Source organism: Lactuca saligna, chromosome 8 (assembly GCF_052625555.1).
Source record: "Lactuca saligna cultivar CGN05327 chromosome 8, ASM5262555v1, whole genome shotgun sequence".
Classification (NCBI taxonomy): domain Eukaryota; kingdom Viridiplantae; phylum Streptophyta; class Magnoliopsida; order Asterales; family Asteraceae; genus Lactuca; species Lactuca saligna.
Window position 1 is genome coordinate 203,584,700 of NC_136424.1, and position 72,089 is coordinate 203,656,788.

General features: G+C 38.1%; 2 protein-coding genes across 2 annotated transcripts; one reads left to right on the forward strand and one right to left on the reverse strand.

The window, feature by feature from the left end:
• Positions 1-14,873: 14,873 nt before the first annotated feature.
• On the forward strand, positions 14,874-16,858 carry LOC145010773 (uncharacterized). The gene is made up of 3 exons (XM_078969303.1): positions 14,874-15,242; positions 15,674-16,146; positions 16,246-16,858. The coding sequence occupies exons 1-3, from the start codon at positions 15,078-15,080 to the stop codon at positions 16,682-16,684; spliced, it is 1,077 nt and encodes a 358-aa protein (XP_078825429.1). The 5' UTR covers positions 14,874-15,077; the 3' UTR covers positions 16,685-16,858.
• Positions 16,859-24,625: 7,767 nt separating this feature from the next.
• Positions 24,626-33,092, reverse strand: RLT2 (Homeodomain-like transcriptional regulator). The gene is made up of 18 exons (XM_078967918.1): positions 32,246-33,092; positions 31,650-32,156; positions 31,443-31,513; positions 30,644-31,060; positions 30,479-30,568; positions 29,572-29,736; positions 29,260-29,482; positions 28,996-29,096; positions 28,815-28,901; positions 28,600-28,752; positions 28,346-28,501; positions 27,961-28,167; positions 27,353-27,895; positions 26,822-27,277; positions 26,147-26,722; positions 25,960-26,064; positions 25,624-25,881; positions 24,626-25,530 (listed from the first exon to the last, which is right to left on the reverse strand). The coding sequence occupies exons 1-18, from the start codon at positions 32,382-32,384 to the stop codon at positions 24,814-24,816; spliced, it is 4,971 nt and encodes a 1,656-aa protein (XP_078824044.1). The 5' UTR covers positions 32,385-33,092; the 3' UTR covers positions 24,626-24,813.
• Between the last annotated feature and the right edge of the window lie 38,997 nt (positions 33,093-72,089).

Genomic DNA, 72,089 nt, shown 5'->3' on the forward strand with positions numbered 1-72,089 from the left:
GAAATATATTGATCTATTTCTTGTTTAGTTACTAAAATTGTATAAACGTGTTCTATATTTATGAAATTATAATCATCTTCCCTAAAATCATTTATTTCACTATTTGTTTCTTCTATATCTGACATTCATTTTCTTCTTTGCATTTACAGGTTGGTTTTATTTTACTAGTCTCTCCATATTCAATTCGTGAAGGGATATATGTAGTTGTAACAGGGGCAAAAAGAGAATGTTTTTGAAAAAGAAGATAATCTTCTGAAATCGTCAGGGCACCATGGTCTTTCAAACCAAAGCTTAAACCAATAATAAAATCAATGTTTTTAGGTTTAGTTTTCTAACCCATGTCTTGGGTGGTAAATTATATTCTTTACTATAACCACAATTTGTATCAAAACATATTTTAGATACAGGTTTTAATATATTTTGATAAATATGTATTCCTCAGTCCATTTGTTGGGCTCAAATAGGATCTTTAATTTGTGTAATATAACTTTTTGGTACTAAAGCTTCATCTATAATGCAATTATTACATCATGTATCTACAAAAGCTAAGCATTCTATTATATGTGTATTACTTTTTTTTACATTTTACTTTTAAAGAAGTTAAATTATCAGTATTACATATAGCTTGTTTTTATAATTTCATTTATAAAACAACTAAGTTTGTTTTTATAATTTCTTTCTGGTTTGAATTTTCTAACATGTCATTTTTCATCTAAATATGGTTTCCTTCTATTAGATTTTCTTAAATAATATTTCTTTTGGTTAGTTTTCTTATACTTTATATAGTTATTATTTCTATGTGGTTTATTTCTTAATCTATCAGTTTGGGGTGTATATATTTCACTACAAAATTTGTAATCAGTCTGTTTTATTTGTTTTTGTATTTGTCAATCTACACATTTTTCTTATAATAATTTTATTATAAATTGAGCTCGATGTGTTATAGTCCATAAATTAGTTGGATTTTTTTAACCTCTGGTAATTCATTCCATTTTGTATGGATTTCTAGTCCTATAGGTCCAGGAAATTTATGAAATAATTTTTCTTCTATTTCTTTGTTAAAAGTGTTTCCTGCAATAGTAGTTAGATAAACATAATGATTTACAATTTTTTTTAAAATATAAGCCACTAGTCTAATTTTTTAAACTAAATTGTTCTAAGTCTTGCATAGCCTTTTTCTGGACTTCTACATGTCCAGAATATGGATCTGTTCCGGTTATTAAAAGCATGTATTTTGTTAACAAAATTAAAAGGATTATTTCCTAAATTTCTTAATTTTATATATTCTTCTGTTTGTTCATTTTTTTAAAATCATTCCATATTGGTTTTACACTTTCTCCTAAAAATGTTTCTAAATACTTATACATTTCTTCTAATTCTAATTCTTGAAAATTTTCTATAATAATTTCCTATTAGAGTACTTTTCCAAACATCTATAACATTTGTCCATGTTTGGGGATCATGTGCTTTTAGATTTAAAATATATCAAAATATTTTTGTGCTCCTTTTGCTGCATTTCAAAATATTTTTGATGGTTGTAATAATTTCCTATTATGGTAAGCTTGAAACATTATTGGTTGTTCTAGGGGTTTTTCTGCTCCTTTTGCTACATTTCAAAATATTTTTTTGGATTGTTATATTTAGTATAAGGTGTTCTTGATGGAAAGTCAAAATAATTAAAATTTTCTTTTATTTCATATTTATTAAAAGGAATGTGTTCTAATGAAAAATAACTAGTACTAGCTTCTTGTGTATCTATATTTGTTAATTCTTTTTGATTAATCTATTATCAGAAAATATTATATTTTCTTCTATTATATTATTTTCTTTTAAAACAATGTTTCTAATATTATCATATTCTAAATATTCATTTTCACATATTTATTCATTTAAAAACATTTGATCTTCTATGTGAAGAAGTTCTTCTTTGTTTAATTTAATTTTTAATTCTTTTGGAAATATAATTTTTTTTCTTTATTTTTTGGTATTTCTATATTGACAAAATTACTTTTTGTTTCTGTTTCTTGAAATTCTTGATTAGAGATAGAATTGTAATTAGAAAATCTTAAATTTATTTTTCCTAACCAATTTGTATATGTTACTGCTTCATCTGGTACTATAGCAGGTGAAGTATCAGGAACAAATTTACTAATATCGCATTCTAATCCAGCAATAGTTTCTATGGAAAATTATTTAGGTTTTACCATTTTAATTCTTTTACTACTTATTAAATTTACTACCTTGTCTGTAAATATTTTGTATTTTGTGGTTGACGTAGATGAACATCTTCCGAAAATTCCTAAAGTTATTAGTAAATTATCTCCTAATTTAACTTCTTTGTATCCTTTTTTAGGATTCCTAATTTTATATATTTATAAAAATCTTTGATAGTTATTAAAAAATTTGGGCTACAATATATTGTTTCTCTATTACTATTCATACCTACTTCTATGCTAGCAATCATACTTTTCGTTATATCTTTAATTATATTGTCAAATAAGGTAATACGAACTTCCCAACCTAAATTTTTTCTCATTAATCCTTTAATTCCTATAACTATTATTCTTACATGGATAAATTTAAAATTTCTTTGTTTTAAATTATTTTCTCTTTCCTTAGAGATTATATTTAATATTTTGACTTGGTCTTTTATGCTCTGAATAATGGTTTCATAAATATTTCTATAAAATTGGGTAGTATTTTAAAAATATCATTTATTATATAATATTTCTGGTTTTAATAAATTTTAAACCATGAGTTTGGAATCTGTTATAATCTTGTTCAGGATCAATTAATTCTTCTAGCTTAGCATCATATTCTTCATGTTTACTTGCTATTTGGTGTGATAGGGCTTCCTGGGAATTGATCGCTTGTCGGCGAGTTGATTTTGAAGGTTGGTCTGAGAACACAACACATAAGAGTCGTTAGAGGATGACCGGGGTCTCCCGGGACGTCACTCTGACGATCAAGTTAGCTTTATTTCTGAGAGAGATTTAGGTAAAGTTGTATAGGGAAGAAGATTATTCCGTTCCTTGGGCAGGAAGGGATCCTTTTATACCTATTGCTAATGGAATGGAGTTATTATCCCTATGTGGTAGTGAGACGTGGTACTTTTCTACTGGGAGAAGTGTGCTCACACCATCTAACAGTCAGGTGACGTCGGCTCTGGGCGTCATCAGGCCCTTTTTCATGACCTGATTGGTCATAAGAGAATGAGAGGATCATAAGGAATATTCTTCCTCGTGAGGGAAAGTGATTTCTCATCCTAGTGCTTCCCTGTCCGGGGTAAGACTAACACCCAACCAAGGCCCTGGCGAGATAACGTCTCGCCAGTGCTTTTCGTCAGATTTAACATGGTCACATAGAGTAACGTTAATAATTCCCTTAGACCAGTAGAATTCCGCGTTGAGGATGTAGCAGATTCATTCTGTCTAGTCGTAGACACATAGCGGACTGCTATTGCTGGTTTGTATGGTTGACAAGACGGAGTTGCGTTTTATTCGGCGGTTTCATCATCAGACGGTTCACTGCTCTTTTGTAGCATTTAAACCCTTGTTACTCCAGGCATTTCCTCCTCTCTTTTTTCCTTTCTCGCTTTACTTCTTTGCTCTAAAGAACCCTTTTGATCCGTCCTTGTGTTCTTCCATGGCTATCACTCGTCCTTTAGGGAGGGAACCCACTATTGAGGAATGGGAATCCTTCCAGTTTCGGTTTGAGTTTGTCCCTGAACACGGGGTTGAAATTCCTCTCCCTGATGCATCACACTATAGTCCTCCTGAGGGTAAGGTCGACATTCTGATTGCTTTTTTAGAAGCGGGTCTACACTTACCCACTATGTACTTTTTCAACATGATCTATCGTGAATATGGGTTTTCTATGAGCGAACTGACCCCAATCGCCATAAACAAGATAGTGGGCTTTGAGCTTCTCTATCGTGCCCTAGGTTACTAGCCGACTGTCCCAACATTCAAGCACTTTTTTAGTGCTTCCACCTAGTTTGGAATTCGGACCCTTTCTCGTCGACGAGGAGTCCCTATCCTCATCCATGATCAAAAATCCAAAAAGAACTGGCAGGAAATTTTTTTTGTGGGTGAACAATAACCTTGTGGTGTTTAGCTATCCTAGCACCAAGGCATATGTAGATTGTGCTCTGACGCTCTTTGGTGCTGACAAAGAGTTGCCAGATGCCCTAGAGAAGGTTAACATCTATGGTGAGGACTGGCTCGGCTGCTTCTTAGCTGCTGGTGGGATAAGCACTGCTTGGAGGGTTCGTGGGAAAATTCCTGATTTTTTTGTCGATAGAGAAGGTATGATGCTTCCTTTCCTGCTTTCCCTTGCCCCCTCTGTTTTACTCAGCAAAGGAGTTTAAAATCGGTAACTTTTTTAACCATTTTTACCTTTGTTTTTTCACGTGCGGAGGGGATTATCCCCTTAGAGAGAGCTCTACAAGGTTTATTCTATGGTGATCTTCAGTGCTACAACATCGACCTTGTAGAGACTCTCCCGCCACCTGTTTCCGGTAGTGGTATTAGGGCTATACCTGAGTCTCTCGTCGGTTCAGAAGATGTTGTTGGCACTGGAAAGGAGATGGATCTGTAGGACATCATTGTTACCGGTGTTTCTTAGAAGGATCCTACCCCTACCGGGTCCCCAAAAAGTCTCCGACGAGTCAAGAGGCGATTCGTTTTACTAGAAACCTCTTTCGGTGGTAGCGCAGAGATAGCTAACACTAAGCCCCCGCTTCGCAAAAAACATAGCTTAAGTTTCTTTCTAGGGGGTTCCAAAGGTTCCACCAGTGTCCCCGATGAAAGTTCTTCGAAACTGTTGGAGGGGCACACAATAGGGCGACTGAACTTTCTGGTAATAAAGAGAAGAAAATTCCCGATGTGATGGACCCCGATCCTACTACTGAGAGGGCCAAGGTTAAGTCTAGGTCTATGACTTCTCGTGTTCATGTGTCAACTTCTCCTAATAAAACAGAAGTTGTCCCTCCTCCTTCAGGGTCTCACTCAGGCATCTATAGGCTATCTTGGAGCTTAACCCTGAAAACCTTGTATCAAACCACGACACTACTCTTGAGTGGTGTCCGTATGCTTTTCCACCTGCCACAACTGAATCGTTGACTGTTCTAGCAGATGAGCACATGGCTGGTGGTCTTCATTATGCCACCGCCCAAGTTTATTATTATTTGGCATCGGTTACTGAGCGCATTTCCGATGTAGAGGCTATCCAGTCCTATTCGAACAAGATGAACATCAAATGTACAGAGTTGAAGGCTCAGGTGGTGAAAGTAGAGGCTGATAAACTCAACTAAGAAGCCTAGAAAGAGCTTGTGCTATGTGAGAAGGCAATCCTGGAAGAACATGTGGCAAGGCTAGACGGGGAGGCGAAGCGCTTAACTGATCGTCTAGGGGCCTTGACCTTGGAGAACATTGGCCTAAGTGAACAAACGGCGGAGTTGGAGGTAGACCCGGTTGGGGAGAGTGTTGCGAGGGTATGTTGGAGAAGGAAATTGTATGGATCCTTCGTGATGGGCTATGTCAGATTATTGACAAGGTGATCGAAAGCCCCCACTTCCTCAAAGGCTTGGTGTGTGTGCAAGCTGCTTGCATGGCAACGGGTATGGAGCAAGGGAAGAGAGCTTTGAGAGAACTGGTGATTGTTGGGAAGTTTGATCCAAGAGTGGAGGTGGATGTGGCCACCAAGACTAGGGAGATGGAGGACACCATTGCTACATTCATGGAAACAGACTTTGCTAGCTATCTTCATCTTGGCAACATAGATTTGGTTGGGCTCCATGCTCTCTGCCAGGATGCTCAGAGTGATGTGTTGGGTCCTGCCCTAAGTCCTCTACCTGGTGATGGCACTGCCCTTACTCATGAGTAATTTCATTTGCTTGATTTGGTTTATGCAGCTTTTGTGAACAATGTTTGTTTTTTTTTTTTTTTTTTTTGTCTTTTTTTCCCTTCGTGGCTGCTTAAAAGTTTGGGAGTCTGGCGACTGACAATGTTTATTTTTATGTTCTGAATATGAATGTTTCATAAATGGTTTATGTTGGACATCACATAGTATTTGTGAAGGGCTTGCTTAAATCCCTAGTCTGAGTTCTTTTTCTTGTGAACTCTTTTAGCTTTGCTCATGCTTGTCTTTGAGAAATTTGTTCTAATTCCCTACTTAAAGACCCTAAGTGTAGCCAAGATCATCATCTTGAAGTTCACCTAGTTGTATTTTTCTTATCAGTGGAAGGTTATGACTCTTCTACAATTGTGTTACATGTTCTTTTATACGTTTGTTTTTGGGAATGTTTGCTATAATGTGTGTAACGAACATGTTTTAGGGGAAAGGTTATGAACCTTTTAAACCCCCTGGCTGCCTTCTTGTAATGATTTCGCTCATGTGACTTTGGATGATAAATCCTCGTTGTCACATGGTAAATGTACACAACCTCTTTACTTTATTTGTCAAGCTTGAAATTAAGGAACATTTGAATTGCTCTTTCTCTTTTTTTTTTAAATCATATATTGTTAGAGTGTCACAAAACCTGAAATAGCAAACTAACTCTTACTGATTCATTTTACGTTTCAAGACCAATAGTCAATACCTTTCTCTAACATTTAATTTATCTCTGGCACTAGTTTAAGAGTAAAAATAGTGCAGGCTCTGTGCATTCCAAGTTCTTGGTATTACATGCACGTTTTGGGCTTCAAGTACATAAGCATCATTCTTATGGGCTTCTATGAGCTTTCCTAATGGTTCGGCATGGTTGGACTCATTTTTCCTTAACACCCATGCTCCAACTTTGAAGTTCTTGACCTGGACTTGATGGTTGCAATAGTTCTCATTACATGATTTGTACAATGCTTGGCGTCTATGTAACCTCGCATTTTTCATCTAGCATGTCTAAGTCCTGTCGTCACCTAGCCTCATTGGCTGCTTCCTTGAAATTCTATGTTCGCAGTGAGCTGATTACCATTTTCAATGGGAGGACTGCTTCTGTCCCATAGGTAAGGCTAAATGGCGTTTCTCCTTTGCTCGACCTTGCGGTGGTACGATATGACCATAGCACTATCGGGAGCTCGTCTACCCAGGTGGACTTTGATATGAGTAACCTTTTCTTTAAACCATTAACTATGGTTTTGTTTGATATCTCATTTTGTCCATTGGCCTGAGGGTACGCCACGGACGTGACCGACAGTGGATCTTCTTGTTTTCGCACCACTCCTTGAAGGGCCTCCCTTCAAAGTGTGTGTCAATTGATGGGTTTTGAGCACTACAATGTTCCTATGGTGTACATGCAACCCTAATGCTTTGGATCTAGGTTTTTCTCAAGTTATACATGCAATTTAAATCATCCAAAGCATGAACCCTAACTAGCATAATATTTTCGATATTTGTAACATGAAACAAAGTTAGATGGATACCTTTACCTTGTAGCTTGTAGATATTGACCTTCAAGAGCATAGTGCCTCAATTTTGCACCTCTAGTGAGTCACAAACACCAAATACCAATTGGAAGAATATGAGGAGGTGGGAAGACTCTAAATATCGGCTAAGGTTTTCTCTTAGGATGTAGTATCCGATTTTAGGCACCCTAGGGGTTCCTTTATAGCTGAGCTACTAGGGTTTCAGGTAAAACCCTAATCTGATTGTTTAACCCTTAAGCAGTCCAATAGATCCTTCCAGAAGGCCCCCTTGGACGAAATCTATGTGGGCTACACATAGAATTTCGTCCACCCCTTCCTAGGGATCCATAAGTCCAACTTGCAACTATCATATAATTGCAATATCAGTCCCCATAATTTAATCAGTCTCTTTTGATCACCAAATTAATTGCAAATTAATTTCTGATCAATACTAATGAAATAATATGATTTCTCAATTAATATTTTATTCTTATAATATATTAATAAATCACAATTAACCTCTTACTCCAAAATTCATCCTATCAAATTGTTATGGTGAAGGCAACCCAAAAAGACTATGCTACTATCGGGTCAAGTACATCCCAATTATAGTTACGGGCTTAGACACCTAATCCAACACTGATGTCGCTTATGAGAATTTTGGGTGTGCCAAAGCGAGACAATATATTTTTGGTAATGAACTTTATCATTTGTTTTCCCGAGACAGTGGCTAACGGTTCTGCCTTTATCCACTTTATAAAATAATCCATAGCAACTAACAAGAATTTCACACCACCTGGCGCTGGTGGGAATGGTCCCACTATGTCAATCCCCCACTGATGCAAGGGTCAGGAGTTGGTGATGCTAGTTAACAGCATGGCCGGTCGATTTTGGAAAGGAGAAAATGCTTGGCATTATTTACATTTCTTGGTTAGGGCTGCTGCCTCGTTGTATATGTCTGGCCAATATACTCCTAGTCGAAGTATTTTGCCCATGAGTGCTCAAGCCCCTTCGTGCGTTGTCGTGTCTCCGGAATGAATTTCCTCCAAGAGTATTTGTCCTTCTGTTTTAGAGATGAACTTTATCCATGGGCTTAAATACTCTCTTCGATACAGTTTGTTGTCTCTATATGCGATATGTGATGCTCTGACCTTGACTTTTCTCGCTTCTGCTTAGTCGTCTGGGAGTACACCGTGGCGCAAATAATCGACGTATGGTTTGGTCCATTCTGGGTTAGTCGTGACTATATTAACCTTTTGGTTATCAATGCTTCTCTCTTGGAGCACTTCAACTAACACTTTCTTTGTTAGGTGATCAAAGGAAGTTGAGGCTATCTTGCTGAGAGCGTCTGTCCTTGCATTTTTTCCACGAGAGATTTGCTTTATTGAAAAGTTTTTAAATGTGCTTGTTAAGCTACGAACTGTATCTAGGTACTTCTGCATCCTTGGATATTTTTCTTCATATGTTCCGTTTATTTGGTTCGTGATGAGTAACGAATCACTGAGAGATGTTAATAGCTTTGCACCAACCTGCCTTGCTAACCTCAAGCTAGCTAGAAGTGCCTCGTATTTTTCTTAGTTATTAGATACTTGGAAATCGAATCACAGTGTGTAAGTGATTTCTTCACCTTTGGGGCTTTAAAGGATCAGGCATACGCCTGAGCCTTCCTTACCTGTTGCGTCGTCGATATATAATTCCCAAAGCTCTTTGCCAGCTTCAAGCTCCAATTGGTTGATAGAGATTGTCATTGGTGTTCCCTTGAGTACTCGAGCCCCTTCGTGCGCTGCCGTGTCTCCGGAATAAATTTCCTCCAGGAGCGTCTGTCCTTCGTTTTTAGAGATGCACTTTATCCATGGGCTTAAATACCCTCTTCGATACAGTTTGTTGTCTCTAATTGCGATATGTAACGCTCTGACCTTGAATTTCTCGCTTCTACTTAGTCGTCTGGGAGTACACTGAAACGCAAATAATCGACGTATGGTTTGGTCCATTCAAGGTTAGTTATGAATATATTAACCTTTTGGTTATCAATGCTTCTCTATTTGAGCACTTCAACTGACACTTTCTTTCTTAGATGACTAAAGGAAGTTGAGGCTATCTTGCTGAGAGCGTCCGTCCTTGCATTTTTTCCACGAGAGATTTGCTTTATTGAAATGTTTTTAAACGTGCTTGTTAAGCTACGAACTATATCTAGGTACTTCTGCATCCTTGGATCTTTGGCTTCATATGTTCGTTTATTTGGTTCGTGATGAGTAACGAATCACTGAGAGTTGTTAATCGCTTTGCACCAACCTCCCTTGATAACCTCAGGCCTACTAGAAGTGCCTCATATTTTGCTTAGTTATTACATACTTGGAAATCGAATCACATTGTGTAAGTGATTTCTTCACCTTTGGGGCTTTGAAGGATCAGGCATGCGCCTGAGCCTTCCTTACTTGTTGCGTCGTCAATATATAATTCCTAAAGCTCTTTGTCAGCTTCAGGCTCCAATGGGTCGACGAAGATTGTCATTGGTGTTCCCTTGATAGTATCTGGATTTCGACTAGGAAATCTGTGAGGGCCTGGTCCTTGATGCTAGTCCAGGGGTGGTAATTGATATCATGTTCACCTAATTCTATGGCCCACTTGGCCAGGCGTCCAGACTTTTCCGGCCTTAGCAGAACTTATTTTATCGGGTAGCTGCTCAGGACATCCACCTTGTGAGCTTGGAAATACCGTCGTAGCCGCCTGGCAGCATATACTAAGGTAAGGACCAGTTTCTCTAAGACTGGGTAATTAACTTCTGGCCCTTGTAGGCCCGACTTACAAAGTGGATGCGGACCTATTTGCCTTCCCTTTCCATCACCAACACGAAGGAGATAGCTTCTTCCGATGCGGCTAGGTACATCTGTAGCGTTTCTCCTAGTATCGAGCAAGTGAGGCCTGGTATCTGGTGTAAGGCATATTTCAGTCGTTATAATGCTTCGTTTGTTCTTTTTGTCCATTTGACTTGCTTTTTATCTAATCACCCTTTAAGGGTTTGGTATAGGGGAAGCACCGTTTCTGCTGATTTGGCAATAAATCTTCCTAATGTCATTAGCCGACCATTGATCTCTTGTACACCTTTGAGGTTGTGTGGATTTTTCGACTCGAGGAACTCTTGGACTTTGGTGGGATTGGGCAGAATCCCTTCCTTAGATATTTGATACCCAAGAAATTGACCCTATTTTACAGTAAAAGTACACTTGGCCGAGTTTAACCTCATCTGCGCTTTAGTTACGTTTGAAAATTCTCTTCCACATCATGGAGTAATGTTTATTTGTTACGACTCTTGATTACCATGTCATCAACATAGACCTCGATGTTCCCACCAATTTGATCAACGAATATCTTGTCCGTTAGTCTCTGATATGTAGCACGCGCATTTTTAGTCCAAACGACATTTTCAGGTAGCAGAAAGTGCCCTTCTCGGTGTGAAAAGTTGTTTTCACCTCGTCCTCTCGTTTCATCTGTACTTGATGATAACCTTTGTAAGCGTCAAGGAAACATTTGAACTAAAACCCTTCGAGTGATTGGACTTTCTGATCTATCTCCAGAAGGGGGTAATGATCCTTTGGACAAGCATTATTTAGGTCTGAGTAGTCAATGCACATTCGCCATGACCCATTGGCTTTCTTTACCATAACGGGATTTGCTATCTATGTCGACAACATCGCTTCCCTAAATATGCCAGCACTCACTAGGTTGGCCACTTCTACATTTATGGCCTTGTTCCGGTCTTTCGCCTAGCCCCTCTTCTTTTGTATGATAGGATTGCTTCTAGGCATGATGTTGAGACTGTGCTCTATAACCAGTCGGTCTACGCCTATCAGATCTGTTGGCTTCCAAGCGAAAACAATGGAATATTGCTTCAAGAGCGTTAGCAGTCGTGCCTTGGTCTCGCCTGACAGGTGAGCGCCGATTCGCACAAGCTGCTCTAGGTATTCTGCATTTACCTGATGTTGTTCCGTGGAACAATCCTCCTTCGACTTTTACGGAGCTCACACCAACTCCAGAGCAGATATGATCTAATGGTAGTGATGCACTCTAGTGTTTGTGGCAATAATTGTTGCTGATCCCTGGCGTTTGCTAAATTTAACTATGTTATGTGTCGTCGATGGCACGAACTGTAGTAGGGAGATTTTTGATCGTCCGAGCAGAATATTGTGTTCTGTTGGAAATTGAATCATAGAAAATTCGATTGTTCTTTTGATTCTGTCCCTTTCGTCGTGACTGACCGAGGTTAAAGGCAGTTGAATAATGCCTAATCGCCACAAGCTGTGACCGGTGAACCCCACTGATGGTCCTACAGTTGGGGGCCTCAGCCCCTCCTTCCATGTTTTTGGTAGTTGTCTTAAACAATGCTCGTAGAGTATGCCAGAGCTACTACCATTGTCGATGTATATTCGATGGATTTTCGTATGGCGAATGAATCCAGATATGAAGAGTAGATCTCGTGGATCCCAGTTCAACGGCCTGGGATCACCACTCGAAAAAAGTGATGTTGAGTAGATTTCTCAAGAGTACTCTATCTCATCCTCCGTTTGGTGAGTTGAGTTTCTCTTACGGGATTCAGAGATAGTGAGTACCTCGGTGCCATCATACGGAGGCTCCTGCAGCAAATCGAGCTGTGTTATCGCCATTTGAGGTAATGAACCTTCAGATGATAGTAGTTGGGAACTGCTCTTGAGTACTGGCTCTGCTATTTTTGTCGTAATTGGTGGGACCCGTGCCATTAGCACCTGGATTGGGGCCTGTGTTCTACATTCGCGGGGATGTTCCTCGTTTACTATCACCGGTGTTCAGAACAAATCTTCTTCTACCGATGCGGTTGTTGTTGGGTTTACATCCCCCTTTTGCAGAGAACCAGCGTCGTCTATTGATTGTATCACTCTAAGGATACGTTCGGATGGCACCAAATGTTGTGACAGGGCTTCCTAGGAATTGCTCACTTATCGGCGAGTTGATCTTAAAGGTTGGCCTGAGAACACAACACAGAAGATTCGCTAGAGGAAGATCGGGGGTTCTCCCAGGACGTCAATCCGACGATCAAGTTAGCTTTATTTATGAGAGAGATTTAGGTAAAATTGTATATGGAAGAAGATTATTCCCTTCCTTAGGTAGGAAGGGATCCTTTTATACCTGTTACTAACAAGATAGGGTGACTCTCCCCATGTGTGAGTAAGACATGGCAACTTTTCTACTGGGAGAAGTGTGCTCACACCGTCTAATAGCCAGGTGACGTCGGCTTTAGGCATCATCAAGCTCTTTGTCATGACCTGATTTGTCATAAGAGAATGAGAGGATCACGAGGAATATTATTCTTCCTCGTGAGGGAAAGTAAGTTGTCATCATGGCGCTAGTCTGTCCGGGGTAAGGCTGGAACCCGGCCAAGGCCCTAGCGAGATATCATCCCGCCAGTACTTTTCGTCAGATTTAACGTGGTCGCATACAGTAACGTTAACATTATTCTACTTATAATATTTTTGGGAGTTATACTTAAACTTGTAAGAGATGATTCTGTCATTAATATTTTATTGTTATACCAAAACTAAAAGGTTGTGTTTTATCAGGTTTAATGGTTTTCTTATTATTTTACAAAATCTTGTTAGTTTTATATTTGTTCTGTTAATATTTTAATATCCTCTATTATCTCATTTGATTCTTTTGAATATTTTTGTTTTTCTACTTTTTCTATTAAACTATTTATTGTTTCTTTAAAAAAATTATCAAAGCTGAAAGGAAATATACGCCACTGTCTAAAAAGGAATCTAAAAACTGAAAGGAGTAACAACGCCGTAACTAAACTGGCTCCACTGGTCGTCGGACTGTTCGTCGATCATTGTACTGCTTGTCGCTTTCCTCCGTTGTTAGTATGTTGGCTGCGGCTTTCCCTTTCCAGTCCCCTCCAATGGGCGTCGGAGTAGTAAGCTTTATGTATTCGTATTATCTCTTGCTAATGTCTAACTGTAAATCTAATATTAAAGATATGAAGCCGACTCAACTAAAAAAAAGCTGCAAAAGAGAATTATTACTTTTTTGAATAAAAAATTGTATTTTTTTTTTTTTTTTTTGTTACGAAACATTCAAAACAAAAAATCTGAAAACAGTAAAACAACTAAAATTTTTGAAACATGCGATTTATTACTTATTAGTTAATAGTTAATGTGTATTTGTAACTTTTAGTTTAAAATCATAATGTGTGGTATAGTGTAAAAACATAAAACAAGATAAATAAATTTATTAGTATGGTTGGAAATTTATAATAGAAAAAATATATTTATTTTGTTAATTTGTTATACTAACTTGTATTTTTGTCAAAAGTTAGCTTGTTAATATATACTATTTTGTTTTGAAAATTTGATTTCGACCCCTCTAGTTTTCATGTTTGTGTTCCGCCCCTGGTTGTGTGTTTTGTGTGTGATATATATTGTGTTGTTGTTAAAGGTGTTGTGTGTTATATATATAGTGTGTTCCATACTCGGTACTTCCATTAAGTTTGTTCATATTATTAGGTACTTTCATATTAATATATAGTATATATTTATACAAAATAAATACATATTTATACATAATAAATATGTATAAATACAACTTTTTATTACACAAAAATCGTATTTATACATTAAAATACCTATTAAATGCATTATTATTATTATTATTATTATTATTATTATTATTATTATTATTATTATTATTATTGTTATTGTTGTTGTTGTTGTATTTAAATATTTCAATGTTATATAATATATATTTATATTTATTTTAGGGATAAAACATTAAATTTACTTTAGCTTAGTGACTAGTTCGTTTGGTTGTAAGTGGGAGTAGTCGGGTTCAATTTCAATGTTATATAATATATATTATTATTATTGTTGTTGTTGTTTTTGTATTTAAAATGAAATTTAGTCTACATCAACGTCATGCCAACTACTAAACTCAATTAACGCAAAATTGGCATGCCACATGTATCGGCAACAAGAAGAAAACCGAGTAACTTACTAAAAGGACAAAAATAAACTTCAAGCTTTAATAAATTCAAAATACCAAAAAAAATGAATATTTTATAAAAACTTTAGGTTGGAGGAGTTGAATCGCTCCTTCATTAAAGCTCGCTAGGCATTTGGAACATCGTTTCCTAGCGCTCAATAGGGGCCTCGCTATAAAAGACTTGCTACAAGTTTGGCGAGATGAGAAAGAAAGAATTGTATGAAACTCATCGGATAGAAATGGAAAGGGTTGATATGATTCGTTCGTTCTTTTTCTTTTTAAATAAAACTAACATAACATTATGCTATCACTCTTTACATTTTTACTACCACTCTCTTTTATCTTATATAACTCAAAAAAAAAAAAATTATGTACCCTTAAAAATTTTCTATATAGCAAAGTGCTAAAGATGCTGCCATTTTGTCAATAAAATAACAAAATATCCTTATTCACTCAAGTAAAAGTGCTTGACGATTTCAGGGCACTTCCAGAACATTCCACATGCTTCGCGACCTTCCAGACCACTCTCTCATCCTTACTAATCACATCGAACAAATTCCGCACTCATATATATCACACAATTCCGAGTATCTCTGCAGTTCAGATTTCGAAGAAATTCGACAACAAGAAAGCAATCATCGATCATAATAAACGAAAAAAACGATCATGGGCGTAGATTATTACAAGATTTTGCAAGTGGATAAGAATGCTAAAGACGATGATTTGAAGAAAGCTTACAGGAAGCTTGCGATGAAGTGGCATCCTGATAAGAACCCTAATAATAAGAAGGAAGCAGAAGCTAAGTTTAAACAGATCTCTGAAGCATATGATGTATGTCTCTCTTCTCTCTGTATCACGTATTTATCGTTAATTGTTCAAAATCTTTTTATGTGAAATTGATTGGGTGTTTGGTAGTTTTTTCTGTAGATTGAAATTCAGAATCTTCATTAGCAATCAACTAAAATACGGTATAAGTTCATGTTTCGATCCGGACCTTTTGGATCCAGTTTGATTGTTGTTTTCGGATTTTGATTAAACATTTGCTAGACAAAATTGGTTTTTGATGAAATCATCTCAACTACGATCTCTCTACCTTCTAATTGATTAGGTTTTCATACTGGATGGGAAACTATGATAGGATAATTCAAATTCCTTCGGATTTGATAACAGAGCCTTATATTCTGAACGTTTCTATCCAATTAAAGAATATTCCATCTGTTTTCAGTATTATAATTAACTGATTTTGTTCGATTCATATTCAGGTTCTCAGCGATCCTCAGAAAAGAGCAGTATATGATCAGTATGGTGAAGAAGGGCTCAAGGGTCAGGTGCCACCACCAGATGCAGCTGGGGGTCCTGGCGGAGCCACCTACTTCTCCACCGGCGGAGGCACACCATTCTCATTCAATCCAAGAAACGCCGATGACATCTTCGCAGAGTTTTTCGGGTTCAGGGGAGCAGGAGGCGGTGGAGATCCATCCGGTATGAGAGGTGTCAGGTTTTCCAGCAATTCATTTGGGGACAACATGGGAGGATTCGAAAACATCTTCAGCTCCTTCGGCGGCGGCGGCGGCGGTTCACCCTTTGGTAATAGTGCCGGCGGTGGCGGTGCATTCAGTTCAGGTCCCCGGAAAGACCCTCCGATCGAAAGGCCTCTTCCATGTACCCTCGAAGAGCTTTACAAAGGTACAACGAAGAAGATGAAGATCTCTAGAGACATCGCTGACATTAGCGGGTAAGTAAGATCATAATTTCTAATTAGCTTTTCACCTTCGAATTCAACTGGTTCGATAGAACATAAAACCCTAAATCTTAAATTTTTTCTTTCTTTTAGAAAAACAATGTCGGTTGAGGAGATCTTAAACATCAACATAAAGCCCGGTTGGAAAAAGGGCACGAAGATCACCTTCCCGGAGAAAGGAAACGAGCAACCAAACACGACGCCGGCGGATCTCGTCTTCATCATCGATGAAAAACCTCACAGCACTTTCACTCGCGATGGCAACGACCTGGTGGTGACACGGCGGATCAGTTTGGCAGAAGCGTTGACTGGTTACACAGTTCATTTGACCACCCTTGATGGCCGGAATCTGACTGTTCCGATCAATAATGTGATCCATCCGGCGTACGAGGAGGTGGTTCCTAGAGAAGGTATGCCGATTTCTAAAGATCCGACGAGCAAAGGGAACCTGAGAATCAAGTTTGATGTGAAGTTTCCGGCGAGGTTAACTCCGGCTCAGAAGAGCAGGATTAAAGAGTTATTGAATGGTTAGAGATGATGGGAATGGAGAGAATTTGTGCATATGTATTAATTGTGATTTTGGGTTTTGGAAGGTGGTTTTTTTGGGCATATGGTTTTATAGTTTTAGGATTTTAGTTTCTGTGGATTAATGGTATATGGATTATGGAATCTAATAATTGGAGCCAAGAGGTACGATGTTGTAGAATGTAAGGCTGTTTTTTTTTTTTTTAAATTGCAAAATCTACAAACATATGAGATGATGAGAATGATTTAATTGTATGGAATCTAATAATGAGATTCCAGACATTAAACTCCATTTTTTAAGTAATATACAAATTGTGTCTTTCGTGAAGAGCCAACTTGTATTGGAATCAACTCATCAAGTACATGTTGTGTTTTCATTGGGTTATTGTGATTTTATTGATTGAAGTGTTGAGGACATTGCATTGCATTCATTATATATGTCCAGGGCGTGTAATCTTTTATGGTGTTAAGGGGTTATGTTGAGGAAAAAAACAGACTTCTTTTCAATAGAAAGGAAGATAATTTGATGAAATAACATTTGAGACTTCTCTAATATGAATATATAATACATGTTATTGACATTTTTGTGAAGAAAAACTTTGTTTTTTTTTTCAGAATTGGTCACCAAAGTTTTTATTATTATTATTTTATATGTAATAACTCATTAAAATTTTAGGAGATGTTTGGCTTAACTTTAGAGAAGACTTTTTTTAAAAGTTCATTTTTCTTATATTAAAAAATAGTTTTTATGCTTTTATAAAATATTTTTTAATTTTTTATCTTTTTCTTAAAACCTAAAAGATCTTTTAAAAAATAAAACAAAGACCCTCATTTTAAATTCTTATGGATTTGTAAAGTTACTGTTATTTAGTTGGGCTTCGTTTCTTTTTCTGATTTCTTCTTTCTTCTTTCTTTGTTTATAGTATATTATTATTATTACCTGAAAACAAACAAAATTGAATAAACACAAATAATTTTAAAAAAATAACTTGCAATGGTAATTACTTTTTCGTTTTGTTAACGTTTAGGCAACTTTATTTTTCCTATACATATTTAATAACTTAAATGGTTAAATGCGTATAAAAAATTGTCTAAATGTAAACAATTTTTTTTTTTAATTTATTAAGTTTTTTATTTATTACAACATTTATATGATATTTTTCCTATAGATTTTTCTAATATAATTTTTAAGTTTTGTTTATAATTTTTTCTTTAACTTTTTTATACTTTATATAATTTTAATAGAAGTGCTTTTAAACCAAATATTTTATAAATGTTTTAAATTTTTGTTACAAGTTTTTAACTTGTTTTTTTACATTTTCATACAATTTTTTTATAAATTTCATATATTTATTTCTAAACTTTCTTTTATAACATTTTTAAAGTGTTTTACAGATTTTGCATGACAATTGTCACACCCCAAAACCAAGAACGGCGGAAACGTTCTGGGGCGAAGAACGTCATGTACAGTATCACAACAATGAAAAGTAGTAAACAAGCAACAACATCATCCATTGCATTAATAATATAATTTTAATACAAGTGTGTTCTGTCAAATTATAATATAGACACTAAAGTATAATCAAAATGAAAGATGAGTCTTGATTGGGCTCCATCTTCTCTAAACCTTGCATCAGTACATGTCTATCGTTGACCTGATGATACAAGTTATTTTGAAAGAGAGTATCAGCTTTAAAGCTGGTGAGATCATAAGTATTAATGTGTCTTAATTTGTAAAACTTGTAATGAAAGACTTGAAATTGTTTTGAAAGAAAGCTCGTATAAGTATGAAAATGTTTGTAGAACAACTGTAAACGTTTGAAAAACCCTAGAAATCCCTATGATTCCTACTATTATAAAAGGAAGTCTTCTACCAAGACCTAACTGCTCTGAAAGTAGCCTTCTACCAAGACCCGACTGTGCTACTATTATTATTATTATAAGAAATTGTATCCTTTGGTACTAGGATACTCAAATATAATTCACTTCATCGGTTATGTGAATGAGTCACAAGATAAAGGTAATAATATAACTAACCTAAGTATTACCCTTTGGTACAAGGGTAACTAACAATGTTAACTTAAGACATCCGTAGATGTACATTTACCTCTGTTGCTAACAGCTGGGTGTAGGAATAGTTAATCCCTTAAAGTATACCTATAATGATATCAACCGTTGACATCCAAGGATGTGCTTTTATCTTAGTAGCTAACAGAGATTTTAGGAATGGTTAATCCCGCAAAGTATCCTTTGGTACTAGGATATTAAATCCAATCTATCTCGTCGATTATGTGATTGTATCACAAGGTAAAGATAAGAATGAGGATTATATAACGTAATCTATACATATAAAATGTAATAATAACTCATTATATATTATCTATGTAAATGTACTCATGTAAGCGTGTTTATGTAAATGTACTCATGTAAATGTAATCATGTAAACATATATATGTAATAGTATAGTAATGTACTGTAATGTTCTGTGTGTGCTAGCTATAACGTGTGTTCTCTCTCTATCTAGAATGTATAGTAATGTACTGTGTGTACTAGCTGTAACGTGTGATCTCTCTCTATCTAGCAAGTATTGACTCATGAATGAACTGACTCATTGTATGATATCGTGTTCTAGTAATAGTTCTAATATCTTCCTAAACTACCCCTATGGTAGCTTACTAGTAATGTAACCGGTACGTATGAACATGGGCGTATACCCTTGCTATCCAAGGGTATTGAATGAACTGGAAGAACCTTTATGACTATATATGTACACATGATATATAACTAATATTTAAACGATCTTCGGACGGGTACCCGATATCCCACCAGACCACATCTCAAGCGCGAAAAGGAAATAGGGTGGATAGCCTTCCTAACTCTTTTAAACATTTCTTATATAATTATACATATATAGGCATGCAAATGATAATATAAAAGCATAAAATAAGTTTGGTAAACCCTTTAAACATAATTATTATCTAAGAAACGATCAACTTGATGTCAATCTATAAAACGGTTTGAAAGCGTGGGTTTGATAAAATAGTTTAAGTATAAAGGAACATTTATTTGAAACACAATTATAAATGAGTTTGAAATGAAACATACAGAGTAAAATGTACAGTTTAATAAGGAGTTTTAAACATATAAAGTGTTTATGAAAAACACTTGAGGGAAACTGTTTGGTAAAACGGCTAATGAGTAGCCAATCATTTGAATGTTACTTACTAATCACATGTGATTGATATAGTAACTAACATGATTCTACTTGTATCCCCCCCCCCCAATAAAACAGTTAAAACATTGATTAAGGGGTATGAACTCATTTATTGTAAGTGGTACTGATGAACCGAAGGGGTAGGACTGCTAATTGTCAAGTGAAGACTTTAGACACACACAATGGTCCTAATTACATATGAAGACATATGTATATAAACAATTAGTGATTATAACACTAATTAAACATGTATAAACATCCTAATGCGAGGAAAACACTTTGATCAAGTGCTAGGAGGCTAATGGGTTGCAACAAAGGAGTGCAAGACCTCATACGAAGGTTTATGGTCCAAAGACCATGTTTGTTGGAGTTTACGGTCCAGGGGAGTAAACTCCTGGCCGTAAACTCTATATTGGGTCATTAAATGAAGCCTAAAGTTATTACAACTTAAGTGGTGAAGTGCTTCAAGGCTTACTAGGGTGTAAGGGCTTCCTTTTAACTCCTTTGAGGAGTTCACGGCCTTGGGACCATATCCCTTGGAGATTACGGCCGTAATCTCCCTTGGGAGGGTGTTTGTGGTGTTTTCAAGTCCCTAATTTAACTAAGAATAATTCAAGGCAATTGTCCAAGGCTTTAGAAGAGTTTATAGCACCATTTGGCACCATTGTTTGGAGTTCACGGCCCTGGAACTTCTTGGGTCGTGAACACCTTACTCTTGGTGTTCTAAGGGTGTTTGCTAGTCCTAAACTCATTTAGGTACATGTCTAAACTAGTCTCTTGGCTTAAGGAAGGCTTTTAAGGTGTTTTGGCACCTAAAAATGGAGTTCACGGCCCAAGAACATCCTTGGCCGTGAACTCACTTCTTACCTTTGTTTCTTAATGATTTTGTGGTCTAAACATGTCATTGTAGTTTCTAGGTTGAGTTCCAAGGCTTGGAGGGTCATTGGGCACACTTTGGCCCTTATAAAAGAGTTTACTCTCCAAGTGCTCTTGGGCGGTAAACTCTCAAATCTTGGGGTTTTGATCCGATTTTGATGTTATTAGGCACAATCTAAGCTATATATTACAACTAGATAGAAGTACTCACGATTTGGGATGAAAACCCGAAGATCCGTGAGAGAGAAAATGGTTTTTCTCTAGTTGGAAATGTGACTAATGAATAAATATGGCTCAGATTTCTATATATATTCATGAGATTTTTGGCAGAAAATATTTTATTCTTGAAATGAACTATAATATCATAGAGTTTTGGAATAACCGTGTTGCACAAAACCCTAGTGCATCCACTCTCCTAATATCTCCTTAAGTGTAAATCCTGAAAAACTATCAAACTTATACCCAAAAGTCTGGAACTTAACTGTAACTGTTCTAACTTCTATTGACTTGATATGGTTTGTACAGATGGGAAATTTCGGGTTGTCACAACAATTTAATATTTTTTTATAACATTTTAAAATACTTTTGTTAAATACTAGTTTAAAATGTTGTATTAAAAAAATTAAAAGTTTATAAACTTCTAATTAAAAAGTATTAAAAAGTTTGAATAATTTTAAACATTTACATTATATAGATTTTTTTATTTTTTTATTTGTTGAATAATATGTTCTTTTTATTTTTTTTTTAAATATCCTCCATGCTTATTGCTCCATATTTAATTTATTTAATTTTATTGTTAAATACTATTTACTTTCAAAATATTATATATGCTTAAAAACAAAAAAAATACTAATAATAATAAAAGCCTGTATAAAATATTTCACAAAACAAACTCAATTTATTAATTGAAAAATAAAGTTTAAAGTTGATCAATATTTAATTAATATTTAGCAAATTATATATTTTAAAAATAACGTTTGAAAAAATAATATAAACAAATATGAAAAATAATATCGCTATTAAAAGTGAAAAAATTGACTTATTCGATGAATTAAATTTTCATTTTGTTTATATTTAGACAATTTTTTTTTTGTACATATTTAACCATTTAACTTGTTAATTTATTCATATATTGCAATTGTCACATGCTATAGTCGGTAACAATGATAATATGTCAACACATATAACAATTATATGGTCAAATGTGTAAAAACATTTACCTTGAAAAGTCATTTTCCCATAAATTATAAAAAATCATATTTTTGTCTAACAATAAACCATATACATGATTTTTATTTTATCTAAACATATAAGGGAAAATGACATATATTTGTAACTATGTATCAAAACTTTTCAAAAAATATCATTCAAGTTTGGTATGTCCAAAAAACATCATACAAGTAAAGCATTTGTACAAAAAACACCAACGAAGTAAATTCTTTGTTCAAATTTGACTTTGTGGTAACCGGTAATTACCGGTAAAAACTAAGTAAAGGAAAAAAAAACAAAAGGAAATGACTCAAAAGGGTAACTATGTTTCAAAATCGTTCAAAAGCACCATCCAAGTTTGGTATATTCAAAAAACACCAACAAACTATATGTTTTGTTCAAATATTACCCACAAATAACTGGCTTTTACAGGTTATATGATGACTTGGCTTAACTATTATGACATGGCATAATGATTATTGACAAAACAATAAATGATGTATTCTTCCTTTAAAAATCGATTTAGGGTTTCTTCATTAACGAATGACTTATTCTTCTCTTATGATTGCTCTTCTTCTTCTTAAGTGATGATCTCGAACTCAAGTCCAAAACCCTAATTCTTGACTTAAGGCAAAAATGGATCCTTTACCCCTGCCTCAATGGGCCTCCCTCCCCCTAAGGCCCAAATCCATAAAAAGCCCAAAAAGGCATCCAAGTCGTTCAACTATAAAGCCTCTAAGGGCCAATATGGCCCAAGAACCCCCCAACATTTCCTTAAGCCCAAAAAATGACCTGCTACAATCAAGTGGGCCTGAGACCTAACTTAAACAAGTCCATGCATATGCCCGACATATGCTGAAGCCTCTGTCATTCGGATGTCAAGCCAGTACGCCCGACGTACTCCTAGCGTACGCCCAACATACTTGGCTAGGGTCAAGAACCGCCAATCTTCCAAAGGTCATAACTTATTCATTCAAGTCTGATTTTGTCATTCTTTATATCCACGAGAGCTAATTTAGGCATCAGACAGTCATACCGAGGGTTATGGCCTTCGGATTGCGATTCTTAATGTTACCTTAATGCTAAATTAGATTTCATCATTTCGGGGTTCAACTGAGGGTTATAGCCTTCGGAAACGAAATCGCAACCTAAATTGGACCCTGACATAACTCTCTGATGCCTAAATTAGATTGTGATTCTTAGTGTTATCTTAATGTTATCTATGTTATCTCTTTTTCGCCTTACCTTACTCGGCCTTGGATATCCTGTCTTTGGGGTATTTATAGGCTGCTCATTATTAGAAGAGTTTATAGTCTTGACCGGTCCTTCATTTATTATTTGGTCTACCGACAAGCACATCTCTTTCCCTTTCCTTGTTATTTTATTGTTTGTACCATTTCTTTTGTATGTTTCCTGGGATATGGTTTCGATACTTGTCTATGATGTATTCGAATTTATATTCGTTCGTAACAAGTCGTGGTGTCTGTAACGCCCATTTGGTGATGGATAATGTACGTCGTGGGGGCCGAGTGTTCAGTTTGTGTTAAAGCCCAAGGGCATATCAGTAAGTATCAGTTCGAGCCTTTATGAAGTTTGGGTTTATGTTAGAAAAGTTTTAAGGCAAGGGAGAGTTGATTGAAGTGTAGAGCTTTTCGTTTCCTTCTTGTGGATATAAAGAATGACGAAATCGAACTTAGAATGAAGAAGTTATGGTCTTCGGAAGATTGGCGGTTCATAACTCTAGCCGAGTACGTTGGGCATACGCTACAGGTACGTCGGGCATATCGGCTTGAAATCCGGATCGCAGAGGCTTCAGTATATACTGGCCGTATGCATGGACTTGTTTAAGTTAAGCCTCGGGCCCACCTGATTGTAGCAGGTCAATTTTTGGGCTTAAGGCCATGTTGGGGTTCTTGGGGGCTTAGATGCCTTTTTGGTCTTTTTATGGATTTGGACCTTAGGGGGAGGGAGACCCATTGAGACAGGGGTAAAAGAGCTATTTTTGCCTTAAGTCAAGAATTAGGGTTTTGAACTTGAGTTTGAGATCATCACTATTCGTTCATGAAGGAATCCTAAATCGATTTTTAAAGGAGAAATATATCATTTATTGTTTTGTCAACAATTATTATGTCATGTCAAAATAATTCAGCCAAATCATCATTTATCATGTAAGAGTTACTGGTGGGTAATATTTGAACAAAAATATAGTTTGTTGGTGTTTTTTGTACAAAAAATTTGCTTAGATGGTGTTTTTTGAACTTACCAAACTTGAATGGTGTTTTTTTGAAAGATTTTGAAACATAGTTACCCCTTTCAGTCATATCCTCTTGGTATTTTCCTTTACTTATTTTTTACCCTTAATTATCGGTTACCACAAGGTTAAATTTGAACAAAAAATATACTTCATTTGTGTTTTTTGTACAAATACTTTACTTGGATGGTGTTTTTTTAGACACACCAAACTTGAATGACATTTTTTAAACGTTTTTTACAAATCATTTTCCCAACATAGAAAGTGTCTTAAAAGCGATGTCATAGCAAGTGTGCCTAGCTACTAGAGACACTTGCACACTTCACGGACAACTCTTTTTCCTATTTAAGAAGACGAGACACTAGTTTATATTGTTTCAAAGTAACTTAAGCAAGACATAAACGATAACTTAGGCGTATAAAATTAGGGTATATGCAGCAAGATCGCTAAATCACAAAAGGTTTTTTTACCTGCTCTAATTCCATCATACATATCTAATTTCCTATCCCCAAATCTACATAGAAACACAACCTTAGCCCCAAAATCCACATTTTGGAACTTCACTATACTACAACATTAGATTTCGTTAATCACTATAACCAGACGAAGATAATTCCGTCTCATCCTCCGCATTATTACCAATTTGCCCTCCTACATCAACCTCCCGATTCTCATCCGAATCATCATTAAAAAAACCATCAACATCCACACCACCTTGTTCATCTTCATCCTCATCGTCATCCTCAACATCATACTCTTCCTCCCCTTCTAAACCATATTCCCCAATATACCCCTGACCCGCCACGTCATCATAAACATTCCGATACCCATCATCCACCAACATCTCATCATCATACTCCTGACCATTATTATCATTTTCATTCTCATATTCCGAACTCGAAGCATTTTCCTCAACAATGAGGTCAGCAGTTTCCTCCGCATTCCATTCTTGGAAACCAGGAACCGGACTTTCCTCATATAGAAACTCCCGACCGCTATCAATCTCGTTCGATATGTTCACCGTCTTCTGCTGCTTTGGCCGGACACCGCGCTTCCGGCCGCCACGACCGCCGCCACGAGCCCGCCCTAACCCGATGTCCGCCGCTTTACCTCGTGATCTCGACCCCATGGTTCTCTGGGATCTACCGCCACGGGCCCGCCCTCTGCCCCTTCCACGCCCCCGCCCTCTGCCCGAGGTGCCCGGATCCGCCCATGGGTCTTGGATGTTTCCGGATCCGTATAGCTGTTCGCCGTTGTCACCTTCCTCGCCGATCTTCGTCACCACATATTTTAATGGAAAGGTCTGAAAAAGACAAATAAATGATTTTATTAAAGATTTAAAGTAAAGTAAAAAAAAAAAAAAAAAATGTGTGTGAAGATTTATTTATTTCCATACCAAAAAACTTGTGGCTCCTTTGTCTTTTTCAGCATCTTCTTTCTGACTAAGCAAGTAATGAATTGACGTGTCGAGTTCCATAAGCCTTAATGCTACACCTGCTGTTGTTTCAGGTAGCCACGGAAGCACAGACACAATGGGAAAGTCACTGGTCCCACATAATGTTGCCGAGTTATTTGACCCTAATAATTCATCTGTTGTCTCAAAATCCATGCCTAAAAAATCCCGTTTTATTGCGCTTTCCAATAACGTCAAAGCCTAATAAAAAAAATTTACAAATTGTTTAAAAAATCTTTATTTTTTGTCACTTTATCCATATAAAACTTATGCACACACCTCGAGAAGGGCTTCGGGATTTACAGCTTTGACCAGCTTCACACACCATGACTTTCTACACTCGTCTGTCCATGAAGGTCGAAGAGCTTCAACTGGAATCGAAGCCTATATAAAAGAATTACAGTTTATAAAATAAAAAAAGTAAAAAGTAAGTTGTTCTGTCTCTCTCTCTATCTCTCTCTCTCACCTCAATCAGTGCTAATTGAGCTTTAACCAATCGGAATCTTACGGGTCGAACCGATTCCCGGTTAAGAAAATAAAACCCGGACTCCCCTTTCAGCTTTTCTTTAAACTCCGATATACATTTTGAAAATGCGAAATTGCTTCCGGTAAAAATATCGCATATTTTACCACAAGAAAAACACCGATTACTACCCTCGAAAAACGATAAATCCCTACAATTATCACAAATTCCAACCACATGTTGACATCTGGCATTCCCAAACTTCATCGCCCTTAAATTCAAGCATTCTCCCCACATCCATTTTTCAAACTCCTGGTATCTTTTTAACGCGTTTGTTATCTCTTTTCCACTTCGACCCAATTCGATTGAGAAAGAGGATGAGAATTCTGAAATATTTGTGTTTGTGATTGATAAGGTGCTGATTGGGCTATTGGAGTCGACCCCGACCCGGACTCCGACCCGGACCCGTTTCTTATTGATTGCTTCTTTAAAATTGGATTCAATCCTTTGCAACATGGAATGCAAATGTGCCTCTCGATTCCCACGCACATCTAATGATGCCAAAAGACTGTTGAACCCCTGCATTTAAAAAGTAAAAAACCAATAAATAAATCAATCACTGTTTGAGTCAGATAGATCTAACTGAGTCACTGAGTCAGACATATTCTTAGTATTTACCTCCTCAGTGTCAATAAGGCGCCACCTGGCGTCACGTAACTCAACAAAGATTCTCCCGGAGCCGGGATCGTTCTGTGAGGCGGAGGTTATAAACCGCCAGTAGCGGTTTCTTCTCCGGTCATGTCCAAGTGGCAATGATCTGTAGACATACATCTCTTCAGCTTTATGGCCAATAAAGGATTTTAATTGAGATCTTGACTTTTCAACAGCATATGCCGGTTGTTGAAGCGGAAAGCTATTATCCGGGCCCGCGGAATATTCCGGCAGCCTTTCGGCGGTGGTGGGGTGGTCGCCGGAGGTTTCTTGATGGTGGTTGTTTGATGCTGCCAAATCGGTTTGGTTGTCAGTAGATGGATATTGTATCTTTATCATGAAGTCTTCTTTCATTTTTCTTTTATCAACTTGTGCTTCAGCCCACATTTGTTTCTTTAATGCCATTGCTGCTTCTAATCGTTCCTGTAAAAAAAAACATTTTTTTGTAAATTAATAAATTAAATATCCAAACATAAAAGTGGAATAAAGAAGGTATACCTCAAGAACAACACGAATAGAATTCCCTTCATTTGCAACAGCTATCAAAGCAACAAGAGCATTGAGTCTTTCTTCAACACTCAAATCCGAATACTCGCCTTCCATTAACCCTTGAACCCACGGCTCCCCGGAAATACTTTCGTCAACCACCGTATCCTCCCCCTCGTGGGTCCCGCTTACTTTGTCGATCGGAGTTTCAGATTTCACATCGGAATTCCCGATTCCGATTCCGATTCCGATGTCGTCGATTTCCGGATCCTCTGCAACGTCACTTTCGGAATCATCGTCTTTTTCATGATCAGGATCGTCTCTTTCGGCATCAAAAGCTTCTTCACCATCAAAATATCCGTTTTTGAAAATATGGATTTTTTCTCTTGCAGCATTGATGATTGCTTCACCATCAGCAGGATCTTTTCTGTATGGACTCCTTAAACAATATGTTGAAGGTGCTGTTCTTTCAAAAAGCTTTGTGTCTCTTGATAATGCAGCAGCAATTGAGGCCTCTGGTGTTTTGCTTGTTGTCAGATCCCTTAAACCAGATTTCTACAAATACAATATGATGAGTCAAAAAGAAAGAGAATGCAATCAATCAAAATCAGAATGGATACCTGGATCTTTTCAGCCACATCTAGAATTGAAAGACCATGGCTACCCTCGAGTGAAAGAACATGAAATGCTGCATATTTAACAGTGCCAGGTGTCAACCTATGCCTAGACCTTCTATTGGAGAAACCCCTTTCTTGCATTATAGCCAATGCTTTTTCAGCTGCTACTCCACTTCTTAAATTTGAAATTATATCTCCACCATCAACACCCTGCATTTGCAAATACCCGTTTATCAAGTTTAGATTTTGACTTTGATTTTTCATGATACAAAGGATTTTATATCATCTTAGGAATTGGAAAAGGCAACAAAAGGACCATAATATAGATACATAAAGTGATAAATAAACCACAGGGAGGGACAATTTTGTAATTTACTATAAAAGGTACCTCGTTTTCTTCATGGGGATGTGGTTGATCGACGTTTCTTTTTTTCAATTTTGGTCCGTATCCTGCAGCAAGAGCAAATTGGCGCAATATTTCGGGCCATGTTAATGGATTTAAGTGGCGTTGCCAGCTACAAATATCAAAACCCCAAGCAAATGCCTGAAAAAAATAATGATAATCAAGAAACCATTTTCATTTCACAATAAATAAATAAATAAATAAAAAGTCCCCAATCATGAAATGGAATTAGAGATTACCCCTTCAACAACATGTTGATGCCCACCTCCTGGATTAGGAGCACTTGTTTGATTTGCTCCTAAAGATGACGAAGGTGCCCTTGCTACATCTTCAATATCTTTCACAATCGATTTCAGAAGTGCCACATGAATTTCTCCCAACAATCGAGGATCCTACAAGTTCTCACAAGGTTAAAACCGTAATTCCCAATAGTGAACATGTTTAAAAAACTCACATGATCGTGTAAAGCTTGAACAAACTCATCAAGAGTAAAAGGCCAAAGTCCAAGAACATCCGCGAAAGTAATTACAAATTTCCAAACCTGAGAATATGATAAAAATCAAATCAATATGTGTTTCACAAGTTACGTAAAATGAAGATACAAAAATTGAAAAAACTGTAAAATGATTATTCACCATAAGAAGATTGCCAATGTTTTCCTCGGAATCTGTCCATGGTTGAACTTTAAATGGTTTCTTCAAGGGTACTGATTTGGGAGGAAATTCAGGGAGCATATCTAAAGCAAAAGAAAACTTTTTTAGCCACAATAACACGAGAAAAAATAGTATAAAGAAAAAACAAAATCAAACACTTTTGTACTTCCACCAACCATTCATCAATTTAGCAACCTAACTATCTTTTGTAGTGATTAAAAAATTAAACTTTTTCTAACCATTTACCTCTGAGTGAATCAAGACTTTCCAAAGTGTCACTATCAAGAGCAAGCATAGAGGGTAATCCTTTAGTTGCAGCAGCTATTTCCATGAGCTCCAAACGTTCATCATCAATTAATTCCAAAGATTCTTTTGCAATTCTTCTAGCAGCAGCTCTATCATTTGCTGCTTTAAGTCTTGCAGCCTCTTTCTCTTTCCTCATATCTTCTTTAAGTCGTAGCTTTTCAGCCTGAAGATACACCAACAATAGCAACCTCAAATACTTGGATATTTACACAATTGCCATTGTTTAAAAGAAAAGAAAAAGGGTCTTCTTACTCTAATGGATTCCTTTTGTAAGAACTTGACCCTTCGCTCCATTTCACGCCTTTGTTCTCTTTGGTATCTTTCTTCCTCCCTTTGCTTCTCACGCAACAATCTTTCTTCCTCTTTTCTTCTTTCGCGATCTTGTCTCTCCATTTCTTTCCTCACTTGTTCCTCTCGCTTCAAGAAAACCAAAAATTTTATAAAATATAATTCACAAATCTCAAACTTATCAAGATAATGGTCAAATGGGTCAAAGCAAATGCTTACAACTTCCTATGTCTTTTGATTAGAAAGATAGATTGTTGGGACAATCGTATAGATGTTTTAATAATTTGTAATGCTTTTATTATTTATACAATCTTAGGGTTAAATGGAAGAAATAGCAATGTACTTTCCATTATCTATAATAGCATTATACTTTAATTTCTTTTTCAAATTATTTCTTATTAGGAGTATGTACTTTGAAAAACATACTCAATTAGGAAACTACCTATTTATATAAATGTGTAGATTTTTCAAAACACAATGCCCCAATATAAACACTTTGAAAATTTTAATGTTGTAATAAGAAGAATTGGAAGTAGAATCTACAATGAAAAACATGAAAAGCACATTGTTATTTACTGCATTTAGCCTAATATTTAAAAGGGTTTTACGCAGAAAAGCCCAATCATATTAAAGCATTGTACTTTCTCCTCATCATATCTTGTTTTTCAAGCTCTTTTTAGACTTTTCTGAATAAAACCCAACAGGAAATGACAAATTATGTGATCTTCCAAAAATAATTGGACTTTTCTGTTCAAAAAAAACAATTAAATGGGACTTTTCTGCATAAAACCCTATTTAAAAACAAAAGGCAAAAAGTGGTGTTTCAATAGAACCTTGACCCATTTTCCCACCTCATGAAAAAAAAAAATACCTTTCGCCTCATCATATCTTGTTTTTCAAGCTCTTTTTTGATCCTCTTCTCATGTGCTTCAACCTCCTTTGCAATTCTAGCTTCTTCACTCTATCAAAAATACACAAATCCACACAATAAACACACCAAAAAGAACAATTAAAAACAAATAAACAACAAACAAACCTTCCGTTTTCTTTCAATTCGTGCAATATCCTCCTCATGAGTAACTCTCTTCTCAATCGGTGTACAAAACGGATTCTCAATTCCCGTTATTGGATGAGCACCAAGATTTGTGTCAACTCCAACACTTACAGTCAAACTTTTCCGGCCACCACCATCAAATTCTCCGGCTGCAGGCGGCAGAAGGTGGCCTGAGCCTGACCTTCCTTGTGGAGGTGGTATGACATATCCAGAGGCCATTTGATCATTTCCATGAGTAAAAGAACGGGTGGTGGTGGTGGTGGTTACAGGTGTCCGGCTACTTGCCATGTCATTTGGTGAGCTGTAATATTGAGGTGGCATTGCTCTTTCATAAGAGTCACTTCTAACAGATGGTTGTTCAGGTAGAAATTGGTATTCATGGAGAGCCTTTGAAGCACCCTGAAAGAAATTGTTTTTTAACCTTTTCAGAAATCGGGTAACTGAAAAAAATGTTTTTTTTTTAACCAGTTGAAGAAAGTATTAAGTATGATAGTAAATTGTTAAATAAAAAAAGTGCATCATGGCTCATGCTTTTCTGTATTTTGCCCTAAGGTTAAAGACTATGGAAAACAATTTCACCAATTAAGATTTTTACCTAAAATAGCAATATGTAACACATAATAGCAACATACTTTCATAATCTTTTTACATATTGCAACATACTTAGTAATTACAATTTGGTCAAACCTTATTTTAGTCAAAGTCAAAACACAAGCATATCCATAAAAAAATAACAATCACCATGTAGATCTATAAAACGGAAAATAAAACATCAGCCAACCTTCACTGGTTTTGCATCTGGATGCTCATATAGTTTGGCTTCATAAGGTCGAACAGATGACTTCTGCTGAACTGCAGCAAATAGTTATAGTCTCATAAATTATCAAATTCAGAATCTTGAAATATACAACATAAATCAAGAAACCAAGCATTAACTAAAGTATACAATACATTAATTGCAACATGATCAAGATACTGATCATATTACCTATTGGTGCTCCAAATGCGCCAGGTGGCAACGGGTCAAATTCCATTCCAAGAATGGGTCCATCCTCCCTCAATCTTTCCCCTAATTGAGCTTCAACAAAAGCAATAGCTCTAACCTCAGAAACTGCATGTGGAGGCTCATAATACCTCTTGACAGGTGGCATGTCCATGGGTGCAGCAACCACAGCTGGAACCCTTCCACTTGCGGCTGCAACCATGGCTGGCACAGGGCGACCCGTATGCCCAAATGGGCTCGACCCGGAACCTGATCCACCAGAACCACCATGTTCATTAGGTAAACCCTCACCGGACACCATTACATCATCACCACCAGCACCAGCACCACCACCTCCGCCACTACTAGATATTTCCTTCTTTGGTCGTTTAACAGGTGGAGTTTTTCTATCTTTTAACCTCCTGTGACAAAACCACATCTGTAATTGCCGATCGGTCAAACCCAACTGGACTGATAAATCTGCTCGAAGAGCTTCCGCTGGATATGCCTCGACTAGAAATTCAATCGAGTTTATGAAGTTACTAAATTGGGAGTGAGATAAAAACGAAGAGAGATTGTGAAGAATAGGAAGAAACACAAACCAGCGTAAGTTTTCTCGAGAATCTCCAACTGGAAAGCTGTCTTCATCTTCCTCTTCACCTTCGGCTCTCCTCCTTCAGCCGAATTTTTGTTCTCCCCTTCTGAACCACCGCCGCCATGGCCGCTAGCACCACCGTCCATTAGCTTAAGAAGATCGAAATCGCGAACTCCGTTTTGCAATTGAGGTCAAACCCAACACAGAAACCGGGTTAATTAGCAGCTAAAACATCAAAAAACACTTGATTCGACCAAATCGAAGTTCCTGGTTGAAAAACTAGGGTTTGTTGAGAGAGAATAGGCATCTGAAATTAGGGTATCGTCGAAGAAAAAGTAAAGACAATAAGTAAGAAGAAATTAACAAAAACTTTCTCTCTCACTATTACTTTCTCTCTCCACATATGATCTTGTAGCTAACATAATATTATCATCATGAAAGAGATGTGCGGTGAGATTTGAAGATTGACGAATTGTGATAATAATAAATGTATAAAAACAAAAGTAAATGTGTATGGTATTGTATTAATAATAATTAAAACTATTAACAGCAATAGTATTTGTTCTTGGGTGTATGAATATGAAAATTGGAATTTTTTGCCATTAAAAGTAGAAGGAGAATGAACACCAAAAACAGTCTTTCTCTCTCTAATCCTTCCCATTTCCCCTCTCTCTCTAAAAACTTTTTCTGAATTTCTTCTTTCTTTTATCGAGAAACCGTAACGGGTAGTGGGGAAACAGAATTTTCTTCACGGAGATTCATGGGTGTAGATGGAGAGAGAAAGAGAGATCGAACCCATCATAAACAAAGGAAGAAAAGGAGTTTTTTTTTTTCTTTTAATTTTTTTTTTTTATCTCTCTCCAAAGAGATTATGAAGTGTCAGATGACTTCCTACGTTTCTTGAACAACTCAAAACTCTGTCGTACAAGACGCTCGTCGGCCGCGCGTGGATTTGAACATGAAGACCTTTTTGTTGTTAATTTATAGTTTCTTGTTCTTAATTTTCTTTTTTATAATATTTAGTTTAATCTTTGTCTCGCTATACATGGGGAGTAATTAATGTTATGCAATTTGATATGGAACTTTTTGATTTCAAATAAAAGAAGTACTTTTTGATTTGAAATAAGTGGTTATTAAGACCATTTCCAACTTATTTTTTAAATGAAATAAAAAAATAACATAAATAGTTTTTCACCTTCAATCTATTCTCTTTTTTATTTTATTTTTATTCCTAAAAAATATATTCTTATAATATTTTTATCATCTAACTTATATAAATTATTATAAAAACCCCTTCTATTAATTTGGTTTTAAAAAATATATAATCTATATTTTTTTCATTATAATAATATTAAATAAATAAAATTATATTTATAATACTTAATTATAAGTTTTTATAAAATACGTTATCGTGTTTTAAAATTTCAATATATATATTTAAATTTTTATATGAATTTGATAAACAAGTAACAAACTTTATATTTATAATTAATTAATATAATTTAATATATAACATAATATTCTAAGTATTAAATATTACATTTAAATTATTATTTAGGCGTGCTGGGGTTTCCGCCAAGAAAGAGGCAACTGTGAATTTTTTGACTGACTCATTGGAAAGGAGATCAACACTTACGTCAGCTAGTGTTTTATTATTTGGATGGGCTGGAAGAAAACATGTATGTATGGATCTAACAAGGGTTTCCCTTCTTAAGAGCATGGGGAGTGGAGTTTTCACTGTGGGGCAAGCTACTTTAAAAGTTACATCAAGCAAAGTGGTAAAACATGAGAAAGCGTGCATGGAAAATCAATACACGTTTATACCATTTGCATTTGATACTTTCGGTTTCCTTGCGTCAGAAGCTGTGGACCTACTTAATAGAGTCCAACGGGTCGTGCATAATAATGTTATGACTCCAAGATCTATAGATGTTTTTAAAAGAATTAGTTTTGTCATCCAAAAAGGGGTTGTGGCATAGCTTGTTGTTCGTTTACTCCCTACGTCTATATAAAACTTTCTTCTTATGTTTTATATAATATTGATTAAGCCTAAAAAAAGTTGTTATTATTAGTAGATAAAAATAAACTAGAAATGTATAAATATATAAAAAGAGAGACTAAAACCGACAACTCAAAGTTCATCCCCATTTTGGGGGAAATGAATACCATATTTCGTGTTATACTATTTATTTCCCCCAAAATTGATGAATAAATGGGATAGGGTTTGAGAGAAATGAAGGAAGAAATTCAGAAAATAATGGAAAAGGATAGTGGATTAGAGATGCTCTAACATTTCATAATTAGATATTAGAATTATGTTAGACACTTGGTTTTAATAAATATACAAGGTTTTTAATACAAAATTAAAATTTCATTAAAAAAAACTTTAAAATAACATAAAATTATATATATATATTAAAAGTTGTAAATAAAAATTACATTAAAAAAACTTTAAAATAACATAAAATTATATATATATATATATATATATATATATATATATATATATATTTTAAAGATGACCATCTTTTTTAATAGTGAAGTTTTGTGTTGTTTGCCAAGAATGGCCCTCTATTTATATACGTATGTTGAAATCCGTCTTTGGGTCATTATGTCAACACCAATATTTTGTGTGGACACATGTTGGGAATAGTTCCAGTTTCCCGGTCATTTTATCTACACCCGTAGGTTAATCGATCTTCCAGTTTCTTCTTATCCAAAATCGGCGTCTGGCTATTGCTTGAGAGTGATTGTATCTTGGGTTTCATCTCTCGATTCTTACATTCGTATGTGATGGAGGTTGTGACAACCCGAAATTTCTATTTGGTCAAACCCTAAAAGTCAACCCCTTCTTATGATAAGTTAATGTGATTATTTCTTATTTTTAAGAAATTTAAAGTTCGTTTGATTATTTTAATATTATTTTTAAGCGAACAGGTGAATGAAAGTGTCGTCTCGGGTTTTGAAATTTAAAAACCGCAAACACTTCGCGTCTTAGAAATTCCCAACCAAACTTTTATGTTTGGGTTGAAAAATCACCCAAAAACCGTGAACTCATACCTATGTATGAGTTTACTCCCCAAAAGTTAGTCATTTGTGTTTACTCCCCAAGTTCACAAAAGAGTAAACTCCAAAAACTCTTTCAAGTATCATCCTAGATTTAATTCCAAATCTTCAAAGTTGTAAGTGTTCTAACCATTTCAAGTTAGTAAAACACTTAATCTAGTGTTTGTACATCTATCCATCCATTCATTTATGTATTTTGTCTAGATTTCCAAAACACCAAGAACACACACTAAGTGTTCTTGGCCTTTTAGCTCAAATCAAGCCTCCTAATAGTAAGTACTTCCATCCTTAAGACTTCTTAGGCTAGTATTACATTTAAACATCAAGAAATTATACCAAGAACACAAGGATTGAGGTGTTCACGGTCCAAGAAGATGCTTGGGCTGTAAACACCATAAAGGGCACCAAAGTGTGCCTAAGTCCTTATCTAAGCCCTAGTTTGATGTTTAAGCCTTCCTTGACATGTTTAAACCTTCCATTAATGTGTTTAAGCCTTGAAAAACACCAAATACCCACATTTATAGGTGTTTACGGTTTGGGGATCTCCCAAAACTGTAAGCACCCTAAAGTATGTTTAAATGGGTCATTTTCCTTCCTTAGGCCTAAAAACTAGCTTAGATAATTACCTAGTTGTGTTAAGGACTTGAAAACATGGCAATACCCTTCTCCATAAGGGTTTACAGTAGTAAACCCAAAGGGAAATGCCATGAGTCCGTAAACTCCTCCAAGGAGTGTTTTTGTTGCCCTAGTCCATTCCAAAGGCCAAACCACTTAGTAGGAATACTTTAAAGGACTTGTTAAACCACAAAACAACACTTGGTCATTAGGACTAGAGTTTACGACCGTAAAATCCTTGATTTATGACCATCAAAACCGTAAACTCCAAGGGAGTTTACCCTTGAACTCCAAACACACTAGCTTTGCCCTACCAACACTTGGATGCAATCCTTGTGATCTTTAACACTTGAAACAAAGTGTTTTCATGTTATAGAGTGTCCCAACTTAATTTATTAATTATAAATTGGCTAATTAGTTATATATATGTTCATTATATGATAACTAGGCTCGTGCGTGTGTACAAGTCTTCATTTGTCACCTAGCACCGTAACCGACACTTCAATCCAATCCACTCACCGCAAGTGAGTTCATACCCCTTTAACTAACCTTTGAAATACTTTTAAATGTTTTAAATGCTTTATGGGGGATACAAGTTGAATACTTATAGTTATTACATCAATCACATGTGATTAATAACTACAAAACCAATGATTTTACTACTATTCAAACTGTTTATCAAAGTTGTTTTACTTCAAACTGTTTTACAAACTCTTTTACTTATCAAATACTTTTACTTAAACTTTGTTATACTTATTATAAATTGCATGCCCATATATGTATAGTTATATAAGAAATGTTTAAAAGGCTTATGAAGGCCGTCCTCCCTATTTCCTTTTTGCGCTTGAGATGTGGTCTATTGGGATATCGGGTAGCCGTTCGAAGGTCGTTTCAATATTAATTATATATCATGTGTACATATATAGTCATAAAAGTTCTTCCAAATTCATACGTACCAGTTACTTCATTAGTGTGTTACTATATAGGTAGCATAGGATAATACTTATACAATTGCTAGATCAATGAGATGTTCAATGAGTCAGTACTTATTACTATGAGAACATATACAACTATACTAGAAGAATAACATATACAACTATACTAGAAGAGCATATACAATTATACTAGAAGAAGAACATATGCAACTATACTAGAAAGAGAACATATACAACGATACTAGAACGAGTAACAATACATTACATATACATGAATACATTAACAAATTGTGATCCATTGTATCGGAGCATGCCTTCAATGTCATGGCCCGAGTTGTAGCTAGAGTCTCTTGGAGGGAGAGCGTGAGTTTACGTATAGATCTATACTGGATTGACTATCCTACACCTTGCTGCTAGCTACATCCGGACCTGCAAGTCTGCAGGTGCCAAACGTCATACCTTTTTACGACCTACATTTTTCGTTGTCACCTAGTCGATAGTACGGTACAATTAATCTCATGTTACCTTAATATAAATTCGGTTTAAGGTAGTTAGTACAGTAGTAGTTCCTATAATACAACACTACAGTACTACAATAAATTTACCTTTTACATACATTTAGTGAACATTTCACTTAAACATTAATGTACAAACTATATTTTGTTAATGATAGTTATACTTGGGAAAATTACACACTTTTACGATAAACGAACATACAAAAAAGTTATGCCTTGGTAGAAGGCTATTTTTAATAGAAAATATAGGTTTTTCTGAGAGATTCAAACTTTTACAAACACTTACAAACATTTACATACTTTTACCACCAATGCTTACAAACTCATGCTTAAAACCACGTTCAAAACGTTTTGATACAAACACCGACACTAAAATACTTATGAACTCACCAGCTTTAATGCTGATAAACTCTTTCAAAATAACTTGTATTCTCAGGTCATCAGTAAACAGGTACAGAGGCCAGCTTTTGAGAAGATGGAGCGCATTCAAGACTCATCTTATTATTTTGATTTACTTTTTGGTGTATATAACTGTACGGAACACACTTGTATTAAAATTATATATTTAATGCAATGGATGATGTTGTTTGCTTGTTTACTGTTATACTGTGTTGTGATACTTTACATGGCGTCCCCCGACCCAGAACGTTTCCGCCATTCTTGGTTTTGGGGTGTGACAGAGGTGGTCACGGCGGTGACAACCATCACCGATGTACTTCCCAGGCACAATTCTTTCTCGATCACCTAAAATGGGGGAGGATAGAAAGTGGCTTCTGCATGTCGGTTTTGAAAGAAGGAGGCATCAGATGAATCTGCTTCAGAAGGTAACCGTAGTACCACTACTCCTCCTTCATCGAAGCCATGATTTTTGATTTCTAACATATGAAATTTTAGTCTTTGATGGGAACTTATCAGCCCGGTCAGGAAGGAAGAGCCAAGACATAGCAGACGACATAAAATTCAACGTCATCGGCGATGGGGTTGTTCTTCCGGTACCACCAAGAAAATCTACACCCCTACCTACGTATTTACACATTTGAGGCAAGATTTGTCGACGATAACCCTAGGATAACAGGTATGAGGAGAGCATATTTAGGTTTGCTCCTTATTTTGATATTAGCAACCACCTGTTTGTGAAAATGCCTCACAAAGATAACATCATATTATTTTATATATGTTTGTATTTTTCTATTTTTTTACAAGTGAACTGCCTTTTTAATACCTGCTTCACTGTTAATTGTCTTTCTTTTTCGTTGCAAGAAAGGGGCGTAGCGTTTACTAGATATTTTAAATTGTTTTTCGGTACTCCATGGGTTGCCAATGTATTTGTGGTACCAGATACTGAGACTTATGTACAAAGAGAAGACGATTGAATACAAGTGGTATTAAGTTTTACCCTAAGTTTGATTTCTGTTATAACTACTAACTACTTATCCCATTTACAAGCCTTTTTTAAATTTTATTGGCTAATTGTGTGGTTTTCTTTGCTTCAAGGTCAAGGATGTTCGCTCTTCAGATTCTACTGTTGTTGCTAATTTATGCTTCCGATGGACGAGACGGTGACGATGAGATGTAGAATAAGGAAAATGGGCATTTAGAGACCTGATCTATATCTTGGCTGCGCAATCCGGATGGCACATGTTGTTCAGTCGAGATTTCTGTTCGGAAATTGACATGTGTTGCAACTGCGATTGCAGCCATGACGGATTTGGGCAAAACAAATTCGATTACAACAGATTCGAGCCTCCGTTCTCTCGCATCATGTGTTTTGGTGTAGGTACTTTACCATTATACGTTCCATGTTTTTAACAAATATATTGTCCTATTACTAAATCTTGATTACCTGCCTGTGGGGCTTTCCTTTAGCATGCCCGGCGGTGCCTTCGGTATCCATGTTCCAAAAGATTATTCATCGGATGGAGCATCAATGGTTGTTCTTGTCACCACACCCTTTGTGAAATATGTATATATATGGGGACAATGTGGGGTAACTGTGGTTGGTATCAGGTTTTCATTAGTGAAAATGGGTCGCTTGCAAATGCAAATCACGACTTAGGTATCACCTGCGAGCTTGGCCGATGACCTTGCCTTGGCTTGCCCTTGGTCGTAAAAGCCTCGACGTCGTTGGTTTGTTTGCAACCATGGAAGAGTCCCTATCTATACAATTAAAGCACTATCAGTAATATTTTTTTGGAAAGTTATCTATGGAAGGGCTATGATGATCGGTTTTGTATTTTTCTTGTGAGAAAATATAAAGATACATTGAAGATTGGTTCTCTGTAGCTTGGCTGGGCAACTTCCGGATGGTAAAGTCATAAGTGACTTTGCAACTGTGTTTGTTTGCAGCCATGGCAGTAGAGATGAGATTTAGAACCGGAAAACCGGATCGGAATCGGAACTGGAACCGTTAGAACCGGAATATCGGTTCTGGTTCCAGGTTTAAAATTGGCTTTATCCAGGGTTCTGGGTAATCCGGGTTTGGTTCCATCGGGTCCGGGTAAACCGGGTCTAAAAACTGGAGCCGGTGTTAGGAACCGGAACCACTTTTAGGGTCGGAACCGGTTTTTTTTGTAACGTTTAAAAGATGCATATCCCATTCGTTTCAACTCCGATTGACATGTGGTTTTTTCCAACATGTAGTTTAGAGTCTGTACATGGTTTTAGACTATAAATTTGACATTTTTAGTTTTATATTCATTGAATTACAACCCCTCAAAGTCTAGATATTAAAGCTGGAAGTTTTGAGTTTTTCAGTTTTTTGTATTCGGTGAAAGTTTTAAAACATGCATATCTAATTCTTTTGAAGTCGGATTGACATGTGGTTTTTTTTCAACTTGTAGTTTACAGTTTGTACATGAAATTAGAATATAATTTTGTCATTTTTGGTTTAATATTCAATGATTTACAGTCCTCCGAAGTCGGTATATCAAAACTGAAAATTTTCAACTTTTAAGTTATTTGTTTTTGTACTTTGTATTCTGTGAAAATATTAATACATGCATATCTCATTTGTTTAAAGTCGGATTGGCGTGCGGTTTTTTCCAAAGTGTATTTTAGAGTTTGTACATGATTTTAGACTATAATTTGTTAATTTTGGTTTCATATTCAATGAGTTACAGTCCTCCAAAGTCGGGATATCAATATGAAAATTTTCAAAGTTCAACCCACTAAGTAGTAAGTAATTACCAAAAAATTCTGGTTTTTCCACTTTATCCGGTTCCAACCTACCCACTTTGATGTTTCCGGGTTTTCCGGTTCTAGACCCACTTTACCCGGTACCGTACCCGGAACTGGTTCCTATATACCGGTCCGATTTCTGGTTCTAAAAAATCCCGTTAATCGGTTCTGGGTTTTCCGGGTCCGGGTCCATCCGGTCCGGGTTTGGATCCACTTTCATCCCTACATGGTAGAGTCCCTATCTTCTTTGTCACCACTCCTTACTTACAGATATGTGCCTAAGGACTTTCCTAGGCAACTTCCATTTTGAGACCGCCTCTCCCTTCTTCTACTTTCGATTAAGATCAAACATGTTTTCGGTTTTTCTTTTTAGCGACTTTGCTTCTTTATTTCTCGGCAGGTACAGGCCGATCCTTCATCTAGATATGGTTTGTATTTTGGGCTTAATGTGATTTTAATTATACCTATTAAAACTGGCAGCGGAGGTGGTTTTCAGCCAGATCCAATACCAACTGGTTTTGAAGGAGCTTCGTGTATCCGTTCTCGCATCTGGAATCAGTTCAGGTAAAGGGCTTCAATTTCTAATTTCGTTTCTTCCTACGCACCCACATTCGTATTTAGTTTTAATTTCATGTGATTTTAGATAATCAAATGAAGGAGAGCATATCGCATTAGGTTTTGGCGCATATGTCTTGGTCCAATTCGTTTCGGTTCAATTTTATGCTACTCAAGTTGGCATCAATATGATTTATGTATTTATTTTATTTATCTTTTGGTAATATTTCATATGACCTGAATCTGATGTCAAATATCTTCATTTTATTGTTGCTTTAGGAAGATGACGAGTGTACCCTTGAGGAAGATGATGCTCTTATAATAGAAGATGAAAGATGATACAATTGGCTGATTTCAATGTCCTTTAGTTGTCTAGGGGAAGACCTCTACCAGTTTACTTGAATGAGGATACTAATGTCTCTTTCAATAGAACAAAGCTTTTACCTGATTTTAACTTGTGGGGTGATGTTCAAGTGCATTAGTGATGTGGACAAATGTCTTCAAAATTGTATGTATCGAGCCTTCATGATCTTTTTACCAAATTTTGTTCTGTTTTCTAGTTCTCTATTCAAAATCAAAATAAATAGGAATTTCAAGAAAATAATGGTGTATCAGATCCTTTTTATGCCTTTTCTTCTCTTTTTTTAATCTTTTTGTAACTAAAATTACCACACGTACCATTTGAATCGTGTTTTTTCTAGAAAGATGCTGAGAGGCTAGTGAACCAGTATCCAAAGAACATGGGTTTTAGAGTTAATTTGTGAAAATTCTGTCAAATAGGGTTTATCCCCTGTACACTTTTTATATTGATAAAACCTAAAATTATCCAAAACCACATTTATTATTTATTTATACGAATTACTTAGTAAAGTTATCTTAATTTATACATTTATTATTTATTTAGTTATTATCATGACAAACTGCTACTTTCTATTATTTGAAATAATGTCTCAAGTTTCTTTGCATTCCTGAGATTAATAAAAGCCTTAGCTTTCAATAGTTGTTTGTTTTCTGTTTTGATATTTTATTTGAATGTAACCGTATTTTATAGTAGTTTATTTGTTTAGAGGTTGATAGATTTGAAGATTTTGAGGAAGACTTAAAGATTTGAGGCTACAGTGGTATTTGGAAGGTAAATGCTAAGAAGTTGAGTTTACTATTATTATGTTATATAGTTAGGATTTTGAGTTTACTGTCAATTTCATGTTTTGGTTATGGCTATTTATAAAATTTTGATTTTTTGACCTGCCTTTAGTTAAGAAAATACCATTAGATTACCAATTGTATCAATATTGTCAAAATCTGTCAAATTTATGTTGAATCCGTGCTGTCAAAATGTATCGATCTGTTAAATCGTTACTTTGAAGTTACTGCTGTTTGAATCTTAGAAGTTGTTGTCCAAACATTTTTAAATGTACAAATATTTATTGTTGCCCGTTGGCGTTGACTATCAGCATGATCTGGTTTTATGTTTCATGCTTTGTGTTATTTAAGATTTTGAAAGTTAATAAGATTATTATTATTATTTTTTTTTTATATTTTTTTAAGTTTTCCAGTGGGACTCAACTCATGTTTTCCTTTAACTATTATGTAACGCTCTTTTCATTTAAGGAATATTCATAATGATATAAGATACGTTTGTTTTCCGAATCTAGCTGGACTTCAAATGAAGAAACTTAGGGGTTTTTGCTTTCTTCCCCAATTCTATTTTTTGGTTCTGCAGTGCAAAATTAGGAACTGTGGTTGTATATTTGGATAAAAATAGTTATGTTTTGTTTTGTTTTGAAATGATGATTGCTTTGACTTGTTTGTCTGTGTCAATCTGATAAAACATGTACGACAACTACGTGGCAAAATGACTGAAATGATGATTGTTTTGCTTTGTTCGTCTGGTCTCACCTCTCTCTACAGTGGATATCAGAGCCTCTCCGATCAAATCGGGTATGCTTTTCTACTTTATGAGTTTTTTTAGGTGATTTACGCTAAAGTGCTATCAACTATGAGGAAAATGACTGAAAATGGATATTAATTGGCAGGATTTGCATAATGATAATACATGAAAAAAATCCTTCGAAAGCAGACAAAGCTGCCGGTTGTTGTTGTACACAAGTAACCGTTTGTTTAGATTCAAACTACAGATTTCAATTCATATGGTCGTCAATCCATATTACAGTTCCAGTTAGGGTAATTTGGCGAAGGGTAAAGTTCGAAAATCACCACAATATAACTTTTTTATTGCATAATTGTCTTCGGATTCTTAAAAGTAGCAAGTTATTTTCTTCTAAATCCATCAAATTCTTACAGGTATGGTAACTATGGTCGTTTTCGACCCGATGCAATTGATCCATACTTATTTATCATTACAGTTAAAGCCTATTGGTAACTTTTCCTGCTTATAGTATCGTACATGCTGAATCACAAAATTTTCTTTTATCAACATAAAGTCATACTTATGTTCTTCAATTTTAATATATGTTTCAGGGAATAACATATCCGAGAAACACAAACAAACCAAAAGTGCCATGAGAAGAGAAAAAAAACAAGGGAGACAGAAAAGATAACAAAGGAAGAAAGTGAGAAAGAGAGACTAAAATATTGATTTTTAGCTGCTATTGGTCAAATTTACGGTACATGACACTCACCTGCCAAGTATATCTTCTTTCTTTTGATGAGGCTAAATTATAGTAACGACAAAGAATTAAAGCATCAGATACAAAAACATTTTTTTTTTACTTTTTTATTTTTTATTTTTTACAATTAGGAGTTTTTAAGTAAAAGTTTCACACCTTTGACAATCAAACTGGATATGGCTTTAAAAGGATTTTAGAATAAATTCACGTCAAAAAATTTCAATTTTAAAATCTATTATAGTGATTTGTTAAAATACTCATGTAATTTCAATTTTTGCTAGAAAAAATATATATTAAATGTTTTCTTATGTCAAAAATCACACTAACTTGAATATATTATCGAAAATCATAAAAAAGAAAAATATAAAATTAGACAGTTTCAAAAAGTCCAAACAATTAATAATTTAATAAAAATATTTCTTTAAATAAAATGTTTATAATATTTATGTTTCCATTACATAAGTATGGGTTTTGATTAGCAAAAAAAACTACATGTTCAAGTTCTGTTGCAGATGAAATATATAGATTACTAGGTACATATGTAAACTTTCCCTAAAAAAAACAACGTATGTCTCCAAAACTACATGTCCAGGTTCTCTGCACATGTTGAAACGGGTTTCAATACCCTAAATAGCAACATGCTTTAAAATTTATATGTATTTTTTTTTTTTGCAATTTTTTTTAATTCCTTTACCAGAAAACAAACATAGATTGTCATTTCGTACATCTTCCATTTTTTACAAACAACAAAAAAAATTATCACATCCGACCCCCGCAACGCGGGGGTTCCCCACCTAGTTATAAATAATGTTACACGTAAATTAAAAATTACTTTGAAACCTAAAAATTAAAATCATTATACTTATCTTTCATCGTGCGTTGGAACTTGTTGAAACGGTAATCAGGTGGAAGATCCGGATGAGACGGCGTGTTTATTATTTTGAAGTCGTTGTCTAGGTTTTGTCCTCTAACTTTTTTTTTAAGAAAGTCAAGATGATCATCAAGTTTTTCCGAAAGCATTTGAACGGAATTTGGTTTTGTTTCAACGACTTTTGTTACTTTTGTCCCTTGTCGATGAAGATGTCACCTTTTTTGCCTTGTCCCTTCCCACTGGGCGTCAAAGGGTGACCCATCTGAGTTCCTCGTTATCATCATCATCTTCATTGAGGTCAATTCCCAAACCTGCTTTAGAGTCCAAAGTTCTCGCTCGTTTGTTGGAGCCAATGGATTGCGTTTGCGAGTGAGTAAGTGCAATCGGATCAAGGAACCATTTTGGATTGGCAAGCAGAACACGCCAAGCTTTTTGATGGCCAAATGGTTTACCACCATGGGTGGTTTTGTATTCTTGAAGAGAGGTGCTTAAAATGTCGAAATCATTACACCCATTACGACGCATGTTTGTGAGGTTGAGGTAAATTCCATTGAAACTTGTACAACTGCTTCTTACCTTATGACATTTTCCATTAACACTGTAGCACCTGGTTCTCGGTACGTACTCCTTGCTACTTACTTTTTTAAAATAATGTATTTTGCCTTGGACTCGGCGATTTGATGGGCCAAATCGCCGAGTAGGAGTGGGACAAGGTACGAGAGTTGGACTATGGACTCGGCGAGTCGGTCCCCGGACTCGGCGAGTAGGCCCTGGTTGGGTAAAAACCTTAATTTGGGTGTTTGCACCCTATTTAAACACTCTATCTTGGCCTCCTTTGTCCCTAACACTTCCAGAGAGCATTAGAGTGAGACCCTAGCCCCCATATTGTTCTTAAGAGTGTTTTTGGCCTTGTGAAGGAGGTTGGAGCTTAGAAGAAGAAAGAGGTGGTTGAAGAAGTGCAAGGAAAGTAGTAGATCCGAACTCTACTCAGGGAGAAGCTCCCATTCAGGTAGAAAAGTCTCTACCTTGATCTTTAGATCATTAGTTACCATTTTTGTCCCAAATGGGTGGTTTTCAAGCCCTAAAACACCAAACTCCATGTGTGGTGCTTAATGATCCGAAAGGACTTCTAATCTGGGCTTATTGGATGAATTAGTAGCATAAAGTTCCTGTGGTTGAAGTGATTAAGGTCCCCATTGAGTCTATGACCTCTTGAAGAGCTTGGTTTTGGCCTTTTGAGCTTATAGGGCCATGCATGCATGTAAAGTTTGCAACTTTACGTGATAAGCATGCTCAAGGAACATGGATCTATGGTTTTGAAGCGTTGCATGTCTCAGATTTGGCCTATATGAGAAATGAATCATAGGGACTCGGCGAATCCCAAGGAGGAACTCGGCGAGTTCCATGAAGATGGCCTTAGACTCGGCAAGTTGGATGAACGACTCGGCGAGTCCTATGAAGATTGCCCGGAACTCGGCGAGTTGTTATTCAAACTCGACGAGTTGGGTCACGAGTCAGTTCAATCATCCTAAGTCATGAGTTAAGGGTGATTCAGTGAGTAGGAAGAAGGACTTGTTGAGTAGGACCGGGTTAGTAGGAAAAGGACTCGGCGAGTCCATGCCATGACTCGGCGAGTCCAGTCAAATGGACATTGACTTTGACCAAGGAGTTGACCTTGGGCCGAGGGAGGGTCAGTCTTTTGACCTAAGGGTATTTATGGGTGCCTAACCTATGTTTATGGTTTATAGCCGAAGGATTTGCGATCCAGCAGTCAGACGCTCAGCAAGCAGACTTCAGCAGCTACTTTCGAGGTGAGTTACCCTTCAGTAGCGGTGGGTCTAAGGCCACAGTGCCGGCCCACCAGTAGGAGACGTATGATAGATGATTGTCTTTGTGATATCATCTAGGTTTGCTACTACCCGATATGTTATATGCTAGCATGATATGTTGTATGTGATAGTAGTAAGGTTCGGTTGTTAGGACTGAAGGGTAGTCAGACACCCCAGACACGTCTGACAGTATGTGATTATATGTTTGCATGCTGGCTTGTTATGTTATATGTGATAGAGATAGTAGGAGGGGACCAGTCCCCGAGTTCGGTTGATAGGACCGAAGGGTGGTTCAAGCACCCCAGATATGTCTGATAATATGTTATGTTATGATATATGTGATAGTATCAGTAGGGGTGAAATAGTCCCCAAGGTTCGGTCGTTAGGACTGAAGGGTAGTCAGCACCCCATAATGGCTTGACATGGGTAGTCAACACCCCAGAATGGCTTGACACGGGTAGGTCGACACCCCAGAATGGCCGTACCGGGTAGGTCGGGCACCCCAGAAATGCCTGGAAATATGTATGATACGTGATTGTATGGTATGTGGTATGATGGGGGAACTCACTAAGCTTCGTGCTTACAGTTTTCAATTTTGGTTTCAGGTACCTCTTCTTTAAAGGGGAAGGAGCTGGCGCGGTAGCAGCACATCACACACACGCTCTGTATTCCGCACTATGAGATCTTCCTGGGGATTTGTCCTCTGATTTTATTATGATTTTATAAACTGGTTTCCAGACGCGCACATCTTTTATGAAATGATATGATCAGTGAATGTTTTATTCTAATGTTTTGCTAAGTATGTGTATTTAAAAATGAAATTTTTGGCTCGTATTTTTGGGATGTTACAAGTTGGTATTAGAGCCCTGGTTTGAGGGATTCGGACACACCTTCGGGGGTGTCTGGACTCAAATCGAGGGATTAAAATAATTTGAAAAAGAAAATGTTTTCTAAGAGTTTTTTTTAAGAAGAAACGAAGCGTGTGATGTGCACGACCGGCCGAGCTCAAGTAAGTATTCCCCAATGTACCCATACAAGTTTATATATGTTTATCAGTTCCTGTAGAATAGCATGCTAGAATAGGACTAAGGATCTAGGAGTGATGCCTTATGTGCCTGCTTTATGTGCTTCAGTATATGAAAATTGCATGCTAGGATTGAGTAGACAGTAGTAGGATAGCCTGTTTAGGTTATACCTGATAGCATGAGCTTGGCATTGTATGCTAGTACAATTTCCCATTATGAGGATGGAATTGCTTGAGTAGCCTCCTATGTATGAATGTTGCTTGCTTTGTGCTTTGTGGGACTCTAAGTGATGGGAGTTAGCTATTAGTTGAATGTGTCACATCACCTGCGAATAGGGTTGAATAATCTCAGAGTGCTAGACTTGTCCCTATTGCGCAACTCTTGTCTGAGTCTAACCGTTGTAGGGACGAGTCTTTTACTTGAAGGATTATCTGAGCCTTACCGCATGTGATGGTATTCAGGTGATGGCTAATTGGCATCACAAGGAGGCTTTCAGTAGCTGAGGACTGGATCGGGTATAGTCAGAGGACTCCCTAGGGCAAGCCTAGGATGAGAGTAGCAGAAATTATTAGCAGTAATAGTGACTTGGTGGAGTCAAGGCAGTACGTGAGGAAAATACGGATAGATGTGGAAGGTAGTATGGGCCCGTACTACTGGAAGCAGAGGATCCGTACTTGAATCAAGGAAGGCTGAGATGAGACCAGGAAACTTGTGGTAGTAGTGATCCCTCGAGATATATCAGTATTCCTGACATTTTTATGTTGTGTTTCAGAATGGTGGTGTTGCGCCCTAGACCAGTAGTTGGCAGTTCAGGAGAGGGATCGGGTTCAGGATCAAGATCAGGTTCTGAGCCGGTGGATAAGGGGCTACGCGATTTCATCGCGTCAGAGATCACCAGGGGCATCCTTGAGTCGACCCCCATTATCTCCGGGTCGATCAAGGAAGGGATAGTTGAGTTGATGGAGGATCGCCTCTGAGCATTCAGGAGCGACATGGCATCTATCCAGTCGGGATCCCGCACACTGTCCTTTAAGGACTTCAGAGGTAGTGGTGCGCCAGATTTTCACGGGGCGAAGGAACCCATAGCTGCCAGGCGATGGATTGCAGACATTGAGTCTACACAGATGATTAGCTTCTGCCTTGAAGGTCGAAGGTGAGGTTTGCGGCGGGGTGTTTACGAGATCGAGTTAGGGATTAGTGGGAGTCCGTGAGGGACTCGTTGGGAGCCTCGGTTGTTGAGGCTATGACCTGGTCGAACTTCGTGACCAGGTTCAGGACAGAGTTTGCACCGGCTGTCGAGCTTCAGCAGCTGGCCAGGGAGTTCTTGGATATGAGGTAGTCGACGGAGACTGTGGTGGAGATCACCACCAAGTTCTGGGGGAGGGCATTGTTGGTGCCCCAGTATGCGGGTGATGAGGACATGAGGAGGAATCGCTACCATGACATGGTCCGAGTTGATATTCGAGAGCATGTCAGTTTTTCAGCTTGCCCTACCTTGGACTCTATGATTGCCAGGGTGAGGGAGAGAGAGATAGATCTGGAGCACATCCGGAAGAGGAAGACAGAGGAAGGACAGACAGGAGGGGCTTTGGGGAAAAAGCCTAAGGGATCAGATGGTAGGCCAAAAGGCCAGTCAGGACCGAGCCGCTGCAGGAAATGTGGCAGACCTCATGAGGGGGCATGTAGACTGGGATCGTCGGGCTACTATAAGTGCGGCAAGTCGGGGCTTTTCAGCAGGGATTGTACCGCCCCTGCACCTATGATACAGACGTCTGAGTTGTTGTGTTTCCACTGCAACCAGAGGGGCCACAAGAAGGCCATTTGCCCTCAGTTGACAGCACCCGCGCTAGTGAAGGCGCCAGCTCCAGCGACCCTGCGGATCACTGATGGCTGGCAGGGCAAGACAGAGGCTCCAGTGGTGAGGAGCCGGGCATTTCAGCCGACTACCAAGGAGGCACGTGCCGCACCCGATGTGGTGATGGGTATTATTCCTTCCTTCTATTTTATTTTCATGCTGTTATGTTATTGATATGTGCTCTGTGTATATGCTTTAGGATCGTTCCATGTGAACGGTATCCCTGTTCAGGTGTTGTTTGACTCGGGTGCTACCCGATCGTTTGTTTCTCTTGCGCTTAGCAAGAAGTTTACTGAGTCTTCAGACATGTTGGATTGCCCTTTAGAGGTAGAGATCGCCGATGATCGATCGGTGCGGGCATCAACGATGTTTAGAGATTGTGTTATGAGATTATTCGAGGAGCGCTACTTGGTGGATTTGGTTCCCATTCCGTTGCGGGGGAACAAGGTAATTATAGGCATGGATTGGTTGAGCCCTAATGGGGCGGTGATAGATTGCACACAACAGCTAGTGCGAATCAGGACCCCAAGTGGGGGAGAGTTGGTGATCCATGGTGAGAGGCCACAACGTGGACCCACATTATGTTCAGCAGCGAGAGCTAGGCGCTACCTTCAGCAGGGTTGCGCGGGGTATGTCGCGTATGTTGTGGATACCCGAGAGGCGGGTAAGGCGACGGTGAACGAGGTTCCAGTGGTGCGAGACTACGCTGATGTGTTCCCGGAGGAGCTTCTTGGAATACCTCCGGAGCGACAGGTAGAGTTCAGGATCGACCTAGTCCCTGGTGCGGCTTCGATAACCAAGGCACCGTATCGGTTGGCTCCTCCTGAGATGCAGGAGTTGTTAGACAAGGGATTCATTAGACCAAGCAGTTCACCCTGGGGAGCCCCGATCCTGTTTGTGAAAAAGAAGGACGGGTCGTATCGGATGTGTATAGATTACCGGGAGCTAAACAAGGTAACGGTGAAGAACCATTACCCGCTTCCAAGGATTGATGACCTCTTTGATCAGTTGCAGGGAGTATCTTGGTTCTCCAAGATCGATCTGCGTTCAGGTTATCATCAGATGAGGGTCAGAGAGGAGGATGTACAGAAGACCGCGTTTCGAATGCGTTATGGCAATTACGAGTTCGTGGTGATGCCGTTCGGGTTCACCAATGCTCCTGCCGCGTTCATGGACCTCATAAACCGCGTGTGCAGACCGATGCTGGATCGGTCTGTGATAGTTTTCATCGATGATATCTTGGTTTATTCCAAGATGCAGGAGGAGCATCTAAGAGAGGTTTTGGAGACTCTGAGGAGGGAGAGCTTGTACGCCAAGTTCTCCAAATGTGAGTTTTGGTTGCGCGAGGTGCAATTTCTTGGGCACCTCATCAACCAGAACGGGATTTCAGTAGACCCGGCGAAGGTGGAGGCCGTGATGAGATGGGAGGTTCCGAAGTCTCCATTCGAGATTCGGAGTTTCCTAGGATTAGCAGGCTATTATCGGAGATTCATTCAGGATTTCTCCAAGATAGCTGTGCCCCTGACATGGTTGACTAGGAAGGTCGTGGTCTTTTGATGGGGGCCTGAGTAGCAGACAACATTCGAGATTCTGAGGCGGAGATTGTGTGAGGCGCCAATCTTAGCCCTACCCGAGGGCGTAGAGGATTTTGTTGTATACTGTGATGCGTCCATTTTGGGGTTGGGCGCGGTGTTGATGCAGAGAGGGCACGCCATAGCCTACGCTTCGAGACAGATGAAGCCTCACAAGGCGAACTACCCGACGCATGATTTAGAGTTGGGGGCAGTGGTCTTCGCCCTCAAGGTTTGGCGACATTACCTCTATGGAGTCCGGTGTACCATTTACACGGACCACAAGAGTTTGAGGTACCTCATGGATCAGCCGAATCTGAACATGAGACAACGTCGGTGGTTGGACGTGGTAAAGGATTATGATTGTGAGATCCTTTACCACCCGGGGAAGGCCAATGTGGTGGCCGATGCGCTTAGCCGCAAGGCGGCGCCGATCAGGGATATTTGCATGCGGATGACAGTGGTGACTCCACTTTTGGAACAGATTTGGGAGGCCCAGCAGGAGGCCCTGAAGGAGGAACATCGGAAGAGTGAGCGCATAGTGGGTCAGGTTTCCTCCTTCGATTATGATAGCAGGGGATTATTGGCATTACACCGCAGGGTATGGGTGCCATACCTCGGAGGCATGCGCCATATCTTGATGGAGGAGGCGCACAAATCCCGATTCTCCATTCATCCCGGGGCGATGAAGATGTATAGGGATCTTTGTCTGAACTATTGGTGGCCCTGCATGAAGCGGGATGTGGCCTGGTACGTCGAGCGGTGCTTGACCTGCAGGAAGGTCAAGGCCGAGCATCAGAGACCGCACGGCAAGATGCAGCCGTTGGATATTCCGTTGTGGAAATGGGAAGATATTACGATGGATTTTATCACAAAGCTTCCTAGGACTGCGTGAGGAGTAGGTTTTATATGGGTCATCGTGGATTGATTGACCAAGAGCGCCCATTTTATTCCGATTAAGGAGAGCATCTCGGCTGAGAAGTTGGCCGGTATCTATATTAGGGAAATAGTGGCGCGGCACGGGGTGCCAGTATCAATGATTTCAGACAGAGATGTGCGTTTTACTTCTAGGTTTTGGAAGAAGTTTCATGATGAGTTGGGCACTCGTCTGCATTTTAGCACTGCCTTTCACCTGCAAACGGATGGACAAAGTGAGCAGACCATCCAGACACTTGAGGATATGTTGCGGGCATGTGTGCTGGATTTCGGTGGTAGTTGGGATACCTATCTTCCTTTAGCTGAGTTCTCATACAACAATAGCTACCACACGAGTATTGACTGTCCTCCCTTCGAGATGTTATACGGACGGAGATGCAGGACCCCGATATGTTGGGGAGAGGTTGGCCAGAGGGTCTTGGGAAGCACTGAAGTGGTTCTCCAGACGACAGAGAAGATTCAGCAGGTTAGGAGCAGGCTTCAGACTGCTCAGAGTCGGCAGAAGAGTTACGCCGACAAGCACCGTTCAGACTTGGAATTTCAAGTTGGGGATATGGTTCTTCTGAAAGTGTCGCCATGGAAAGGCATCATCCGATTCAGAAAGCGGGGTAAGTTAGGCCTAAGGTACATCGGGGCATTCAGGGTTGTAGCCCGGGTGGGAAAGGTGGCGTATAGGTTGGATCTACCAGCCGAACTCAGCCAGACCCACAACACTTTCCACATCTCTCAGTTGTAGAAGTGTTTGATGGACGACTCGGCAGTGGTGCCTTTGGAGGATATTCAGGTCGACGACAGTCTGAATTACATCGAGCGGCCTGTGGCAATCCTCGACAAGAAGTCAAAGGATTTGAGGAACAAAAGGGTGGAACTCGTGAAGGTGCAATGGCAGCACCGAAAGAGTTCGGAGTGGACTTGGGAGCCGGTGGAAGAGATGATGGAACACTACCCCGAGCTATTTCGGGATCGAGCAGCAAATTTCGAGGACGAAGTCGAAGATAAGTGGGGGAGATTTGTAGCACCTGGTTCCCGGTACGTACTCCTTGATACTTACTTTTTTAAAATAATGTATTTTGTCTTGGACTCGGCGAGTTGATGGGCCAACTCGCCGAGTAGGAGTGGGACAAGGTATGAGAGTTGGACTCTGGACTCGGTGAGTAGGCCTTGGTTGGGCAAAAACCCTAATCTGGGTGTTTGCACCCTATTTAAACACTCTATCTTGGCCTCCTTTGTCCCTAACACTTCCAAAGAGCATTAGAGTCGGACCCTAGCCCCCGTATTGTTCTTAAGAGTGTTTTTGGCCTTGTGAAGGAGGTTAGAGCTTAGAAGAAGAAATAGGTGGTTGAAGAAGTGCAAGGAAAGGAGTAGATCCGAACTCTACTAAAGGAGAAGCTTCCATTCAAGTAGAAAAGTGTGTACCTTGATCTTTAGATCATTAGTTACCATTTTTATCCCAAATGGGTGGTTTTCAAGCCCTAAAACATCAAACTCCATGTGTGGTGCTTAATTATCCGAAAGGACTTCTGATCTGGGCTTATTGGATGAATTAGTAGCATAAAGTTGCTGTGGTTGAAGTGATTAAGGTCCCCATTGAGTCTATGACCTCTTGAAGAGCTTGGTTTTGGCCTTTTGAGCTTATAGGGCCATGCATGCACGTAAAGTTTGCAACTTTACGTGATAAGCATGCTCAAGGAACATGGATCTATGGTTTTGAAGGATTGCATGTCTCAGATTTGGCCTATATGAGAAATGAGTCATAGGGACTCGGCGAGTCCCAAGGAGGAACTCGGCGAGTTCCATGAAGATGACCTTAGACTCGGCGAGTTGGATGAACGACTCAGCGAGTCCTATGAAGATTGCCTGGAACTCGGCGAGTTGTTCTTCAAACTCGGCGAATCAGTTCACAAGTCGGTTCAATCGTCACAAGTCATGAGTGAAGGGTGATTAAGTGAGTAGGAAGGACTTGTTGAGTAGGACCGGGTTAGTAGGAAAAGGAATCAGCGATTCCATGCCAGGACTCGGCGAGTCCAGTCAAATGGACATTGACTTTGACCAAGGAGTTGACCTTGGGCCAAGGGAGGGTCAGTCTTTTGACCTAAGGGTATTTATGGGTGTCTAACCTATGTTTATGGTTTATAGCCGGAGGATTTGCGATCCAGCAGTCAGAAGCTCAGCAAGTAGACTTCAGCACCTACTTTCGAAGTGAGTTACCCTCCAGTAGCGGTGGGTCTAAGGCCACAATGCCGGCCCACCAGTAGGAGACGTATGATAGATCATTGTCTTTGTGATATCATCTAGGTTTTCTACTACCCGATATGTTATATGCTAGCATGATATGTTGTATGTGATAGTAGTAAGGTTCGGTTGTTAGGACCGAAGGGTAGTCAGACACCCCAGACACGTCTAACAGTATGTGATTATATGTTTGCATGTTGGCTTGTTATGTTATATGCGATAGAGGTAGTAGGAGGGGACCAGTCCCCGAGTTCGGTTGATAGGACCGAAGGGTGGTTCAGGCACCCCAGATATGTCTGATAATATGTTATGTTATGATATATGTGATAGTAGTAGTTGTTGGATTAGTGTCTAAGTCCATAACTATTTTGGTATGTACTTGACTCGATGGTGCATGGTCCTTTTGGGTTGCCTTCACCAAAGCAACTTGATAGGATGAATTATGGAGAGAAAGGATTAAATATGATTTATTAATATATTATGGGAATAATATATTAAAGGAGAAATCATATTGTTTAATTAATATTAGTCAAGAATTAAATGATAATTAAGTTTGTGACTAAAAGAGATTAATTAAACTTAAGGGACTGGAATTGTAATTATAAGATAATTTCAATTGAGCTATGGATTACCTTATATTATAATGTTGGACGAATTCTATGGGGAAACCCATTAGAAATCGTCCAAGGCCTTTAAGTAAAGGAGTCCATGGGTTGCTTAGGGATTAAGCATCCAAATTAGGGTTTCCTTGTTAGATAACCCTAATAGCCTCACTATTTAAAGAGCCCTTATGCCTAAAAAACGTGGACAAGCTTCCTTCCAGGGTTTTGGATGATTTTGAGAGCCTCCTTCTCTTCTCCTCTTCATCCTCTTGCTCTTGGTGTTTGCGAACCATTAGAGGAGTGACATTTGTGACTCTAAGCTTTATAAAGTGATTACAAGAAGGAACAATCAAGGTAATATCTTAAACCCATTATTATGTTAATATGGATTATCATATGCTAGATTTAGGGTTTTTCGTCTTGGATGAATTGCATGTACAATAGAGATACCTAGATCCAAGCATTAGGGTTTGTATGAGCACATAGGATGTTCTTGTGACCAAAACCCATCAGTGGTATAAAAGCCTAGATTGGTTTCTATTATATTGATGCATTATGTAGCTGAAAATCGTTTTCTAGCCTTCTGTTCGACCTGACTCGGCAAGTCAATACCTGGACTCGGCGAGTCAGCCCTACTTGGCGAGTTCCAAAGTGTGTCTCGGCGAGTCGGAGCGTCAGACAGAGGGATTTTCGGATTTTGTTGCTGTTTTGCTTAAGGATCATTACCATATTCGTTTTAAACCTATAAAATACAAATTTTATTGTTTCTTAAAGAATATCCTTGCCAAAACACAAGATAATTACCAATTGATTAGATAATAACTTCCTTATATGATAAAGATTGGATTATTTGTATTAATTGGGTAACTTATTTTGCAAGAAATTGAAATTAGGTCAAATATAGATAATGATTAAATTAATTGTTTAATTTATATTATTTGTTATTTGATCCTTATGTTATGAAAAGTTTCAATTTTCCCCTTTAGGTTTTATAGTTTAAATTTGAACTCAAAGGTTTAGTTTTGAAATTTAAATAGTTAAAACCCTAATGTTTTGAAAAGGTTTCAAAACTTGCCCTCAAGTTTTGGAATTTAAATTTTGATTAAAAGTTCAATTTTGATGTATATTTAAATTCTAAACCCTAATGTTTTGAAATGTTTCAAAACTTGTCCTCAAGTTTTGGAATTTAAAAGTTGATTAAAAGTTTAATCTAGGAATGTTAAATTCTGAAACCCTAGTATTGTTTTGAAAAGTTCATATCACACCCTTATGGTTTTATTAATTAATTAAGACGTATAATCAAAAAAGGTTTAATGAATCCGTAAAAGTTTTGGTTTACATTTAATTGAATTAAAAGTATAATCATTAAATTTTACCACCCAGTATTTTAAAAGTGTAAAATACACCCTATACTATATATAACATTAAAAGTCTAACATTATATATATGTATGAGTAAAAGTCAGTCTTACCGTTAGTAGGCCGCATTCACGAAGCTGGTCTATAAGGGGTGTTTAAGGAAATTGCCTATAAAATGGCGATTGAATGGGTATCCACTCTTACCCACCGCACTCTTGACTAGTGGAGGGTCGTTATCCGAACGGGTAGGATAAGAAAAAAAACCTTCCATTATAAGTATAATGAAGTACAAAAGTAACTAAATGTTTTACAAATTCCCAATCTTAGTTACTTAGGCAAAAGTGAATTGATGCAATTCCATGAAATTACACTTTGTGCCCTTGCAAAGACGTTAGTGGAGCGTGTGTGGTTTACCGGCACACTAAACGGTTCTAAGCAAAGGTTGCAAAGGGTGACTCAATGTTTGTCATAGTTTGATGGAGCATGTGTGGTTTACCAGCACATCGAATAGGTGACCGTAACATGTGAGGGCACCATGTAAGTTTGCATGGTTATTCACACCCGCTTTGTGATCCTCGGCATCCCAGTCACAAATAAGAGGGGCATATCGAGATTTAAACACGCCACTGAAATGTTCAATGAATCTCAAAGGATGTAGGAGTTTTCATAGATTTAAAACTTAAATTTCTTTTTCGTTTTTCATGGTGGAAAATTAGTGAATCGTCATTCACTTACCTTCAAATATTCTGCAACTAGATTACGACATCCCTTTTCTAGGTTGTAGCGTATTGTGTTGGGTCCTAGCCTTAGTATCTCATTTGGGTGATTTACTAAGGACTCAATCAATCAACTAACTTGAATTCGTTTTCTCCCATTTTGTAGATGTCAAAGTATGACAACTATGGTCTTCCCAAATCCCGTGGAACAAGCTTTCCACATGAAGATGATATTCCACGATTCGATCGAGGAACGAGAAATCATGCTTCACTTCCTCCACCTCCTCCAATTATTCTCCCTAACCCACAAGTTCGAAGGCTTGAAAAGTTCAAGCTCACTCAAGCCCTTTTGGCAAGTAAACATGAAGAAGGAAAATCGGTGTGTGTACACGTCCTAAGAATGAAGTCACACATTGATAGGTTAAGTATGTTGGGATCCGTTGTCTGTGAGGAAATGGCTGTTGATTGGGTTCTTCAGTCACTTCCTAACTCGTATAGTGAGTTCGTAAGAGAGTATTATATGATGAACTGCGACATGACCCTTATAGATCTCACCTATATGCTTATTGCTGCTGAATCAACAATGGTTTGGCGCAATAGAAAAGCGAAGTCGATTGATGAATATACCTTCAAGACCTCTATGGATATAGACAATGGCAACGAAAGACATGCTATGATCAAAAAGTTTAATCATAAGAGAATGGCAATGTCTGAAGTAGTTCTATGTCCTGTTCCAAAAGAGTCAATTTGTTTTTATTGCCAAGAGAAGGGGCATTAGAGACGAAGCTGCCATATTTACCTAAGAGATCTAAGAGATGGGAGAGTCAAAACGTATGGCTCTGCTTTAGGTAAAATCCATTGACTAACTCTTTTAAGCTCCTATTCTAGATTCTTAATACATAATGTGATAAGATTACAATTGATGTTTTGTAGGATCAAAGAAAAGAGAGGAAGCTTAAGGGAAGAATTGAGCAAAATCTAACCGTGAAGAAATGGATTTCGATTGCATTACTTGAAGATTAGATTCTTGAGCTACTACTTAGAGTTAGAATTAGATTGCTAAGAAAGATGCATTAGCATAGTTTTTCAAAGAATTGCATTGTAAGGACAAATTTTTTTCCGCAATATAATAAAATTTGACTTTATTTATTTATCCTTGCAATGGCGTGTATGAAAAATTGATGTTTGAATGTTTCTATTAGCAATAATGGATTTGATTCTTAATTATGGAAATGTCGAAAATTTACCAAATAAGGAGTGTTTCTCATCGCCCAAGTTTCAATTGGACAGAAACTTGAAATCATGCAACTTGGTTGCACGATGAATGAGAAATTTCATATTTGGAAATTAGACTAATTCATTGACAAAGTGTCAAGTAAAGGACTAGGAGATCAAGTACACAAAATTGCGTATTGATCAAGTCCACCATAAGAGTAACAAAGATATTCATCATGATTTACTAAAGGTTTAGTAAATATGATTATACTTATAAGATTAAGTGTAATTTTGAATTGATTGAAAATTTTAAATCAATAGCAGAACGAATAAGAAGAATCAAGTAGGCAGAAAGATAAAAGTTTCTCCATTCTAAGAAGAAGGGAGAGTACCTTTTACGCTTTATTATAGGCCTTAATGATTAAGAACCATATCTTAATTGATCCTCTAAGTGAGTCTTAGTACAATTGTATGTCTAAGAAGAGGAATCAAGAATTGAAGAAATGGTTAAATCAAGAAGTCAATCATACTTCGTTCCAAAACAAGTCTTAGAGTTAAGATTGTGACATTGAGTGATAAGTATTAAGAAGGTTTATAAAATTCATCAAATGAGGAAAGTTGTGATGTCATGGATAAGACAAAGACCAACTAGGACCTATTTACGAAGTGTTTTGATAAAAACTGCACTAACTCTTGAATATTTGTTTGTCAAGAAATGTTTATTGACAAGAGAATCTTATATGTCGAGGAGTCAGTGGGAGTCTTAATGGTCTTGAAAGGTTTCAAGAACAAATCAAATTAGACCTCATTAATCATCACTAGCACACGAGTTGAGGTTTACAACCTATCGTGTTGACACTATATTGTTTCTGTGTCGTTCCAATTGAGTTAATTATGCATGTGAGCCCTATAAGTTCTCATTTGAATGCATAAAAGGCAAGGACCTTGATCAATGAAAAATATATTTATAGGAAAAGGGTGAACGGCTTAACTACTTGGAAGACATGGTGGGCAGCCGTGTTACCATAAGGCAAGAAATCAAGATTGAGAATGTTCGGTCCATATGAGTTTGGATTTGTCGCAAACCTTAGTTTTGACAAATTCACATGGATAGGAACACATACACCATTAAAATCTAAGTGTCATAAGATTCCATCCTTCATGAAAATGAATGTGAGGAAATGCTTTCACTAAGAGAGATTTTAAGAAGATAGCAATTGAAAATTTGTATTCTCAAATTCGATTATGGTTACGGTATCCCTTTCCATGATTCGAATTGTGAGATTTGGCAATTAGTATTAATTGTTTAGATACACATATGAGTTATCTAAGGCAAAGGTGTATAAGTTTGAGAAGCCTTGATAAAGGATTATCATAGCATTAAGTATTAGAAACATGAACTTAAGAAATTCAATAAGTATTATTTTTCTGGAAGTTAAGCTGGTTTCTGAATACATGTCAAAGATAGTGGGAGCATAAGTGTTATGTTTATAATAAGCATCATGATAGTGGGAGCATAAATGTTATGATTGTATGATTATTAAGGCAAGTATTGTAAGTTAGCAATATTAATTATGGAAAACAAGAGTCAAACTTTGCAAAGTTGTAAGAGTTGAATAGTTGTTTTGCTATAATTAAGGGAGAGAATATTATGCTTCATTTCAAATCTAAAGGCTTAGGTTGTGGAATGTTAATAGATTTAGTCAAGAGTACATAGTGCGTTCTCAAAATTTCGATTATGATTGTGGCATCCCTCTTCATAGTTCGAATTGTGAGAATGTGACACATAAAATATTATGGCAAAAAGATTGATAAAGTATCGTATCGTATCCCATATGCTTCGGGTATAGGATCGATTGCAAATGCTATAATAGTTGACCATTCTAAAAATTTTCCAAATGTCTAGCGCATTTAGAGGGAAAAAGGACAAGATTTGGTTTTGACTAAGATAATTAAACAACTATCAAAGGATAATCCAAAGTTCGCTGAGGATTGGTTGCTTGTGAGTAGTTGGAAGTATAGTATTGGATGGAGTATATCGACATTATTATGAATATATAAGATTCTATTAAGAATATGTTGTCATATGGTAAGTATGGAAAGGTTTCCATATTGGGAGTTAGATATTGAGAATCCATGTCTAGATTAGAAACTTTATGCAAATGGATGTTCAAAAAAATGTACTTTGAGTGAGAGACATCACATCTATGAAATTGTATTGTAACAATCTCCGATAGAGGACTTTGTAATTTTATTGACAATAGTCATTGTGACTTTAGTGCAGTGACATTACGAAAGGATCATTGCATAAAATGTTAGAATCTAACATATTCTATAAGTGGCAAGAATTTGATATTCTTTCATTTATGAAAAAGGATTAGGAGTTATGAAATTAGTATGATTGGAAATGTGTTAATTTGATCCATTTCACAAAAGTAAGAACCATAGGTAAACATTGTGTGCATGCTAAGAGCATGGGACAAGTGTAATAATTCAAGTAAGAAGTTGATTACCCAAAACAACAAATAATGAGTAATCGATATGGTGATAAGTAAAAGGTGTTTTATTTAAACTCAAAGGTTTGAGGCCATATTGGATTAGTATTATTCTTGTGTTTCACTTTGCATGTTTTGACTTCCTGAATAATTTAATTGGTTAAGAACAGTCAAATTATTCAAACATGCCACAGTCGTTCATATGTTGGAAGTAGGTATGAATGAAGACTGTCATGAATTGGTGTGTGGATTGTCTAAAAGAGTATTAGACATAAGCAAATGTTTGATGCAACGTTCATGAGTGCTTATGAATATGATTTGAGCATTGGATTAAACCCACGCTCACTTGGATCACTTCATGGATTTTATCACGAGTGATTGGTGAGAAGATAATATCTTATATTCTTGAAACTGAGATGTGTGAGTTGTATCTCGCGAGTTGGTTGCACATTGATAATATGTGAACGCACCAGTAACTTGGTGTCATAAAACATATTATTGTGTGTGATTTGGTAAGTGAGTGCAAGCGAACATTGAATCAACGCTTGTTTGTTCTTTTTATCCAAAGTAGGATAACAACATATCTTTGGGCCCCTCGATGATTTAGTGATGACAAACGTAAATGCTCGGCTGGGCTAGGGCTAATTTGATTTGTTCAATTAGTCAGTTGTCATAAATCAGAAGTCGAGAAATAGTACAGAGAGAATGATTAGAAATCATGTCTTAAATGATATCTAGAATGGAGGAATATACGATCCCTTATCTAAAGGACACGCGTATTTGATACGATCAGAGTTGACAACGGCTTTGGAAAGCTACGATTGCAGATCAGGATCTGAAGTCATACGCAGTATAGTTATTAGACTTATCCAAGTGGGAGACTGTTGGATTAGTGTCGAAGTCCATAACTATTTTGGTATGTACTTGACCCGATGGTGCATGGTCCTTTTGGGTTGCCTTCACCAAAGTAACTTGATAGGATGAATTATGGAGAGAAAGGATTAAATATGATTTATTAATATATTATGGGAATAATATATTAAAGGAGAAATCATATTGTTTAATTAATATTAGTCAAGAATTAATTGATAATTAAGTTTGTGACTAAAAGAGATTAATTAAACTTAAGGGACTGGAATTGTAATTATAAGATAATTTCAATTGAGCTATGGATTACCTTATATTATAATGTTGGACGAATTCTATGGGGAAACCCATTAGAAATCGTCCAAGGCCTTTAAGTAAAGGAGTCCATGGGTTGCTTAGGGCTTAAGCATCCAAATTAGGGTTTCCTTGTTAGATAACCCTAATAGCCTCACTATTTAAAGAGCCCTTATGCCTAAAAAACGTGGACAAGCTTCCTTCCAGGGTTTTGGACGATTTTGAGAGCCTCCTTCTCTTCTCCTCTTCATCCTCTTGCTCTTGGTGTTTACGAACCATTAGAGGAGTGACATTTGTGACTCTAAGCTTTATAAAGTCATTACAAGAAGGAACAATCAAGGTAATATCTTAAACCCATTATTATGTTAATATGGATTATCATATGCTAGATTTAGGGTTTATAGTATTGGATGAATTGCATGTACAATAGAGAAACCTAGATCTAAGCATTAGGGTTTGTATGAGCACATAGGATGTTCTTGTGACCAAAACCCATCAGTAGTAGGGGGTGAAATAGTCCCCAAGGTTCGATCGTTAGGACTGAAGGGTAGTCAGCACCCCAGAATGGCTTGAAATGGGTAGTCAGCACCCCAGAATGGCTTGACACGGGTAGGTCGGCACCCCAGAATGGACGTACTGGGTAGGTCAGGCACCCCAGAAATGCCTGGCAATATGTATGATATGTGATTGTATGGTATGTGGTATGATGGGGGAACTCACTAAGCTTCGTGCTTACAGTTTTCAATTGTGGTTTTAGGTACCTCTTCTTCGAAGGGGAAGGAGCTGGCGCGGTAGCAGCACATCACACACACGCTCTGTATTCCGCACTATGAGATCTTCCTGGGGATTTGTACTCTGATTTTATTATGATTTTATAAACTGGTTTCCAGACATGCACATCTTTTATGAAATGATATGATCAGTGAATGTTTTATTCTAATGTTTTGCTAAGTATGTGTATTTAAAAATGAAATTTTTGGCTCGTATTTTTGGGATGTTACAAACACCATCATAACTCCGATATTCACATTTTCCCATTTGCAAGTAGAATGTGCTAAAATGGCATCCTGGATTGGTCATTTCCAGTCAGCTCATTGGTGGATATTTCAATCCAATCATTTGTTAGTGCCATTTCTTCATTTTCATCCCATTAATTTTGAGTTTTTTCCCCCTTTGTCTATTGGTTACCTTCTTATTGATTGTGATTGAATTTTTGGCACCCTTTCGACATTATCATTATGGAGAGATTGGGGTTGGGAGTTTAGTTATTGTGAAGGTGGTGGTTGGAAGGTTGAATTTGAACTTGTTGAAGTTATGATTGTTGGAATTGGTTTGGTGTTTGGTAAGAGTTTGGTTGTTGGAAGTAGTTTTATTGGTATGGTTGTTGGAAAAAGGGTGATTGTGGAATTGGTGAGTTTGTTGGAAGGATCATATTCATGAAACCTCTCAGTGGTGATTCAAAATTGGGGTATTGGCGAAGTTTTGTGTTGAGTGCGAATATATTGATGGGTGAAGTGGATGTGTATGGGGTGTTTGGATTTTGTTCCATTTTGTGATTGTGGTGTAGAAAGAAAGAAGTTAAATTATTGTGTGTTGCAGTGTAGATTTTAAATGGCATTTATAGGCATACTTTAGAGGGTTTAAAAATGTTATTTTTTTTATTCAAACGATCACAAGATCGTTAGGATGTTTCTATTTCCTTTGTAATGCAGCATAGCCTCACTCACGAGACCTCACACTTACGGAGGTTGGGGTGGTGTTTGAATGCAACTCACACGTGACTTGCCCTTGCCAATTCAAGTTACGTGTCTCATTCTTCTATATTCTATATAGCGTTATGAATAGTATATTTATAGTTTATAGCTTTGGCCACAATACTTTTGTATGTTGGCAGGCTTGGACCCTATGTAGAAAATAAATTACAAAAATTGTCCTTTTAGTTTACAGAATTGGTCCATCTGTAAATTTTTTTACATAATGGTCTGTGTGTTTAAATAGTATACTCTTTGGGTTTGAGACTTTAGCCACAATATTTCCGTATATTGGTAGATTTGGTCCCTTTGTATAAAAGAAATTACAAAATTGTCCTTGTAATTTATAAAAAAGGTCTTTGTGCATAAATTTTTTAGAGAAAATAGTCCATATGTTTAAATTATTAGAAAAATGGCCACTACCTAATAGAAAATCTACATATTACACCCATTGCAAAGTGGCCATTGGAACTTATGATTTTGGCAAAGGTAATTGGAAATTACTAGTGCGTCCCACTGAAGCATGGAGGGGCAATTTATAGTTAAGAAATAAAAGATAATCAATTTCAATTATTAAAAGAATTGTAATGCCCCGATTCTTAGGTATTGATTTTATATAAGGATTTTCTTGATTTTAAGGTCTACTCGACGAGTTGGTTGTCTTACTCGTTGAGTAGCAGCGGGTTGGTCCACGTGTTTTAGTGACCTACTCGCCAAGTCCAAGAAGGGACTCGACGAGTAGGAGCTGGCAGATGAAACCCTAAATTCTAGGTTATTGCACCCTATTTAAAGGATCATTGGCCTCCCCCAGCCTCCCCTTTGCAGCTCCTTGACACCCTTAAACCCTAAACTGTGTATGTGTGTGTGTATGTTGCTTTGGTGTGTTAAAGCTTGGAAGAGGGATCTTGGTGAGGAAACACTTAGGGAATAAAAGATCTACATCAGTTGGCACTCTCTTGAAGGTATTAGGCTGTCTCCTTGGTTCATATCATCTTTAATCTCTTTTGGGTGGGTTTTATGAAAAGTTTATTGTGTTTGAGTCAAGATCTGAGGTTGCAACTTTAGATCTGGACTCCCTTTGGACTCTAGATCCATAAAGTTATCAGCTTTGGCAAGTATGAGCCTCCCCTCTAGCATGGAACTTATTTACAAGCTTGGTGTTGTCATTTTAAGACTTTAAAGCTTTACATGCACGTAAAGTTTGCAACTTTACGTGATAAACATGCCTTGGGAAGCTGGATCTACAATTTTGAGCCTTTGCATGGCTTAAAAAGCATCTGTATGGATGAAATTATGAAGGGACTCGGCGAGTATCATGGGTGACTCGGCAAGTCCGATGAAGATGGTCGTGGGCTCGGCGAGTCGGATAAGTGACTCGGCGAGTCTGATGAAATTGCCTTGGGTTTGCGAGTCAGTCAAATGACTCTACGAGCCAGCTAGGGTCTTCCCGATCCTTGGACATGCATGAAATCGGAGAGTTGCAAAGAGACTCGATGAGTTATCTAGAGAGTTATCGGCCACAAACCTTAGGAACTCGATGAGTCACTTTAGTGACTCGGCGAGTTGGTGAGTTATGCATGGAATTCGGCGAGTGGCTGAGGGTACTTGACGAGCTGAGGTCAACATGGACTGTTAACCTTGACAATTGACTTTGACTTTGACCAAGGGTTGACCGGTTGACTTCTGGAGGACATTTTGGGAAGATTGGAAAATTAGAAGTATGGTTTAAAATGAATATATGCGGTGGATTTCGTGGCGGTGATCCTAGAGTTTGAGCTTCACTTACGCGTTGCGATGTGAGTTATCCTCACTATATCAATAGGGTCTAAGGCACCAAGGCCGATCCTTTATGATTTTATCTAGATTATGGCATGATATGTTATTGGTTTACATCTTGGTAGTTAGGATGATGTTATGCTTATGTTAGTGAGCCGGTTAGGTCAGTGTCCTGATTATAGAATGATGCTATGCTAGTGACCGGTTAGGTCTATATTCCAGTCTTTGGGATGTTGCTATGATTAGTGATCTGTTAGATCAGTTTGACTGTTATATGATATGAGCTAGCGTATGATATTTATGTGCACATGTTTGTTTGATTGGAGGTTGGGTTGAGGTGGTCCTGCTTTGTGCTATAGGCCAACATACTCGGTGAGCGGTCCGAATAGGCTGTAGGCCCTGCAAGGCAGTACAGTCATGCAAAAGGCTCGAGAGCGGTCCAGATAGGTTGTAGGCCCTATGAGGCAATCTAATCAGGCTGAAGGCTCATTATGCATGTTGTTCTGTATTTGTTATATGTTATGGTTATATTGGTATGGCGTTGGTATTTTGGGGTAGCTCACTAAGCTTTCGGGCTTACAATTTCAGTTTGTTGTTTCAGGTACTTCTGGTGATTGAGTGCTCCTCCCGCTACTATGTTTTATGATTGGAAACTGGGATACTCTGATGATTATTATTTTGAAAACAAATTATGTAATGATTAAATGGTTTTTAAGTGTGTTGAAAAGGTTTTAATTTGGCATGATTTTATGGGTGTTACAATTTGGTATCAGAGCCTTGGTTTGAGTGAATTGGAGGAACATTTGTGTAAATCCAGTCTCAAATCGAGGAAAGATTTTCAAAATGGTTTTCAAAATAAGTATAGGAGGATGCAGGGTGTACGATTCAGCCGGAGCCAGTAAGTAAACCCCAAAATACCATACAACTATTTGATTATGTGATATGTTATAACAACATCCTAGTACTAGGCTATGGATTCTCAAGAATTGCATGATAAGAATTTCCTGATTATATGATGCCTGCTAGCCTAGGGTTTTACTTATATGAGATTGACATCATTAATGTAGTTGCTTGTGTGTGTATTACGGATGTGCATAATTAAGATCTTATAGCCTGAGAATATTTGATTTGGCCTTATGTTCTGTTCTTATTGATTCGAGCTTATGGTAGGATCTGATATTCGGAAGTCTATAGGGTCCAACGTTATGTATGGTTAGCATACACTAGTGTTGTGCGGGTTGGTAGAAGTCTCATGGATGAGCGAGTTCGAGCGACCACCATATGCATGTATAGTGTTAGGGTGTTGTGATGATACTTGAGACAAATATGGGTAGGTGTGGAAGGTAGTATGGGCCCGTACTACTGAAAGCACATGACCTATACGCGTAGCAAGGATGTCACAACCCCTAGGGTTTAGTTGAAAGTTTGTTCCCAATTATTTATGTGGATTGTCTGATATCTTCCTATTATATTTTTCATTATGGTGGTTATGAGGCGTTTTGTTTGTGGATCTGGATCGGGATTAGGGCAGGGTGATCAGGAGGCCCCAACAACGCCTGAGGTCATCGGTCAGGAGGGGCCAGTGTTGATGGTGGATCGAGTCAGGGAGATCATCCGTGAGGAGGTGGTTGAGATTATCCGGGGTCAAATTCCGGAGTTGATTGGGTTTATCAAGACCGCTATGATGGAGTACTTCGATGAGAGATACACAACCCTTGTGGAGACGGCTGCCGCTGCAGCTACATCGGTTGTATCAGTGGCAGGGGGAGGAGCACGAGACACTCGGGGCTTTCAGTATAGGGAATTTGATAATACGAAGCCCCTACTTTTGATGGGACTCAGGACCCCATCAAGGCTATGAGGTGGATTTCGGATGTGGAGGGGTGCTTCTTTACTTGCTTGTGTCCTACTGACTAGAAGGTTAGGTGTGCTCTGAACCTGCTTAGGTCCCGGGCCAAGGACTGGTGGAGATTGACGACCAGGTCGTACACTGATGATCAGAGAGCTGCTGTTACTTGGGAGCAATTCAGGGATATGTTTCGTGCCCGATACATTCCACGGGTTAAGCGGGAACGATTGTCACATGAGTTTTTGAGTTTGAGACAAGATGGGGAGTTGGTATCGGAGATCACCCGCATGTTCACCGAGAGGGCGATGTTCTGCCCAGAGTTTGCTTATGAGCAGGCTCAGATGACTCGTTATCTGAGCATGCTCAAGACGGACATTCGTCAGTTTGTTGCTACACAACGATGTGATACTCTGTTGGATCTAAAGGAGGCTGCTAAGCGGCGTGAGTTGGAGATTGAGTTGCTATTGAAGGAGTAACGTCAGGCCCCAACACAGTCTCAGCCAGCGTCGAAGCGGTCTAAGACCGCTGATTCTAGGACCGGGGGCTAATAGATCCACACTTGTGGAAAGTGTGGCAAGAGTCATTCAGGAGTTTGTCGAGCGGGTAGTGGGTGCCACAAGTGTGGAAAGGATGGGAACTATGTTAGGGACTGTCACCAGTGCACCCCTGCATTGGATATGAGGATATGTTATCATTGTCATCAGGTTGGTCATGTGAAGACCAACTGTCCACAACTCGCAGCCAGATCGATGCAGGTTCCAGTGCCAGCTACATTGTGGATTGGGGATGGGAGGCTACTTAAGGCTCAGGGGCGTGCCTTCCAGCTTACAACCGAGGAGGCCAGGTCAGCACCAGATGTGGTTGCTGGTATGTTTCTACTCATTATATCATTTATTATATATGTGATATGATTATCTGTTGTACCTGTGTTTAGGTATGTTTTTAGTGAACTCATTGTCTGCATTGGTTTTATTTGACTCGGGGGTGAGTCGGTCTTTCGTATCTTAGACATTTAGTAGGGAGTTCAGTGTGCCAATAGGCGAGCTAGAGTGTCCGTTGCGAGTCTCTGTCGCGAATGAACACGGGTTTTTTACTTCTTCGGTCTACTGAGGGTGCGATTTGGAGATCTTCGGAGTGTCCTTTCCAATAGATTTGATCTTGATTCCCATGGAGGAAGTATGTGTGATTGTGGGGATGGACTGGCTTAGTCAATTTGGTGCCGTGATAGATTGCGAGGGCCAGTGAGTGGTAGTTCAAACCCCAAGTAGGGGAGAACTAATTGTATATGGTGAGGGCACCAGTGTGGGATCAAGAATATGCTCAGCTGCCAGGGCTCGGCAGTATATTCAGCACGGGTATGCGGGCTTTCTGGTGTATGTGGTCGATACGCGAGCTAGGTATCAGATTTCAGTTTTAGAGGTTCAAGTAGTTAGAGAGTTTGAAGATGTGTTTCCGGAGGAGTTTCTAGGGATACCTCCGGAGAGGCATGTCGAGTTCCGAATCGACCTAGTGCCTGGTGTGGCCCCTATCGCCAATGCATCATACCGGTTGGTACCACCCGAGATGCATGAGCTGTCATTACAGCTGCAGGAACTGTTGGGTAAGCAGTTCATTCGACCTAGCAGTTCTCCATGGGGAGCACCAATCCTCTTCGTTAGGAAGAAGGACGGATCGCACCGGATGTGCATTGATTATAGGGAGTTGAACAAGTTGAATGTGAAGAGCCGTTATCCACTCCTGAGGATAAGCAACCTCTTTGATTAGTTATAGGGGGCATCTTGGTTCTCCAAGATAGATTTGAGGTTAGGGTATCATTAGGTCTGGTTCAGAAAGGAGGACGTGGAGAAGACCGCGTTTCAGACTTGTTATGGTCACTACGAGTTCGTGGTGATGCCATTTGGGCTCACCAATGCGCTAGCAGTATTTATGAACTTGATGAATCGGGTCTGCAGACCGATGCTTGATCGCTCAGTCATAACATTTATTGATGATATCTTGGAATATTCCAAGACCCAAGAGTAGCATGAGGAGTACCTCAGGGAGTTGTTGGGAGTTCTGAGACGAGAATAGTTGTATGCTAAGTTCTCGAAGTGTGAGTTTTGGTTGCGAGAGGTCTAGTTCCTAGGACATCTTGTTAATCAGGAGGGGATTTTGGTCGACCCGACCAACATCGAGACAGTCATGCAGTGGGAGGTGTCGAGATCTCCCTCGGATATCAGGAGTTTTCTGGGATTATCAGGGTACTACCGGAGATTTATTCAGGATTTCTCCAAAATTGCAGTACCCCCACTCTTCTGATGAGGAAGGGGTGGATTTCCGGTGGGGCCCTGAGCAGCAGAGGGCGTTTGAGACCCTCCGTCAGCGATTGTGCTAGGCTCCAGTTTTGACTCTCCCGAAGGGATTTGAGGATTTTGTAGTGTTCTGTGATGCATCCATCACATGCTTGGGGGTGGTCCTCATGCAGAGAGGACGGGTGATAGCCTACGCATCGCGGTAGTTGAAGCCACATGAGACGAGATACCCCACACATGATTTAGATCTGGGAGCGGTGATGTTTGCTCTTATGATATGGAGACATTACCTATATGGGGTCCATTATACCATATACACAGATCACAAGAGCTTGAGACACATCATGGACCAGTCGAACCTGAATATGAGGCAACACAATTGGTTGGATGTAGTTAAAGACTACGATTGTGAGATCCTTTACCACCCTGGTAAAGCAAATGTAGTGACGGACACCTTGAGTCGCAAGTCAGTTGGGTCATCCACGCCAGCGATATGTATGAGGATAGCAGTGGATTCTCCGCTTGTGAGTTTGATCATGGATGCTTAGGTTGAGGGCATGCGACCTGAGAATTGGAAGTTGGAGAGGATCAGGGGTGAGAACAGCCGGTTCGAGCAGGATAGTCAAGGATTATTTGCCTGATGCGGTCGGGTATGGGTTCCGATGTCTGGTGGGGTCAGACAAACAGTCATGGAGGAGGCTCATAAGTCTCATTTCTTTATTCACCCGGGGGCGAATAAGGTGTACAGAGACCTGAGTTTGAATCACCGGTGGCCATGTATGAAGTGAGAAATTGCTTGGTATGTTGAGAGGTGCTTGACCAGTAGGATGGTTCTGAGCATCAGAGGCAGCATGGTATGATGCGGCGCCTGGAGATTCGCATGTGGAAATGGTAGCAGATCACGATGAATTTCATCACCAAATTGTCGAGGACGCAGAAGGGGTATGATGCCATATGGGTCGTCGTAGATCGATTGACCAAGAGTGACCATTTCTTGTCTATACGAGAGAATTCATCGGCCGAGAAGTTGGCCGACGTGTATGTTCGCGAGATCGTTGCTCGCCATGGGGTTTCGGTGTAACGCCCGCAGATCCGGGCTAGTCAATTTAGAGACAATGAGCGTTAAAATGAGTTTTTAATGGAAGATTATTTATAAGGATTAATATTAACCAAGTTGTAGTATATGTTACAAGGGTTCCGTACATATAAAGAATGCCGAAATCTAAGTTATAACGAAGAAGTTATGGCACGTCGAAGTTCTACGGCAAAACCAGCACAACACCGGGAGACATAAATAGTGAATTTATGATGGAGGACTTTTTAGCCTTAGTGATATAAATAAAATTTGCAGTATATGTTAACCCAAGAATATACAAAAAAAGAACGCCCAAATCTGACATCGTATGAGGAAGTTATGAATTTTTTAAGATTTGGCATAGCAGTGCACGACACGAAACTCGTATTTTAGTTCGAGGGGTTTTTGGTCTATGCAACCTAAATGAGAGTTGATGATCTCATTAATAGGAACTCAACGAGAAAAAGACAGATGAAAACGGAGTCCGTATGTAGAAGTTATGAATTTTTATGCAGATATTTAACAATATAATCTCCTCCTACTGTTAAATTTAAGATCGGTCGAGAATTAGCCAATGGAGTCTAAATGAAAGTTGTAGATCTTGTTCTTACCTATGCGTGGATATAAAGAAGTTCAAAAACGGAGCTCGTATGCGAAAGTTATGGGGTTTAGAAGTCAGCAGGATGCTATTGCAAAAGGTGTGACGTGGCACAATATAGGCCACCCACGTTTTGCTACCAGAATAGTGACACCTTGTTCCTAAATGTTGGCTCCATCATCTAGCAGAGTATGGATGGAAACCACAGACTATTCTAGACAGTCCAATGGAACACTAGCAGTCTAGCAACCTGTAGGTGTTGTGAATGATGTGTTCGCCAGTGTACTCTAAAAACCCATTGGCATGTATTGTGAGTGGACTCTCAAAAACGATACTATCAATAAACGAGATAACCCTAGAAGTTGTGCCCGAAGGACAATACAGGCAGCTGCGCCTCATAGAGAATATCACAGTTCTGGCAGCTGCGGCTAAGTGACAGAACTAGCAGTTGTGCTTGACAGCTGTGTCATTGACAACGATGGACTTTGTACTTATTCCTGAGGATAATCCTTAGGAATGAACGAATGAGAAATAGCTGATTCTTAGGGTAGATCCTTGAGAGTAAAGAAGATAATGGGGATGGGTAATTAGGTTAACTGTTTGATGATTAAACATAATAATTATATTATTGTGGGTTGAAAATCCTATGTACTCACCATGTTTCCCAACCTGACTCACTCAGTTTATTTATATCACGGGTGTTGATATGAAGTCACATTACATTGAGAGATTAAGAAGATATAAATCACTAGTGATAATGAATGTAAGTTCTATTTATGCTTATGTTTCTGTATTGACGATGACATCCCAAATGTTTTAAAATGAATAAAAATATTTTTCTTCGGAAATGTTTTGATAACGTATTTATCATGTTTTTCTAGGAACAAATTCCACAACATTTTTATTAAAATAGGTACTTTGATTTTTATAAAGATAAACAAAAAAAAATCGGTATTTTCTAGCTGTGAAAATGGGGATGTCACAGTTGGTATCAGAGCGTTAGTTTATGCGAACTAGGAATATGGATTTATTTCTAGACTTAAACTTAGAATGTTAAGCAATGATTGTGAGGAGTGTGTCTTAGGTAATACACCTGAATAGACACAAGCACTAGCTTATTTAGGGAAAATGCCTAAAATGCTTTTATGTGCT

Excerpts from the sequence above, each read along its gene's own strand:
- LOC145010773 (XM_078969303.1), top strand. The coding sequence starts at position 15,078 with ATGGGCGTAGATTATTACAAGATTTTGCAAGTGGATAAGAATGCTAAA. Across the intron at positions 15,243-15,673 it reads AGATCTCTGAAGCATATGAT|GTTCTCAGCGATCCTCAGAA; the intron begins GTATGTCTCTCT and ends ATTCATATTCAG. Across the intron at positions 16,147-16,245 it reads GACATCGCTGACATTAGCGG|AAAAACAATGTCGGTTGAGG; the intron begins GTAAGTAAGATC and ends TCTTTCTTTTAG.
- RLT2 (XM_078967918.1), bottom strand. The coding sequence starts at position 32,384 with ATGGACGGTGGTGCTAGCGGCCATGGCGGCGGTGGTTCAGAAGGGGAG. Across the intron at positions 28,902-28,995 it reads ACATTGGCAATCTTCTTATG|GTTTGGAAATTTGTAATTAC; the intron begins GTGAATAATCAT and ends TCATATTCTCAG. Across the intron at positions 25,882-25,959 it reads ATCCCGAAGCCCTTCTCGAG|GCTTTGACGTTATTGGAAAG; the intron begins GTGTGTGCATAA and ends TTTTTTTATTAG.